This window comes from Sciurus vulgaris (assembly GCF_902686455.1).
Source record: "Sciurus vulgaris genome assembly, chromosome: 11".
Taxonomy (NCBI): Eukaryota; Metazoa; Chordata; class Mammalia; order Rodentia; family Sciuridae; genus Sciurus; species Sciurus vulgaris.
This window is the reverse complement of record NC_136472.1, coordinates 74076634-74147816: the sequence shown is the minus strand read 5'-3', so window position 1 is coordinate 74147816 and position 71183 is coordinate 74076634. Positions and strand designations below refer to the sequence as shown.

Genomic DNA, 71183 nt, shown 5'->3' with positions numbered 1-71183 from the left:
AGAGATACTGGGCACACAACAGATTGAGCAAAGGGCCTGGAGGTTACTTTTGCAGGTTCTTAACCAAGTAGCCAGGTTGGCTGTTGAGGAGCCAGAGATTTGAACTCGGTGTGTGATGTGCCTTGGCACCTTCTCTCCCTAGGCTGAGCACAGACCAAAGTGGCATGCCAAATAGACCAGCCTCCCCTGATTCTGACTGCCCTGGGACATGTTCCACATCTGTGCCTGGGCTCCTGCTGTCCTTGCCACAGATACAGGTGCAGTTCACCCTTCTCTGCTCGTTCATTTCCTGCCTATCCCCAGCTTGACTGAAATCCCTGAGATCTTGCTGGGTCAATGACTCATTTATCAACTTGACTATGGTTAATGAGCCTCAGTTTACTTGCTCGCAAATGATGCTGTTCATATCTACCTGTGGGTCTTACGAGCCCTTACTGAGAAACTTCTATAAAAGCATGATTCTGGTACATAAATTCTCTCCTTCTCTTGACACCTTCTTTCTCCAATTAAAAAAAAAAAAGTGTCTTGCTTTCTGCTTTGTGTTAGTTGGCATGTATTCCCAATCAGAATGGGAAGTCCTTGAGGACTGAGTTATTTCCATCCCTGGTGCCTAACACAGGACCTGGCCCATTACACCGCAGAGGGAAGTAGGCCTACCCATGACCTTCACAAGACAAATGGAGTCACATTCTCTGGACCTAGCCGTGTGCTTGGCAATGTGAGGAGCATTCTCTGTACCTGTCAATCACTCAACATCTCTTATGTGTGCATCTCTTATGTGTCTAATTCTGCCTACTGTGTTTAGGTGACATCAGTGCACAAAAGATATAAATTCTGTCCTTGTGGAGCATGTCTTCTAGTAGAATGAGCAGATGACAAATAGCAAGCAGTGTGAATATTGGAAGGTGACAAGTGCTATGGATAAAAATAGAGCAGTTCAGGGGGCAGTATGGGTGAGGGGGTGGGTTACAAGTTGAATCGAGTAGCCTGTGCAGGCCTCTTTAGAAGAGGACATTTGAGCTAGGGGTCAAAGGGCATATGGGAATTCCAGACAGAGGTCTGTGGGGAGAATGTTCTTGGCCAAGGAGCAGCCAGAGCAAAGGCCCTGCCATGGAGCTTTGTTGGGTGGAGCAGGGAACAGGAGAGTCAGAGGATGAGGTCAGGGTGCTTGTCCCTGGGTGGGTTCCCCAGGGCCTCACAGGCCATCAGAAGAACTTTGGCTTTTGCCCTGAAGGACTTTGGAGCCGTTGGAGATTTTGAGTAAAGAAGCCACATGACTTGCCCTCTGTTTTTGAAGGCTCACTCCTCACGGCTGCTTTCTGGGTTCCTGCCCCAGCTCCACCTCTTTGTAGCTGTATGGCTGGGCAAGTTATTTCACTACTCAGCTTCACTTCCCTCTTGAAAAAGTAGATTAATAATATGTGTCTAACAGATCCTTGGCAGAAATTCCTGTCTGCTCCTGGGCCTAAGAATAGCAGTCCTTCTGAGCAGTTGGTCTGTTTCCCTCTCATGAAAACCGGCTATGTTTTGCTACTTCCCAGCTCTGGGAGCCCGGAGCCGAGCTGCACTGCCCACAGGGAACCCAGCGGACCTTGGGCAGGTTCAACTTTGTTACCTCGCTTGCTTCTTTCACGCCTACTTTAAGAATTTGTTTTAAATGTGATCTCCTTTAAACAATTCCTTTTAAAGAGCAATTTCCCCCATTACAAAAAATAATACCTATTAATATTATATATTTTAGGAAATGCATATGAAAAGGATCATAAATAAAAATAAAAATATATGTGACTCGAAGAAAACCACTGTTCATCTTTTTTGTAGTGTTTCTTTTCAATCACATGTGTGTGCCCACGTGAAGCTAGAAGATGACTGAGCTATAAACATTTGTTTCATGCCATGGTGGAACACACGCAGAAAAGGAGGCAGCCATTTGGCTTGAGGTATGAGGGGAAGCAACCCGTTTGGAAGAATCCAAGAGTTAAGAATTGATAAGATTTTAGCCCAGATGAAGAATATCCTCACTAAGAGAAGAGACAGGATTGGAGGGAAGGCGGGGAACTGTGGGTGCTAAGAAGGAGCCCACATCACTCACCTTCCCCAACTTGGTCCAGGAAGAGGGTGTGCGGGGACCAGCCACAAGGAGGCAGAGGAGCACTGTGGATCTCCAAGATCAGGGCAGACGTGTTTGGCGCTCTCTGCAGAGCTTGTTCCTGTTGAGCTCCTGGCTGAAAGAGTAGAGGTATCTGAGAGAAGCCCAGGCAGATGGGCTGGAGGGAGCCTTCTGCAATGCCCCATATCCCTGGAGAGGTTTGGAGACAGCACAGGGAGGTCCTGGGTCCTTGGGAGTGTGGGAAGTGATGGAGAGACTTGTAAAGTTCCCATGCTGGACCCAGGCAGGACCATAGGGTACCTGATGTGCAGTTGTATCAATTTCGGTAGGTTCTGTAACAAATCACCACAACCTGGGTGGCTTAAAACAACAGAAATGTATTCTCTTGCATTTCTGGAGGCTAAAAGTGGAAAATCTGTCAGGGCTGAAATCAAAGTGTTGTCAGGGTCACAGCACCTCTGGAGTTTCTAGAACAGAATCTTTTGCTTTTCTTTTCCAATTTCTGATGGTTTTTGGTCTTCCTTAGCACCTTTCTCTGATCCATCTGCATATCACCTTCTCTGTGTTTGTCTGTGTGGTCTTCCTCTGTCTGTCTCTCATAAGGGGACATGGAATATACTTAGTACTCACCAAGATAATCCATAAAAAACTGCTCCTTGCACAATCCTTGTCTTAATCACATCTTTTGCCATATAAAGCAATTCCCATCTCTTGCCATGATAGGTAATATTCTCAGGTTCTGGGGATTAGGAAATGAATATGTTTTGGGGAGGGGGCCATTTCCTGCCCCCACCCCACCCGTCTACTACAAGAATCATGCAGTAGCCAAGTACACTGCCTGGAACTGAAGGGCCCCATGATTGGGAACAAAGCTTGACCAGACAGTGACCAGTGAGGACTGGCAGCCAGGGCCCAGACAAAATGATGGAATGTCTGTCTCAGGGGACACCACCATGCATAGGTTACACTTGAAGACCTATCTGTGGGAACAGAGAAAAGGAGGTGAGGGTAGGGAACTAGAAATGACTGAGATTAAGTTTCTACCTCAAAGAATGGAGGTTCATTACAGAAATTAAAATTAGTTAGAAAAATAAAACTACCATTTTTTGCATATCTAAATTGGAATCTACTACATATACCTATGTACGTGCCCCGAATTAATTCTCTTCTATAAATACTATTTTATAGATTAATTTTTCATAATACAATACTCAACACTTCTTTCCATGTCATTAAATGTTTTTCTACATCATTGTTACTTAATAAGTGCCTTTGGCATTCCATTAATCAAATATGCAATCCTGTATGCACGCCATCTTGTATTATCACAAAATCTTATCAGTCACCTTAAGTCCTTTTTTCCCCTTTTTTGATATAATAAGGAAATCAAGATACTTATGATATATTACAAGGTTGTTATGAGGATTAACTATAATTTTTAGTATGTAAAATTTGAAATCGAAAATTTAAAGTCAGTTCAAATTGAATTTTATTATTTTGATTTCAACTTGAAATTCATTAAAATCTGAAGTCATACTTTACCACGTTTACTTTTCTATCATCTCTCATCACAGTAAAGACATTGCCAAGTTCAGAAGCCCAGTGCTACCCTTGCCTCCTTCGGCACCCACCTCACATATCTGCTCAGTTGTCAGGTCCTGCCCATTCTGCTTTTGCAGTGTCTCTGGGACCAACTGGTTCTCTCTACCCTCTCAGTCCCTCTCCTGGTTCAGGCCTTTGTCACCTCCCTAGGCTACTGCTTCAGCCTCCTCCATAGTTGTCTTCCTTTGGTTCCCTCAAAGCAGATCCAGAGACAAGAGCTTGGCTCAGGTAGTTTATTTGGGGGTGGTGATTGTAAGAGAAAATCCACAGTGGAGAAAGTGGGTACAAAAAGCCAGTGCATGTGGGAAGTGAGCCCAGAGTCACTGTGCAGTTGCGAGGTCCTTGTAGGTGAGCAGCCTCTGGGAAAGACCTTTCTCTTCAGGGGCAGAGGGGCTTGAGGCAAAGGCTGTCAGAAGTAGCGAGCTGGTTGGAGTTGTGACTCAGTGGTAGAGCGCTTGCCTAGCATGTGTGAGGCACTGGGTTCGATTCTCAGCACCGCATATAAATAAATAAAATAAAGGTTCATTGACAACTAAAAAAAAATATTAAAAAGAAGAAGAAGAAGTAGCAAGCCATTCCCTGCAGCTGGAGTAGACTTCAGATCTGTAGAGCAAGATGTCAGAGCATCCGTGACCCCAGTCTTCTACCTTGGTCTCCCTTCCCTGGCCTGTCTCTACACTGAAGTCAGAGGGCTGTTTCCTACACAGTGTCTCCACGGTGCTGGTGTGGACGTGAGGGAGCAGGCAGAGGGTCAGTGGGACCGACTGCTCCCACAGTGGAGCTCATGTAAGGGCTGCATCTCAGTTAATAGGCTGCCTCATGTCTGAGTGCACCCTCAAACTTAGTGGGACTGAACTGGACTGGGGTGGGGCAGGCCAGAAGCACGTGAGCAAACCTCAGGATATCAGATTTTACTTGGTTCAGGCTAAATTGGAAAGTTGGAGAGACAGAGGTGGCCCAGGAGGTCCAGGGAAGCTACCTGGGAGTCCACATTGGCCTGAGGGGTCTACCCACAGATCACTGAGGGTTTACCCTGTGCCTTTTGACTAAGGTATGGAAGCTACAGAAGTGTGCTAAAGCCAGCATTGATGCCAATTAATATCCTCATACATGTCTGCAGATCTTAACAGGGAAAAATTCCGTTATTGGAATATCGCCAATACTGGAAAATAAGTGAATAAACGGGACTCTCATGTGTATCACAAGATCCACTGAGAGCAGCTGACTGGGTGATGGTGACTCCCCGCAGCCCCGTGACGGCTCACTCACAGGACTCTCAAAGAAGCCAGGGGACTCCATCATCTGGGGGGCTGGTAACAGGCTTGCCTGGTTCAGCCAGAGCAGGCCCTTCTGGTCCTCCCGGAGGAACAGGCTTCATTCTGTGCTCAGCAGCCCTTTCCTGGTTCTTGCTTTTTGCGAGGCCCTGAGCTGGAACCTGGGATGCAAAGATGGCTTCGCAGGACTCCTGCAGTCTGAGGGTCTTGGCAAATGAGCAGAAGGCTGCTGGGTAGGCACAATGGTGGAGAGGAGGACCCTCCTTATGGGACACCCACAGCACATATCAGGTCCCCAACAGGTATAAGATGGTAAAAAGGATATCCACAGGAAACCTGGGCTGAGGAAGTTGAGGCCTAGAGAGGCAAAGGGATTTTGCCCGAGTCGCATAGCTCATCAAGGGCAGAGCAAGGGCTCAGACTCTCCAAGGTCCAACATTTGCCCACCTACTAGGCATGAGTCTGGAGGATAGGACCAGGCAGCTGGTGGGGACAGGGCTGCCCACTCTAAGTGTACCCATGTGAGTTTGCACGAGGCCACTCCCCCTCCCTCTGTCCTCAGCATGAGTAGATGTTAGATATGCCTTCCATTTCTGTATTCTGGGCCTCTCCCCTCCTCTCAGGTCTGCTCTCAGGTAGTGCCAGGGCAAGGCCAGGGAGGGACATACTGAGATAGCCGGAAGAGCCAAACTTAAGCAAATATCAGCATATATGATGTGGTAAAGCCAGGGTCTGAGCCAGACAGCAGCTTTGTAGCATCTGCATGGCACAAGAGGAATGGGGACAGCCCAAGACCAGAAGCAGGGCATGAGGCTGAAGGGTATGGCAATTTATGACCTAACTGTGGAAGTCACACAGTGTCATACTGGCTGCACCCTACTACTCAAGGCAGCCACAAGCACCTGCCCAGGTTCATGAGCAGAAGATAGAAACTGTCTCCTGATGTGGAGTGGCAAGGCTCCAGTGGGATCTGTGGGATAAGAGTTATTGTCACAGCTATCTTTGGAAAATACAATTCAATACATTCACTTTCTGTGTACATTTTTACTTTCTATGGCTTTATTTTATTTTATTATTTTGATACTGAGGTGCTCTACCACCCAGTTACATTCCCAGCTCTTTTTATTTTATTTTGAGACAAGGTCTTGCTAAGTCGCTGAGGCTGGCCTTGAATTTGCCATCCTCTTGCCTTAGCCTCCTGAGTAATCGGGATTACAAGTGTATGCCATGACACCCAGCTTCTCTTATGGCATCTTTTGATACACAGAAATTCTAAATGCTATGGTAGTCAAATGTATTGCACTTTCCTCTGAAGTTTGCATTCTTCAATGTTTTATTGAAATTCTTCCCTAGCTTAATTTCATGAAAGAATGTTCTCATATTTTCTCCTAAAATTAACAAGAACTGTTGGCTGTCCTGTGTGAAGGCCTTAGTCCATGTGGAACTGATCTGTGTGCTTGGTGTCAGGTGCAGATCACATTTCAATTTTTTTCCATGAGGAGCAACCAGAAGGGTCAGTGTTGTTCAGTGAGTTCTTCTTTGTTCTTCAGCGACACAGCTGCCATTTACGAGGTTCTTATATGTGCAGGGGCTGATTTCTGGGTCCTCTGTTCTGTTCCTTTGCTCTGATTATTGCCTTTCTCAAAAATCATGCTTTCTTAATTTCCATGGTTTATAATACAACTCACTAGCTCATGGGGCAGGCTTCCTCATCTTATTTTTCTTTCAGGGGGGAATATATTGGTCTTTTGCTCATGGATTTAAAAGAAAAAAGTCTCTCTAGAACTGCCTTCCAAAATTCCCTGAGACAGCTTCTGGAGTTTGATTGGAAAAATAAGGACTCTATAGAACATTATGTGGCACCGATGATTATCATCTTTTAATTTGTGTATCTAAAATATCTTCCCATTTTAAAGATCTTCTTTCATGTTTTTCAATAAAGCTTAAAATTTTCCTTTTTCATAAGGCTTGCCTGTCTGTTATTAAATTTGTTTCAAGGTATGTTTAAATTTGTTGCTATTGTAAATCATCTTTTAAAAATTGTGTTTTGGACTTTCTGTTGCCAGTATGTAACCTTGCAACTGTTTTTTTTTTTTTTTTTTTTTGGACATAGGGTCTTGCTAACTTGCCCAGTCTGGCCTCAAATTTGGATCTTCTGAGTAGCTGAGATTGCAGTCATGTGTCACAGCACCCGCTGTAACTGCTTTTAAATATTTATTTTATATTCATGTATCTTGCTAAACTTTATTTTAATTATTTCTCTGAAGAGGATGCATTCTATGTAGATAATAATATCATCTGCAAACAATGAAGTTTGGTTTTTTCCTTTCATATCTTTATGCTTTTCGCTTCTCTTATTGTGTTGATGGGGGGCTCCAGAACAGAATTCAACAGAATTCCAGACAGCAGGAATCCTTGTCTTCTTCCAGATTTTAAAGAGGATTTAAAAAAAAATCTCGCTATTGTTAAGTGTGGCGGCACACACCTGTAGTTCCAGCAACTTAGGAGGCTGAGGCAGGGAGTTTGCTAGTTGGGAGGCCAGCCTCAGCAGATTAGTGAGAACCTGTCTCAAAATAAAATAAAAAAGGACTGGAGATGTAGCTCAGTGGTATAGCATTTGCCTCATGCATGCGTGAGACCCTGGATTCAATCCCCAGCACCACAAAAACCAAAAGCAACCCCAAAACATGTCGGTATCAAATGTGATGCTTGCTTGTAGATTTTTTGTTGTTTTTGTTTGCTTGTTTGTTCTTATTGTTGTTTTAGGTATTCTTTCTTTATGAAGTCAAGGAAATTTTAGTCTCTTCCAAATTTGTTAAGAATTTTTTTTTTTTTTTAAGTCACTAATGGACATTGAAATTCCTTGAATCCTCCCCACCCCATCTATGAGATGAAGGATGGCTTTACTTCTATAATCTGCTATTGTTGACTACTAGTTAGGATTACATTAGGCTGTGAATGACCGAAGACCCAAAATAGTGGCTTCCAACCAAGAGGATGTGGGTCTTTCTCACACACGTCTGGTGAAGGCAGGTGGGGCAGTCTGGCCCTGGTGCTCCAGCAAGTGCGCCATGCCCCAGGCCCCTCCCCTCCTGCTCTGCCACCCTCCAGTGAGTTGGTCTCTTTATCCAAGATGGCACTCTGGCCCGTGCTGCCACATGCTGCCATAGCGGGCAACCAGGAAGGGAGGCAGGGACAAAAGACTGTCCAACTGGCTCTCAGTAAAGCCTCCTGACGGCTGATGCCCTCGACGTAGCCCACGTTTACTTGGGCTTTTTACATACACATCCGTGATTTCCATCCACCTACAATTTTCCTTTACCACATTGCCTCTGATTTCGGTATGGCAGATGTGTACAAATTGGGGGTCATTCATTCCTTGAAAGTCCTACATTGCTCATATGAAAACTATCTTGGGAGTTTTATTGTGGGCAGATTAAAAACCATGTTTTAACTATTTCGAATGCACAGAAAGCATATAATTTGTCCTGAACAAATACTCCAGTGTTTCCTACAAACAAAGGCATTCTCTTACATAACCACAAGAGGACCATCAACATCAAGAGATGAACATGGACACGTGGCTGCCATCGACTCCTTGGGCCCCATGCAGGCTGCTGCAATTGTCCCACTCGTTCCTGTAGAGTCCACAGATCCAGTTCCATGTCTCACACTGTCAGGTCTCAGTCTCTTTCAGACTGAGAGGGAGCCAGGACTTTCTTGATCTTGAAGATTACAGGCCAGTTCTCTGCAGAACACCCTGCAATTTTAGTTAGTCTGATGTCTCCTCATCACTAGATTCAGGTCTTGGATCTTCAGTAGGAACGTCCCAGGGGCTGCTGTATTATGGTTTCATCTTGTCCCAGCACCGGTAATGTGTGCTGTGATCCCTTGGAGTGTTTGCCAGGCTTCTCCACAGGAAAATCACTGCAGAAAATCCCTTTTCCATTTATAACAAATAATTATGTTGTGGGAGGAATTCTGAGACTATATAAATATCCTGCACACCATCAAATTCTCCTTTCCTTCCTCCTTCCTTTCCTCCCTAACAGTTTGGACTCGTGCTTTCTTATTTTATTCAAGGAGTTATAATCTGTTACTATCATTACTTATTTTGGTGCATAGAGGGATGCAGATTTGCCATGGACTCTCCTGCAGAGTACCTGCTGGGTCTTTCTGACCTGTTCCCATCATTCTTTGGGCACTTACTTACTTTTGGGCACTGCAAGCTATTTCAGAGTCATCTTGTATTTTCCCTTGAGTGGCCTGGAATCAGCCAGTTCTACAAGCAGCACTGGCTCCTTTTAGAAGCCAAGATTTAAGGGCTTGTTGCTTTGGGGTATTGTGCCCAAGCTCTCTTAGCAGAGAGGTCTACAGAATGTATTTCTCTGAGTTCACATCGCCACCTCCAATTCCAATCCAGCATCACGTGGATAATTCTGTTTTTCTCTCTGTCCATGTTTGTGACTCTCCTTGCTAACAGTAGAAACATGGCTCCCGTTACTTTAATATACTTATTCAATTATGTCCAACCACTCTCTCATCACGACTGCTGCCCTGTGGGTGGGGTACACCCTCCTCATCTTGCATGGACCCTGGCAGCCTATGCTGGACCCCCCCCTTCCTCATAGCCCAGGGGAAGTAAATAGAGGCTGATGTTGCTTGAACTGGTGCACTCGATGCTCAGAAATTTAAGTGTCAACTTATGAAAATACCTTTTAATTTTGAATTGCCATTGGAAAGGAAAACATGTGCTTTCATAACTGGGAAAAGTTCTTAAGAAATAAGAAATGAATATTTCAAGTAAATGAAAACACAATTGAAAATCCTTATTGAGCCAGGTGCAGTGGCACAGACCTGTAATCCCAGTGACTCAGGAGGCTGAGGCAGGAAGATCGCAAGTTTGAGACCAGTCTGGGTGACTTAGCAAGACTCTGTCTTAAAATAAAATGAAAAGGGCTGGGTTGTACCTCAGTGGTAGAGCGCATCTAGGTTTAATCCCCAGAAACAAAAAACAAAAAACAAAACAAACAAGAAGTCCTCTTTGGAACCTTGGAACCTCAAGAACACAGCCTAAGACTCCTGATTTGAGGCCCTCGTTCTAAAACTTGGGCTATGCTTCTGTACCTTTGTAAGTCAAGTTTACAAAGGGTGGTTGAGTGTGCCTGCTAACTGTGTTATTGTCACATACATTCACTGTCACAATACGGTTGTCCTGCTGCATGGTCTCAGGTTGAGAAATTCGGTGGCTTTTCCTGTCTGTGGTTCATGGCTGTGGACATCCATGGCTGACATTTCCTAGGCTGGCCAGGCTGACCACCTCCAGGGGGCACCCACCTGATCTCTGGTTTCTGACTTGAGATCTGAGGAACCACATCACTGGGCTGGACAGGAAGGTATGGAAGTGGAAAGCCCTGTCAGTCCCGCCTCACACCTCAGCTGCGAGCCCTTTCTATCCTCGGTGTCTCGGCTGATAGCCAGGATGCAGATCAGGTAGGAGAACCTGGAGACTGCTCGCCACTGGCAGAGCCACCACTTGGGGAGGGGACTGGGTGTTCCCAGCTCTGAGTGTTCAGATCTCCTGCCACCACCAGGGGACCTTGCCTCTCCCTCTGTCCTCCTGCTTCTCTCTTTGGACCTTTCTGTCCAGTTCTCAGGTGTCTTTTTCCTTCCACTATCTCTATCATCTGCACTCTCAGCCTGATTCTGCCACTGATTTGTTGGGCCTTGGTTTTCTCACCTGGAAAATGGGGGGAGGGTTGGATTTTCAGGCCTTCCTGGCTCTGCCCTCTCCAACTTCCTGTCTCTGATATGTGTCCTCTCACCTGCTCCTTGTCAATCCCTCATTCTTTCCTCTCTGCCTCTGGTTTCTCCTGGAGTCTCTTTCCTTCTCTTTCCTCTTCCTGTGACTTTATTTCCCGCCTCCAGCATCCATTTCCTGTCTTAATTTTTCCTTCTCTGAATCTAGTTCTTTTTCCTTCTCTGTCCTTCTATTTCCCTTGCTTGTGATTCTACGGTCTCTGTCTCTCCCTTTTCCTCCCTGGCTTCCTCCCTTTTCCCTGTCTATGACAACTTTGCTCTGAATTGTTTCCCTCTGTCACTGCTCTCCCTCTCACTGACTCCGCTGTCTCAATCTTTCCTGATACCAGTGTTTCTGGGTTCTCCCCCACTTCCCTCTCTCTATTTAGAGTCCCCCTTCCTGGTCATGCCCTGGCAGAGGACTGGGAGCTGGGAGCTGGGAGCTGGTGCCACGAGGTCCCTACCAGAGCCAGGCTCCTCCCTGTGATGGGAACACCAGCTGTAAGCCTTGCCCTTGGAAGCATGTGGTGCCCAGCTGGCTGCCTCTGCCTCAAAGAAGGCTCAGAAAGTCACATGTGGCTCTCAGATGGTGGAAATCCTACCACAGCCCAAACCCAGAGAGTGAGCATCAGCTCCACCAGCAAGCCCACCCTGTGTGTGTGGGCACATAGGCGTGTCTAGCACACACAGCTCTGGTGGTCAGCTCCCCTCAGGGAATGCTGCAGGCCTTCGGGTTCACCTAAAGATGGCATCCTCTCCTTGGAGTCTACTCCAGCCTTAATGGCCAGCTTCCAGCCCCGGGCTGGCTCTTGGAATGTCTGCATATGGAGGTGGATCAAGACTCGGCAAGGAGAGAATTTTGGCCCACGCATGAGTTAGGAGTTGCCTTAATTCCCATCAAGCCTGCAGATTCTGCGCCTTGCACTCCAGCCTCCCAGACTTCCTAAAATTCAGATCTAGCAGACATTTGCTGGGCATCCATGGGTGCTAGGTGCTCCTGTCACTCTGCACAAACCCCACCGCCTCTCCGGGAGGCAGGCACAGTTTTCCATTTCACAGCTGAGCTTTAGGCTCCTGAAGTCACAGGCCAGACTGAGGTCACAGCCCAGCCCAGCACAAGTCCGACCTGCTTGTATTGTTCTCTACACACTGTGACAACCGAAGGTGGAAGAACTGGCCGTGGGGACACAGGGCCACAGGGAGAAGCTGGGTTAGCCTGCAGAAGCAGACCATTGGCAGCTGGACCTGGAAAAGGCACAACAGAAATAAAGTACGTCACACTGCTGGCCCAGCAGGGACAGGGCTGGAGTCGGAGTTCAGGACCTGGCTTTTTCAGGGTGGGACAGTGTGGCAGGCCTAACTCTTTAGGGTAGGAGTTGGGGGCACAGGCACATCACAGGTAGCACAGCCCTGAAGAAAGTGAGAAAGTCCTAAAACCTTGTCCCAATGTCAGAGTAAGCTGTGACAGACCTCCCTTCTTGGAGGTGGCCGGATGGTACTTTCTCAGCACAGAGAAGGATCTGCCTCCTCCCTGGCTCACAGCCCAGGGCCTCTGAGCACCACTCAGGAAGAGCTCCTCTGTCTCCAAACCCTCGTGTCTGCTCTGGGCCTCACTCCTGCTCCCGGTCCATGGTGAATTCTTAAACACGGTGCCAGGTCTGCCCTGTGGGGCTACTGGGGCCATGGAAAATATTGGATAGCACTTCAGGCTGCAAACCCTCCCCCTGAGCCCTCCAGGACATTGGCAGGGGCCCCGTTGACACATGTGGCTCCTTTCTCATCACTGCTACCTGGGGTTTCTGGATTCTCCCATCTACTCCTTGCTGTTCGCCACTGACTCTGTGCAGTCGGCAGACCTCTGTTGCTTCTGTCTGGTTCCAGTTCCATGGTTCACCTGGGGAAGGGGAGGAAGATGCAGAGGGGGTTTCATCCACCTGCACATGTGTGAGAATGGAGGGGCTGGGCTTTACCAGCCCAGGGATCCCTTCCAAAGCTGGTATCTCTCATCCGATATGCCCCATCCTTTGCAGCTAATCTCTGCCTTCCCTACCAAATTACAGCAGCACCCTTGTCTCACTTGTGTGAATAATGGAGCAGGCAGAGTAGAAGATCAGAGAATGTGGAACCCACAGGTGTGCAGAGGTGTGCATCTGAACAAGCTGAGCCAGAGGAACTTTATCAAGGATGAATGGAAAGATCCTGTGCAAGCCCAGGACAAGAGCTTGGATAGGAGCTGCTGATGGGAGAGGCAGACCCTCCTGGTGGCAGAGGGTGTTGGCTTACTCATTGGAGCCATGGAGATACAAAGTGGTCTCAATCTGTAGCCTCAGCAGGAGAGGGTTTAAGCCAGGGCAGGTGTGGTCCCATTCAGCTCTGCATGGCCTGCATTACCTGGGCACGTTCCTGACACGGGTTGATGAGAGAAAAAACTGCATACCACCAGTACTTTCCCATGTGGGCCTCGCCCAGTCTGCAGACCTGCCCTCAGCATCCCGGGGACCAGCTCACCCCCTGAAGCCTGTACTGTCCTGTGTTCTGGACTGTACACACCTTTGGCCCAGCACAGCCAGTTGCTTTAGGGCATCTTGAAGTTGTTTTTTGTTTGTTTTTGTTTTTTGAAGTTGTGTATAATTGGGCTTGGCTTTCAGCAAGGTGCCCCTGTCAATGAGGGCCCATCAAGGTCCTTCTGAGGCAGTTGGATCCAGGCCTTGTCCCTGTGATAAATCCTGGCAGGGGACAGGAGTGACAGCAATGCATAAAATCACTACCGAAGGGAATACATGGCCTTTTTAAAAAATTATTTTTTTATTTTGGTACCGGGGACTGAACTCAGGGACACTTGACCACTGAGCACATCCCCAGCTCTATTTCATATTTTATTTAGAGACAGGCTCTCACTGAGTTGCTTAGTGCCTTGCCGTTGCTGAGGCGGGTTTTGAACTCTCCTCCTGCATCAGCCTCCCCAGCTGCAAATATGTGGGCTTTAAATATCCTGTTCAGGGAGCACATTCACACCCAGCCACTGGGGAGGTGCAAGTTAAGTTCCACATGAAGATGTTCATTTCTCACCTTACTGACTTGCGCCTGGAGCTCCCCTGGGGCAGTGTGCATTTGGTGTCTGCCCAGGTGACAGGATGGGCTCAGGTGTCTGCAACAATCTTCCCCAGCCTCAGAGCAGCTCCCATACTGTCTTCAGTTCCCAGGAACCACTTTTACTCAAATAGAATTTTTTCAATTCTCACAGAAACTTCATTCGGATCCTCGGAGCCTGATGCCTTTTCTTCTTACCTCGTGCTTTCTGGGTGGCCTGGGGTAAGTCTCTGAGCCCCAAAGGCCTCACCTGTAAGTGTCAAGGATCTCCAGTGCACAAAAGAAGGCACACTTGTTTCCCTGAGCTCTGGGCAGGAATTACTCTCTGAGGCCGCTAGAACGGACAGCAGGTGCGGCTGTCTTTGAGCGTGCTTTCGACATCTTGCTCTTACACCTAATAGACTCTGACTCGGTCTTCTGTGCCTTGAGCCTTTCACCTGCCAGAATTGCCAACAAGCTACAGGGAGAAGATGCCCAGCTCTGACAACAGGCATGCCCTCTTGTAGGAGGTGGTCCGATGCCAAGACCCGTTATAGAGGCCAGTAATTTGGAGGTTTGGTGCCCTCTGCTGGACAAAGACTAAAATGCTAACTGGAGACAACACTTTCAAAAGAGCATTTATTTCACCTATCACTATCCTTCCAGTAACCTTTCCACCTCCCCATCAAGCCACCATCCACACACCCACTCATACACCCAACTAACCAACAAATCAACCAGCCACTTATTCATCCATCCATTCACAAGCCTATCCATCCCATCCATCCAAGCACATACACTCACGCGTGTGTGCGCGCGCACACACACACACACACACACACACACACACACACACACACACACTCTTGTCCCAGTTTCACTTGTGACCTTTAGGCATCACCCTCTTTCACTGGGCCTCCCGTCGCACCATTCCCCAGCTCCTCCTCTGCACCAGGCCCTGCATAGGCTTCAGTGACATAGAGAAGGAACAAAAGAAGACCTTCATCTCTGTCTCTTTCTTATTTGCAGAGCACCCTTATACCCACCTTATCCTCTGTCTCCGTAGTATCCCCAAAGAGCCTTAGGATCCCAACTTGACTGATGAGGAAACTGAAACCAGAGAAACCAAGTGGTATGGCAGAAACAGTCTGGGGACAGAGTGATTGGTTTCAAATCAGGGCTCTGCCACTTACTAATTCTGCCACATTGAGCAAGTTTCTTAAGTTCTCCAAAACTTGATTCCTTATCTATAACATTACCTACTTGGACATAGATTTATTATGTCTATCATAGGTGCCAGACTTAGCTTTGGGGCACAAAGCCCCAAATAAGAATAAGAAAGGAGACCCTTACCTTGGGCCATTACAGTAAAATGTATCTGACATGAGAACATCCTGCACTGTCGTCATAGAAATGCCACTTATGTCATGTCATTGTTACTACCTCTCTAAGGAACACAAATGGATTAAGAGATGCTTTTGTGGGGAAAGTTCAGATTATGTTTTTAAAAAGCAGCATATATTGGGGTTGGGGGCACAGACTTTGGAACCAGGCTATTGGTTCTAAATCCCAGATCTGCCCACTGAGAAGCATGTGATCTTCATCAGGTAAGATCACACTTTGGTTTTCTCATCAGCAAAATGGGAATAACAATTCAGCATGTGTTTATTGTATATCTAGTATGTGCCAAGCACATATGGGCACCTAGTTGTGAACAAGAAGGGGAAGGCCCCTCCAATCTCAGGAGGGCACAGGGGCCGTTGTGTGCCAAGCACCTAGTATGGCCCTGAGGCTCCCATGACTGGGCAAAGGCTCTGCGTGGAGATTTACCAGTACTTTCTGTTGCTGCTCCTTGGCTCCCTGGGATGATGAGGGGAGGGGCAGAGAGTGCAGAACAGCGATCAGGGTGTGGAGGTCACAGTCACCTAACAGAACAGAAGTGTCAACAGCTAAACAGCCCCACAACAGGGACCGGTGAGTGGCTCAGCAGTGGAGGTGTGTGAGCATGGGTGGACGTACAACAGGCAGTGCTGCCCAGTTGGAGAGTTGGCACAGAGGCCACCTAAGCTCCTTCCTCAGTCAAGACTCCATTTTTCTGGGGGACGGATGGATTTGCTGTTAATACCCAAGGGGAAGCCCCTAAGATGGAGAGGAAGCAGCCAGGGTGGTACTGCTTCCTGGTGATGCTCACCAGAGCATCTGCCTGCCACCTGCTAGTCTCAACCCTGAGGCCCTTCTGCTGTGACTCAGTTTCTGCCAGAACCTAGAGAGACTGATGGACAACCTGAGCACCTTTCCCGGGGACTGCCTCCTAGTCCTAGACACAACCCGACTCTGTGACTCGCCTCAGGCAAGCTGCCCAGGTGGATGTCTGTGACACCAAGACAAACCTTCCCAGCCCCACCCAAATTGCAGATTCACAAACAAAGTAGATGATCCTTGTCTTAAGCCTCAAAGTTTGAGATGGATAACTAGACAGCTAGAGCATACTCTGTACTCTGCTTAGCTCCCCAGGAATTCAAGGAGATAATGTGTTTCTAGAATATAGGAACTGTGTCACCTTGTGAAGTTACTCACTCACCCTCAATTTCTGTTTCTCATCTGTAAAATGGGGACAATAATCATAACATCTGGAAAATGCAGGCAGAGTCACAGCACTCGGTGTAAATGCTCCTGATACCTGCCCCTTGCCTTCAGGGTGAAATCTAAACTGCCAACCCTGGTATTTAAGGCCCCTTTTCTTTTGGTTCCTGGAAATTCCTCCAGTCTCATCCCTTGCCATGTTCCCAGACTCAGGAATCTTGGTGTCCTTCCTGCTCCCATGCCTCCAGATGCCTGTTTCTGCTGGTCCCTGTCACACATGCACCGTCCACTCCTGTCTGGTGAGCTGCTGTGGACACTCCAGTGTCGTCAGATGACTCCTTCCCTTGAAGTCTTCCTTGCTCACCTAGGCAGGCATCCCCCGCTCTGGGCTCCAAGCACACCTGGTAGTTTCTTCTGTCAGAGTTGTCATTGCCTAAGGCTTTCTCCGTGGAGACAGACACCAGACAGCAGCCCCTCAGGCATGGGAGCTGCCTCTGACTTGCAGAATTGGGCACTCAGGGAGAGCTGAGTAAAGGATCTGTTGGGTCAGATGAGGACTGGCGAGATCAGGGCCTGCAGGCCCTGGGTGAACGGCAGAGGGGAATGTTGGGCAGGAGCCCTGGCCGGGGTTACCTGGCCTGGTGGACCATTGTGGAAAGAATCTCTGGAGGTCTCTCAGTATCCAATGGGGAAGGTGCCAAGCCATGAAGATGGACAGACTCCGAAAATAGGATGACTTTCAGATTAGCCCTGGTAGATTTGGGCCCAGAGTTTGTCAGCTGTGAGCGTTCACATTGACTTCTAGGCAAGGAGCTGGTATCTACATGTACCTTGTATGCTCTGGTCTCTGTATATTTGCTTATGTCACTTATTTCTCCTTAGATGTCCTCCTTCCAACTGTTTCTGGAAAGACCTCCCCTTCTTCAAGGACTGGATGGACTAAATGCCACCCTTCCCCTGACTCCCACAGGGACAGTTCATGCTGAGGTCTTCTACTGGCCCATCCACAATCACTTGTCACCTCACCTGCCTTTCCAGGCCCCAGGAGGCTGCTTTGTGTGGACAATGTCTACGGGGTCTCAAACTCTGAATACTGACTGGGTTTGACTAATGAGAAGCCTTAGCAGATGATCAGAGGGATGGAGGACGTGGCCTTGGGTTTCTACTCCCTGAGTTCTCCTAGCAGGGATGTTACACACTGGTGCATCCTTTCATTGACAGTTCCTGCTCCTTTCTCAGCAGCCAGGTCTCTTCTTCCTGACTTCTAGAAATCCCCTCCCTTCTACCCACAGGGCCTGGAGGTTAACAGTGATACCAGCATTAGCCTTGGGCCACTGTGATGCTGGTACAATCCCAAGCCTTTGTGCACAAGACCTCCCTGGATAATCCCAATTTGACTGTGCATGGATTGTGATTAGCACCAGGAGTGGCCCTAGGAAGTAGACCCTCCAAATGGGATTGTGGAGTTGAGTTGGTCCTATAGCTGGGAAATGCAGGGATAGTCTCTTTACTGGGGGAAGTGGAAAATTATTGCTGGTAATAGCACAATGTGAAGTGTAGGCTGAGAGGCCACAGTTTGGGATGTCATGCAGCTGTGGCACTTGGTCCCTGTGGCAATGATGCTGATTATAGAGATGGTGGAGACATCTTCTGTTTCTTATAGACCCAGAGAGTATATTTACAGTTAGGAGTCACTTAGCGACCAGGACACATGGTGAGAAATGTGTTGTGTGAACCTCCTAGAATGTACTCGCCCAGACCTACCTGGTATAGCCTGCTACATGCATAGGCTAGGTGGTATACATTGGTATGTATGTAGTTTCTCACTGATCATTATGCAGTGCAAAATTATACATAAGAAATAAGAAATTTAGAATTATGACCACATAGTTGAGATCACATGAACAACAGAAGGCTTCCACTATAGCGTGATCTAGTCCCTCATGTCTTGTAGGGATAGGGAGGGTATCAGGCCCAAACCCACAATCTTCTGTTAAAATTCCAGAGTTCTTGGTCTCCTATGCTGTAGGGGCACTGATGGGGAGCGTGGGACCCTGAGACAAGGAGTGGAGACGTGTGGGAAGACATGAATGGGACCAAGGTGGAGCCTCTCTCCACCTTTCTGAGCACCCCTTCTTTTCGGCATTAAAGTCTTTCCGTGACTCCTGGAACAGTCGTTCAGTAAGAGCCAATGAGAACCCAAGAACACATGCTCAGAGCCCTTAGGCCACACAGCCAGGGTTCCAGCCCAGTCTAGCCTGGAGAAGTCCAAGGTCTATACCACATGTCCTGTCAATAGTCCGTACAGTGAAAGACTTATAAGACCTCATCAATCTGTATTACCAGAAGTCCATGGAAGTGGGTTAGACAAAGGGGTTTAGATACGGTAGGGAGATTGTAAGTCTCATTTGGTCATCTTCACTGATATGGTGCTCCAGTGGATTTGGGGATGTTTTGACTTGGTCACTTAGGAGTAGTTTTAATCATCTTCTAGGTCAACTAAAGGAAGTTTACACCCAATGAGGACCTCACTGGAAAGCCAGGATGGAAAGCCAGAATCTCCTTGGAATGGTGAGTGGACGATTCCGGAGGCTCAGGAAGGCAGACATGTTGAAGCAGATCTAGTCTCTGAAACCTGCTCCCCCTGGGGCAGCTGGAGGGTGCTGCCCACAGCGCAGCAGTCAGAAGTGTATGTGTGAGGTGGGGACTCCGTTGTGCTAAGGACTCTGGTGGTGGTCCTCTGCAGGCCAGAGGTAGTCGTGGGGGATGTTGTGGAAGTTCCCAGGTGGGTGACAGGAGTCCAGACTGATGGCAGCATTTGACCATCAAAAACAAACAGATGTGTGCAATTACCAGAGGTGTGGAGTGTTTCAGGGATTGTTAATTAGTCACTGTATTCCTAGGGGAAAAATAGATGGAAGTCTTCTAAGGTTCTGCTTGAACATAGAAAGAAAAATTCTAGGCTTGACACACAGAGAAAGACCCAACTCGAGTCATTGTAGTGGGGTGCACTGCCTCTTACCTAGTTCCCAATCCAGCAGTCACAGGTTCAGAGTCCTTGACTGGGGTGGGGTGGGGCTTTCTAAGTCCATTTGAGCAAAGTGCACACCATGAATCTTCCTCTAAGGGGGAACTGTGGCCTTCACTAGATGACCTTCAAGTGTCCATCCAGGAGGTTACTAGACACTGACTCTGTTTCTGGTACCTGAAGAACCAGAGTGCCCCAAGGGTCACTGGTAGAGTTAGGGTTAGATGCCAGATGCACAGGTGGGATGTGCAGTCTTGGCCTGAACACTTCTAAGAGAGGGTTCAGTGGGGTCACGCACCCAGCCTGTGGTTATTTCTCCAGTTCCAGAATGAAGGATGGGAGGAGAAATCCACAGAAACGAACAGCATCCCCATATTACTTCCCTGGCCTGCAGATTGAGGGTTCTATGAGAGAGAATGTCAACTAGAAGCCCCAAAACTATACCCCACAGCTTTCCTGTACCCAGAGTGTAGCAAAAGCTGTCTGCCCTAGAGAATTTAGAAATGAATGCCTGCACCAAAGTCTTGAGAGGTACAGGGATAGTCATTCCTAATAAATCTCCATTTAACTTGCCTTTTGACTGGTGCAAAAGCCAGATAGGTCCTGGAGAATAAACACAGTCAGGGGGTGATGTCAAGGGAAGCTTCCATTCCAGCTATCTTTACTGGATCAAGTCAACACAGCTCCTGACACCTGGTAGGTGGCCACTGGCCTAGCAAATGTTTTCTTTTCCATTCCTATCCGTGAGGAAAATCAAAAGTGGCATGCAGGAGAACAGTATGCCCTCACTTGTTTTTCCTCAGGGCTCTATCACATCTCTAGTTCCTTGTCATAATAGGGCTCATAGGGACCTTGGATTAGCTTGATATTCCACAGGACATCACACTGGTCAATTATATTGATGCTATTTTGCTAATTGGACCTGGTGTTTAGGAGATAGCCAGAATCCTAGATGTTGTAGTGATGCATGCTAAAGAGAGGGAAATACAGTCTGCAGAAATTAGGAGGCTGTTACTTTGAGGTTCAGTTAACCTTGAGTTGTGTTGGAATATCCTTTATAACATGAGAGGCAAGTTGTGGTGCTTTGTACCACCCATCACATAGAAAGGGTATGGTGCTTGGTGAACCTGTTTGGATGTTGGGGATAACGTACATGATATTTAGATGTGTTGCCCTGACCCATCTATCAGATAACCCATTCAGCGTCTACTCTGGAATAGAGTCTAGAGCCTAAAAGTGCCACACAGCAGACTCAGGCAAACTGCCCTACCACTGAGCCTGTGACTCAAGAGACCCAGTGGTAATCTGTAGCAGGGAGAGATGCCACATGGAGCCTCGTACAAGTTTGGCAAGAGAATCACCTTGCAGGCCCCTAGGGTTTTGGAGTAAAGCCATATTATTTTCTGTGGACCACTTTTATCCATTGGAAAAGCAGCTTATGACTTGCTCTGAGTCCTGTAGGGAATGAATGTTTGACATGAGCACCAAATGACCAGACTACCAAATGAGCTGAGTATAATCTGATCCAATTGATCACAAGATCAGACATGCACAGAAGTCTTCCTTAATAAAATGGAGACTTAAATACTGAGTAAGACTCTGCTCTCTTCTCACTTCTCTGCACTTGGCCCTGAGCTGGACCTGGTCCCCTGAGGGTAGGCAGGGCCATGGGGGACTTGTTCATTCTGTGGGTAACCATGGGAATAGGCTGTGCTACTTTTGATGCCTCTGCCTGGTCAGTGAACAATTTCCTGATAACAGGCCCCAAGGCCTATCTGACCTATACTACCAGTGTGGCCTTGGGTGCCCAGAGTGGCATCGAGGAGTGTAAGTTCCAGTTTGCTTGGGAACGCTGGAACTGCCCTGAAAATGCTCTCCAGCTCTCCACCCACAACAGACTGAGAAGTGAGAGAGGATCTTGCTAATTGGCTCCCAAGCCACTCGCCACTCACTAAGTTGCCGAGGCTCCTTTGAACTAGGAATTCTCCTGCCTTAAGGCCTCCTGAGTCACTGGGATGTGCATGTGCCATGACACCTGGCTCTAGGCTGGACTTTGGGACAGCAGGGTTCTGATCCCAACACCACAACTGGAGCGTGGTCTTCGTCTTATCGTTCTATGTCTTGGCTCCATCTTCCCCATCTGTAGCATGGGGATGCTCATTCCTGACTGGATGATGTGAAGAGGCTGGAAAGACATGCATTGTTTCCTAGGAGAAGAGCATCTTCCTAAGAAGGCAGGGGCGAGGAGAACAAAAGAGCATTGTGTTTTCAAGGCCTCTGCTTCAGGTCATCAGTCCAAGCTCCTAGTTATTTCCCTCTTTCTCTCCAAAGCCACCAGAGAGACTTCCTTCATTCATGCCATCAGCTCTGCCGGAGTCATGTACACCATCACCAAGAACTGTAGCATGGGTGACTTTGAAAACTGTGGCTGTGATGAGTCAAAAAATGGAAAAACAGGTAAAAGCTGGACTTTCCAACAGGGGTGAGGAGAGGTGAGAAACTGCACAGCCGGCTAAAGTTCAGGGAAAGGCTGAGGGACACAGCTCCTTAAACCCTTAGACTCCAGCACCCCCCAACCCAAGTCATGGGGGCTCCTGGACCTAGACTCTCCTGAAAGTTGAGTCTTGATCCATGAGTCCAGAGATTGGCAAGTATCTCTAAAATCAACAAAGACTGGAATGAGAAGACTAAAGACAGTTTAAAGGTAACCCAGGTATTGGAATGATTTGTCCACAACCCAGAGCTACACAGCTATTTGCGGACCACATAAGAAACTTGTTCAGATTTGTCACTGATGAGGGAGAAAATGACTCTAAGACCACTAAAGGATAATGGTGTGGAAATCCAGAATATTTGAGCTGCTATTAACCTTTGAGATCATCTAGACTGGCCCCATGCACCTACATGTACTGTGGGTATAGAAGACTTATTTCCTAGAGCTGGGAAATGCCTTAAATTGACTTTGGGAGCAGGACTTCCCTCACTTTCCCCAAGCACCATCATTTTCTCTCTCACCTTTCATTAAAGCTCTACACCCTCCTAGGGTTCTTGGGGATGGTTTGGCTGTGTCAGTCAAAAAGACTGACTCTTCTTCTGGGCCTTAGCAGGGAGCTGTATGCAGAATTTATTCTTTCCTTATGTGTAGGAGGCCATGGCTGGATCTGGGGAGGCTGCAGCGACAATGTGGAATTTGGGGAAAGGATCTCCAAACTCTTTGTGGACAGTTTGGAGAAGGGGAAGGATGCCAGAGCCCTGATGAATCTTCACAACAATAGGGCCGGCAGGCTGCTGGGTATAGGAGTCAGCCAGTGTTGGCAACAGCTTCACATCTGCACAGCCCTTCACAGTTTACCAAGAACTGTCTCATACCCATGTTTCATCCTCCTAACCTAATGGGGACAGCTGTCCCCATTCTCTGATTAACAAGCCAGTTTTAAGTCCTCACTGAGTGACTTATCTGCACCAATGCAGTTAATAAGCATAAGAGCCAAGGCAACGAACTCAGATCTGCAAGGCTAGTTCTCTTATCACTGAAAATTGTACTGGGTCCTCTCCATAGGCAGTTTTCTGAGAACACAGAATACAGAATCAAGGCCTTGTTTCTATAACTTAAATTTTTAATCATTTGAACTGTATATTCTAGGACATTAACAGGGATTTATTGTGTCCTAAAGTCTGGGCTGTAAAGGATTAGGACTATCTAGGCTTTGGGGGTTGGGGAGGGAGAGTGTCTCTTCTCCAGATTTCTGGCAGAGGAGCAATCTCTGGAATATTCTGAACTTGAATCTGGAAACAAGTTGGACATATAGCCAAAATCACAGAAATTTGCCTGTGGACCTGTACCAAGATGTCGTGGTTGCCCAGGGCAGAGGGAAGAAGTTTTCAAGACAAGTAGAATCATGGATAATTACTTGCCTTGAGGGTGTAAAGATTCAGATTCTAGGAGCTTCCTTCCTTCTGAGAGAGGATCAGGACGGTAAATCTGAACCACCACAAATACTCTAGTTCCCCACTTCAAGACAATTACAGTGTCAAAGATCATATTTTCTCTATAATTTACAAAGTATTCTTTGACCATGATTTTATTTATTTTTAATTTTTTATTCATTTATTTATTTTGGTACTGGGTTTTGAACTCAGGGCACTTTACCACTGAGTAACTTATTCAGCCCTTTTTAATTTTTTGAGATAGAGTCTTACTAAATGACTAAGGGCCTTGCTAAGTTGCTGAGGCTGACTTTGAACTTTTGATCCTCCTGCCTCACAGCCTCCCCAGCAGTTGGCATTACAAACTTGCACACCACACCTAGCTCCAGACCCTATTTTATTCCATTCTTGTTCCAGTTGGGCAGATAGAGAAATATGGTCAAGTGATAGAGTTGGGCCTGGGGCCTAGGTTTCCTGACTCTAGTCACCTTCTCAACGTTTGCCTGGCTCTTCATCAGAATCATCCAAGATGATTTAAAGTCATCAGTATCAGGCCCTTAAATCTCTAAATAGCCTCATTGGAAATATCTGAAGTAGAGTCCAGGGACAAATATTTTTATGAGTCTCCCCAATAATTCTGATTCTCCTCTAAAGCCAAGAAGCACAGCTCTAAAATAGTCCATTTAATTGCTAACCATTGGTCTTCCATCCCCAGAGCCATTCTCTCTTTTGTTTTTGTTTTTGTTTTTTTTTTCCTCTGTGAAGGCAGTAAGAGCTACCATGAAGAGGATCTGCAAATGCCATGGCATCTCCGGGAGCTGCAGCATCCAGACGTGCTGGTTGCAGCTGGCTGACTTCCGGGAGATGGGAAACTACCTAAAGGCCAAGTATGACCAGGCACTGAAAATTGAGATGGATAAGCGGCAGCTAAGGGCGGGGAACAGCGCTGAGGGTTGCTGGGCTCCCACTGAGGCCTTCCTTCCTAGCATAGAAGCTGAGCTGATCTTTTTAGAGGAATCTCCAGACTACTGTACTCGAAATTCCAGCCTGGGCATCTATGGCACAGAGGGTCGTGAGTGCCTGCAGAAAAGTCACAACACATCCAAGTGGGAGCAACGTAGCTGTGGGCACCTGTGCACTGAGTGTGGGCTACAGGTGGAAGAAAGAACTGAGGCCATGAGCAGCTGTAACTGCAAATTCCAATGGTGCTGCACAGTCAAGTGTGACCAGTGTAGGCATGTGGTGAACAAGTACTACTGCATGCGCTCCCCAGGCAGTGCCCAGACCTGGGGCAAGGGGAGAGCCTGATAACACCCCGCATGAACAGATTTGTTCAGCTACATGACAGTGGAGGGTGACAACTCTTCTCTCTTGGACAGAGTAAGACTGGAAAACAATTGGACAATCACAGGGATAGTCTGTCATCCTCATGATATCTGCTATAGATGGGGAAATGGAGGCCCAAGATTATACAGCATATTGGCAGAGTTGATATTGAAACCTGGGCCTCCTAACCTGGGCAGACCCAATCTTTCCTACAAGTTACTTCCTGGTATTTGTGTCTGTACTTATTATCAGCTTGCTAAAATGAGAGTTTAGTGCGGGGGTCCATATCCAGAGGAACCCTCAAAGTATTTGTTCCTTTAAGTTTTAGACTGTATTCAACCCAACTGTGCTACTGAGAATCAGAGGGAATAGAAGCGAAAAATTAAAGAATTCTATTCAGATCCCTGAAGGAGCAACCTTCTAACATTCTGGCTAGGTCCAGAAAAGCCAACTGCAAATTCCTACAGATACATGAGGCAGAAACCCTATCTCCTACTGGGAGGTTTTTAGAGTGTTGATTTTTTTTTTTTTTTTTTTCACCTGAGTATGCACTTTTTTAAATGTTCTCTCCACCCAAGCCTAGGGAAATCAGGAGGGCTTTTTCAGCTCATAAACCATTCTGGTATCAAGGAGAGGGAATGGTCACAGTATGTAGACAGGTGACTCTGACTTATCAGATAAAGATCTACCAGAGAGCTATAAAAAAAATCCGCTTTGTCATTTTCCCAGATTGGGAACTCAACTGCATTTTGCAATAAATGTTTCTAGCATATATCTAGCTGGGACCTTTTACAACTCCCCTTGATAATCCTAGGACCAGGAAGGGAATTGGAACTCTGCTTCTGTTTCCCAATTATCCATCAGGCTAATGGGAAAGCTAGAAACATCCAATTCCTTTGATTTCAATTTTGACAGATAATAAAGTTGAGATCTAGGCATTGGCCAATAGGAAAACAATAGAGATTCACAGATTAACAAAGTGTTATTTTAATGCCATTTAAGCAATTTGGGCACTAAAGTAGTCCTTTGAACTTGAACCATATTCCCAAAGTGTGTTTGCTCCTTTAACTTGGGCTTCCTCGGGTATCAGTACACCAAGCCTGGGCCCCAGGGCAAGAAACAAGGAGAGTAGTGGATTTCACTTTCTTCATTTGCATTTCTACATCTTCTCCAGTGAGAATTTTTGGAGGAGGGGTAGTTTCCCATGAAGAGCCCTGGGGGCTCAGTCACCGCTTTCCTAAATCTGAATATCTCAGCCTTGAGAATCTCTTATGTCTTCTAGGGCCTGGTAGCCTGCGGGGAAGTCGAATAAACAAGTAAAATGACGATCAAAAAAAATAAATAAATAAAAAAAAAATAAAATGGAAGTGGCAAATATAAGACCAAGCAAACGGTTTGATGGACCTAGCCCTATTTTCCCATTCTCTCTACTCACCCCCGTGGGAAGGTCCTGATCAACAGCTGCCATGGAGGGACAGCCTGGTATTCTGACACCAGCTGGAAATGATAGCCACTGCATTCCAATTCCAATCAAGGCTGGTCCAGCAGTCCAAGTGGTGAAGGGAGGCTTCCTAGCCGGTGAAGTGTCAAGGGGTACATGTGCAGATAGAGAGATAGCCCAGAGTGCTTCTTTACTGTCACTCCTGGGCAGCTGATAATGGGCTGTCTGGATGTCCAGCATCCTGGTGTCTTGGATACCATCACTGAGGTATATGGATGAGCCTCTCAAAATAGTCAAAGTGTGTGAAGAGCTACTCATCTCACATAAATGCCCACAGAGGGCATCTATGACAGAGGAAGCCCTGGTCACTTAGGTAGACAAGATGACCTCAGCTATCAGTCAACCGCATCCCCGCTTCCCCAGATACCCTCGTGCGGAATGGGCTGAAGCAGCCATGGCAGCCAGGCTGGAAGTTATGTGTGGACTCAACAACATGAACTGACCTTTGCCCACACTCATTTGCCTATGGCCATAGTCTAGTGTCCAACCTGTCAACAGCAGAGGTTGCTGCTGAACCCATCAACTGGCACCCTTTCCCTGCTTGGGCAGTGGTGGTGTTGGCTGGGGGGATCAGTTAGCTTCCTGGTGACAGGTCAATTAGATCAGATCTCATCTCTCCCCTCATAGAGGAGGCACCACTTCATTTGTTTTTCTTGCCCCCCAGTGCTTTTGCCAGAACCATCATTACAGTCACACAAGAATGCCTTACCTTTCACTGGGCTGTCCACACTGCCTCTGACCGGAGGTAGGATTTTATTGCAAAGGAGTTGGGGCAGTTGGTTCACTGGTTTTGCCTCATCTCCCATCACCCTCTGTGAGGGGAGAGGTCTGACTGGATAGAATCTGTGGAATGGTCTGCTGGAGGTTCAGTGAGAACGAACAGGGAGACAATATCCTGTCCTGACAGGATGCAGTACACGCCCCACACCAGCGAGCCATCGAGTCATCCTGTGGTCCGGTGCATAGGCCACGAACCAAGGGGTAATGACAGAAGGGGCTTCGTTCACCATTACCAGACAGACTCACTAGCAGAATGTTTGCCTCACTATAGTATGCTGATTTTAAGTCCTTTGGGTATATTCTGAGGAGTGTGGTAACTGGGTCAAATGGTGGTTCCATTCCTAGTTTTCTGAGGAATCTCCATACTGCTTTTCAGAGTGGTTGCACCAACTTGCAGTCCCACCAGCAATGTATGAGTGTACCTTTCTCCCCACATCCTTGCCAACATTTATTGTTGCTTATATTCTTAATAATTGCCATTCTGACTAGAGTGAAATGGAATCTCAGTGTGGTTTTAATTTGCTTTTCTCCAATTACTAGAGATAGTGAACATTTTTTCATTTATTTTGTTGTTCAATTGTATTTCTTCTGTGAAGTGCCTGTTCAGTTATTTTGCCTATTTATTGATTGGGTTATTTGTTTTTGTGTTTTTGGTGTTAAGTTTTTTGAGTTCTTTATATATCCTAGAGATTAATGCAATATGAGGTGAAGGTGATGGCAAAGATTTTCTCCCATTCTGTAGGCTCTCTCTTCATGCTCTTGACTATTTCCTTTGCTGTGAAGAAGCTTTTTTAGTTTGATATCATTCCATTTATTGATTCTTGATTTTACTACTTGCACTTTGGGAGTCTTGTTGAGAAAGTCAGTTCTCCTAAGCCAATGGGATAGAGTGTTGGCTTATATTTTCTTCTAGTAAGTGCAGAGTTTCTGGTCTGATACCTAGGTCCTTGATCCACTTCAAGTTGAGTTTTGTGCAGGGTGAGAGATAGGTTAAATTACATTCTATTACGTATGGATTTCCAGTTTTCCCAGCACCAATTATTGAAGAGGTTATATTTTCTCCAATATGTTTATAGTTCCTTTGTCTAGGATGAGATAACTATTTATGTGGCTTTGTCTCTGTGTCTTCTCTTTTGTTCCACTAGTCTTCATGTACGTTTTAGTTGGGCTGAGAATTCTGAGTTCTGTAGACCCAAGTTCCCCTTACCAGAACAAGTTTGACCACCCTAAAATAGTATCTGACTGCCCCACATCCCCAATGATTTTTAATGGTCTCATGTGTCTTAGAGTAAATTTCCTTCTGTTGGAGCCGATCTCTTAGGAATGCTCTGGGCCAGGATCCTGGTAAGTCTTTATCCACCATCCATTCTTCAGTGTGAGAATGGATTCTGCATTGACCTTCCCAAGAGATGGTTTTAGATTAGAGGGAAAGTCCTGCCCAAAGTATGTGGAGAAGCAGGAGGGAGGAGACAGGAATTAGGAGTAGGGGAGGAAAGAAGGAAGCTCTTGCTTCCCTTTTGACAGAACTGTGAAGTGGTAATGAAGTATGTGGGGAGTCTGACCCAGTTTCCTGCAAAATGTGACTCACATCTTTGAACTTCTTGAGGCCGTCCCTTGGTTTTTCTATAAGATGTGTGCAGTGGTCAGACTTTAAGGTGTCTCACAATTGCTACCTCTCAGTATTCACACCCTCCACAGGTGTGAGTGGAACTTGTCACTGACTTCTAACCAAAGAACATGGCAAAGGTTGACATTATATTAGGTAAGACTGTCTTGCCAGCAGACTCTATTGCTAAATTTGAAGAAGCCAGCTGCAGTGGAGCCTAGAGTCAATAACCTGGGGAGTTTGGGAGTGGATCTTCACCTTGCAGAGCCTCAGGATGAGACCTTAGCCCTGGCTCTTTGAATTGCAGCCTGTAGGACCTCAAGCAGAAGTCCCAGTGAAGCTGTACCCAGACTTCTGGCCTGCAGAAACCGAGAGATAATTAGGTGTGCCTGAGGTCACTAATGTGGTAATTTATTATGCAATATGGGAAAGAAATACAATGCATGATTTTAAAGAGACTGGTAATTTAGAAAAAAATAGACTATTGGATGCTCATGAGGATATGGCAAAATTTATACATTTATGTTGTCATTGGCATTAACATCATTTCCAATTGTAAAAATTTTCAAATATACACAAAAATAAGAAGAAAGTAAAATGAACCCAAGTACACCATGGCCTAGATTTTTTAAAAATTAGTTTTCCATACTTCATTTATTGTTCTCCATTTGTATGATGATTTCAAAATAAACCTTCAATATCATGTCATTTCACCCTATATACTTCAGGGTGCAAGCTTAAAAAATGACCAGTTTCTTACGTAACCACACTGCCATTCTCATGCCTAACAAACTTAAGAACAACCTTGAATCAGCTAATGTCCAGTCTATATTCAAACATTCCCAAATATATAAAGAATATCTTGATATTAATACTTTTGGGGAGACTTTTAATGATATATAACAAGAGCCTTAAAAATGTTCATTCTCTTTGACTCAGTATGTCTATTTCTGTGGGTTTATCCTAAGGAAAAAATCCAAGGTGGCAAAAGCATGATATTCAATAAGGAATTATTTATAACAATGAGAAGCTGCAGCAGATTCAGATAATAGTGTGTGTGTCAGGATTTACCCTGAAAAACAGAGCCTACAGTCAGTGGTTGGGAGTTAGACCAGGGAGTGGTCACAAGCGTGTTGGGATATGAAGTGTTTCAGAGATTGGCAAGAGCAGGAAACCCCTATCCACCGAGAGCAGAGGAACAAGGGAGAGAGGAAGGTGGCAGTACCAGAACCCAGAAATTGGGGCCACATAAGGAGAGATGTCAAAGGGACCAGAGCCAAAGAAGAGACACAGCCATTGACTGGGATACCGTCCAGAGAAGAAAGGGGTGGGGGAACAACCTGGCTTCTCCTTTCTCCTATTCTCCCATCACCTGCAAGTATTTCCTATTGGTTGGATCCAGCCAGAGGCCTATGGGAAGGGGTGGTGGGAATTGAAGCTTTCAGGGTCTTCCCCTGTGGTACAGAGTCCCTTCTGCCCCTTGGGGTGCCCAGTCAGTGCAGGAAGTTCAGGGAACAGGTCTGAGAGCAAACAGGCACATGTGTGGCACACCAGCAGGGGCCCTGGAATCCTTCCAGAGCAAGATTAGGGCTAAATCAAAATATACAGACAAAATGCATTCACTTATGACCTGTCCACTCAATGTGTGTGTGTGTGTGTGTGTGTGTGTGTGTGTGTGTGTGTGTGTGTCTGCACGTCTAGTGCTGGGGCTGGAACCCAGGGCTTCAGGCCCACTGGGCAAATGCTCTACCCCTGAGCTACATCCTCAACCCTACGTTTCATGACTGCTGAAATTATAACAACAAGGACCGCACAGCAACATGAAAACCACTTATACTGAATTATAATAAGCATAGCATTATTACCTGCTTTAGTCAGTATTTTCGCTACTGTGACTAAAAAGACCTGACCAGAACAATTGTAGAGGAGGAAAAATTTATTTGGGGGCTCATGGTTTCAGAGGTCTTCGTTTATAGATAGTCTCAGGTCTTAAGGTGAGGCTGAACATCTTGGTGGAATAGTGTAGCAGAGGGAAGCAGCTCACATGGTGATCAGAAAGCAGAGAGAGAGGGACCAGATACAAATTATATACCCCACAGCCATGCTCCCAATGCCCCACCTCCTCCAGCCACAACCTGCCCACCTTCAGTTACCACTCAGTTAATCCTGTCAGGGGATTCATCCACTGATTGGGTTAAGACTATAACCCAATCATTTCTCCTCTGCACCTTCTTGCATTGTCTCACACATGAGCTTTTGAGGGACACCTCACATCTAAACCAGAACATTACCCTTCTCTACCATTTTAAGTACTTCCCACTTTCTAACACAGAGAACACATCTACTGCCTTGTCATGCTTACTGTGTGTTGGTCCTCACATCCTCCCCATCCTACTGTAGTCAACTCTGTGAGCAGACAGTCTTTGTTCTTTTCCTTCGTGGCGGTGGCTCTGGTATCTGAAGCACAGAGGGGCCTGGGAGGCAGATGGCAGGGATTAGGTGCAGGGCTGGAAAGGAAAGCTGCAACTCTGCTCTCCCTTGGCAGAACCACGAAGTGGGTGCTCAGTAAATATTAGATGAATGAATAAAGTGGTACAAAAACAAAACAAAACATTTGGCAAGGTTGCCGTGAAGGTTAAGTGAGATGGGGCGTGAATGATGCTAGCCCACAGTGAGCTTGGCACAAGTTAATTTCCCCTGGGTAGGAGAGACCAGGTGGAGGAGGGAGGTCTATAAGTCCTCTGGACTGAGGTTTCTCTCTCCACATAGGCATTTGTGCCTAAAGGAAGATAGAAAAAACTTCTCTCTAGTTCTCCAAGACTCCATATGACCTATCGTCAGCCTCCCCACTTAATGTCTCTGTGTCCTGGTCAGATTACCTAACCTCTCTGGGCCATACTTTTTAAAAAAATCTATGTAGTGAGAATAGTCACAATAACTGCCTCAGTGGTTGAATGAACAGTGTCCAGCACAGGGATCGACACTTAGTGAATGCCCAACTGGTCTCTGTAGTTCTTGTCCTTCTTTCCTGCCTCCTGGGAGCACCTGCCTGGTCTGGAGCTGTCCACAGTGCTGAAGGGTGATCTTTTCTTCCTCCCACGTCTTCTTCATTCTCTCCTTCCTTTCTGTATGTGGCTCCCCAGAGCCCTGGGGTCTGAACAGATCTAATATTCCAAGTGACTTCCTCAGATTCCCGAGGGGGAATACCATCTATGAGGCCACTCCTGGGCAGGAGTCTCCTGAAACTTACAGGCAGTGGGAGTGTTGAACATCATCTGTGCTGGGAACAGGAGTCCAGGCCAGAGGCTGCTTGGAAATCTTGACCTGGGACAATCCTCATCATGGCAGGTGAGTGTGCAGGAATTCCTATTCTCTTTCCGAAGGTTCCCTTCACCTTCCTATTTTGACCATGTGTCTGTTAATGCAGCTAAAGGCTCCTTTGCCCCTGGGCTATGGTGCTCTAGAGGGGACCAGTTCCGTGAGCTTGACCCTGTGAGCCAAGCAGCTTGTGACCAACCCTCAGGTCTGTCTCCCTGACTCTAAAAATATAAGTGGTCTCCCCTAGTAGGGTGGCACATTATCCTGTTGTGGCTGCAGGGGAGGTCCTGGATGCTTTCACACTCAGGGAAAGACTGGGAAAGGAAACAAGCCACATGTCAATCTTCAGAGATCTTGATTTTATTGACACTTAGAACATCAGAGCTGAAGGATATTTGGAGACTTAAACACCTAAACCAAGCTCTCCCCAAACACTTGGGGAAACTAGGATATAGGAAAGAGTGTGGAGTCTGTGTCACAAATCAGGGACAAAGCTGGAGTAAGAGCTGGCCTTGTAAGGACTTGAGCCCTCTGTGAGCCCTTGTAGGTCATCAGCTGCAGAATTCTTGGGCCATAAGTGTGGCCAGGTGGACCTCGGGCCAGGGAAACTCTTTTGTGGGACCAAGAGAAGCCCACCCTCATTTCTGTGCCTCCATTTCCTCATCCAGATACATAGAAATTGGTTTGGATCTTTAAATCTCTGAGGACTCTTCAGCTTTGTATTCTAGATATCAATGAAAGGAGGGACATTTGTCTTTGGGAGCCAAACTCTGGTCCTGATTCAGTCCTAACTTTGGTGAGACCTTGGACAAGTTGTGATCCCACCCAGGGTTGCAGTTTCCACCTCTAAAAATGAGGGTTAAAAAGTGTCTTCTCAGGGCCAAGGAAAATAGTGGAGCACAGGTCCTTGGCAAAGTACAGAATGAGAGGAGAGGTGACTGTCATTATTAGTGGAGCATATGCTCATATTCCTATCTGGAAATGATCAGCTCTCTGTGAGTCCAGAGCTCATCCAACAGCTCTGAGGCATTCATCTCAAGGGTGGATGGACCTTGTCCCTGCTGCTAGGAGTCTACTTTGAGCATCATGGTAGAAAAGTCATGAAGGCTCAGAGGCACAGAGGCTCATGGAAGAGCAGCCCACCCCGGGTCACAGAACCTCGAGCTGGAAGAACCAGAGCAGGATGGGCCAGCAGGGTGCAGGGTTTACCAGCTCTGCAAACTGGCTGCTTTTATAGATGGGGAGGCTAAAGCCTAGCAGGGAACAGAGACTCAGGCCTTCCACCTCCCTGTCCAGCAATCTGTGCACCACAGTACACCACTCCCTAAAGATGGTGACAATGGGGTGGCGGTGATGACAGTAACAATTCCCATTTAGTAAATGTCTCATTATGCAAGCCTCGATTCTACCAAGTAGCTACTCTCATCTCCTTTTTGTAGGTGAGAGAACTGGGCCTCAAGGACCTCAGATCCCTCAGGGTTAGGGCTAGTGAGCAAGAAAACCAGAGTTGATCCTTCTTAGTCATTCCAAGGTCCATCTGTTCCTCTGCACTGAACATAATTTCTAAGGAGCTGTTCTACACAGGCCATTGCTGCTGGCATTCAGAGGGCTCCTCTCACTCTCCTGATCTATACTTCCAAGTGTTGGGTTGGTTCAACCTCCTTAAGGAAGCCCTCCATGCCCCTCTCCTTGCCCATGGTGTCTCTTCACTAGTTATTCTGCCTATAGTCCAAACTTGTGGTCAGCTTTTCTCTTGCCTGGGACTTGCCTGCTTCCTAGCCTGGCAATTCCCTAAGGGTGAGATTGAATCCTTCCTAGGGCACACACACTGGCTGCATGCATGGTGGGGAGAGAGATGGCAGATGGGAGAAAGATGGGTGGAGAGTGTGCAAAAGCAGGGAAGCAGGCAGAGGCCAAGCAGGGGTTGCAAATGCTTGGGTTGCATATCAAGACCCAGAAACAGTAGCATGAAGTGGGAAATGTCACCATCCAATGTCCTGGTTGAGGACATCATATGTGCGATGGGTGATGAGTTGAACAGACTTGGGTCAAATCCTGTCTTTCTACTAACATGTCAGATTTCCTTAGTTTCCTTCTCTACACAGTGGGGAGGCAAAGGCCTCTGCATCCAGGTCTGTGGGGGAGATCAGAGATGGGAGGAGCACGTGTAGTGTTAACTCACTAGCCACAGTCTCCATGCGCACACTGAAGGGTGAGCTCCCCCATCTGGAACATGCGTAAGCTGCTAGGGCCTGCAGAGTTCAGTAGGGTCGAGGGCTGTGGATGGTGCTGGGCATGGAGGGAAAGAGGCAAAGGAGGCTTGAGGGGCACCAGGAGAACCTGTTCTGCTTTAAAAATCGGTAAAGGAAGAAACAATTATATGTTGAAAGAGGTAGGATTTATCAGATACCTAAGTACCAGAGATTGTGCTAACTGCGCCACAGGATGTCAATTAATCATTGCAATAATGCTTTATCAAGTAGGTTTTATTGCCCATATTTCAAAGAGGAGGAAAAAAGGCTCAGAGAGCTTCAAGGTCAGCACAGGTTTCCTACACAGGAAACAGGGAGTCGGGTCTGGCCAGCTATTTCCATGGCCCATACACAGAGCACGTGGGCTCCAGCTCAAGGCTTCGTGTGCACATCATGTGACTGGGAGCTGGTCTTGGGAGGATGTGAGGCCCCCAAAGTTGGTGGGGAGTCCTTGGAGTTCATGAGTCTAAGTTCCTCAATTTACCAATGAGGAAACAGGTTCTGGGAGGAGGTGTTTGCCTCTCAATCATGTCAGGAAATGCTGGTAGAAAATACTAGAAAACAAGCCTTGTCCATTTCCCCCCTTCCCCAGGGCTGCAGGGGAGCTTGTACCCTGAAAGTTGGGACTGGATGCTGCCACACAGGAAGACCGACCTGCCCTGCCAGGGTCCGCGGGTGTCTACTCTCAGTCATCCAGGGACAGCCTCTTCCTTGCCACTTCTCTCTGTGGTGTTTTGGGGTGCCCTCCTGTGGGCTGGCTCCCTTGTGCATCTGGCCTGGGGGTCGGGCACCTTCACTGTGGGGGTGCTGGGTCCCTGGGACTGTGACCCCTTCTTTGCCCAGGCCCTCCCTGATGTGGCTGCCCAGCTGGCTGTGGACAGAGTCAACCGGGACCCCTCATTATTGCCAGGCTCACGTCTGACATCGGTGGTTCTGCCCACAGGCTGTCACACCCCTCATGCCCTGGCCACATTCCTGACCCACAAGGATACTGTGGCTGCTTTTGTGGGCCCTGTCAATCCTGGTTACTGCCCAGCAGCAGCCCTGCTGGCACAAGGCTGGGGCAAGACCCTTTTTTCCTGGGCATGTGGGGCTCCAGAGGGAGGCAGTGAATCAGTGCCCACCTTGCCTTCTGCTGCCCATGTGCTGCTGTCTGTCATGAGACACTTTGGTTGGGCTCGCTCAGCCATTGTGTCCTCCCACCAGGACATCTGGGTGGCCACAGCCCAGCAGCTGGCCATGACTCTCAGGGCACATGGGCTGCCTGTGGGGCTGGTGACCTCTCTGAAACCTGGGGAACAGGGTGCCACGGAGGTCTTAAAACAGCTCTGCAGTATGGACGGCCTGAAAGGTAAGCATGCATGGTGTTCTCCTCCTGTGGGTAACCTGCACTTCAAATGGCCACTCGTGGGAGCTTCCTTCTCATCAGACAAGGGGCTGACTTTTGACAGTGACCCTGCATTTAACTCATGGCACAACATGTCCTGCTGGAGTCTCAGGCAGCTCAGGCAAAGGAACTTGCCCTCATTACACGGCTAGCATGTGGCACATCTGGATCCTGTGGTCTGATCCAGTGTCAGTCATCGGGTGGGAGCTCAAGGCAAGCTTGGTTCTTGGCCAGTGACATGAAGAACATGACAGACTGGCAGCACATGAATCCTGGAAGGGAGTCAGCACCAGTCTTATTTTGGTGGTTAGACTCATAACCTCCATTGGTTTATTGCCTGATGATCACTTCCAGAATTTACTAAGTCCCAGAAGTGTGGGGTCACAGCAGTGAACAGGACAGACATGGCGACTGATCCCCAGGGTTGGTTGTGCAATGGGGAGACAGATGTGTGAGTAGCTTGTTCTGACAGAGGTGGCAGAATAATCTTGAGAGGCCTGCAGAGCCAGAGGAGAATGGGGCTGGGTCAGAGGCTTTGAGAGGCTCCTCGGAGGAGGTGCCCTTCCTTACCGAGGTCACCAGCGAGGGACAGACATGGTGTGGGGGTGGTAGAGAGCAGATGGGATCTCAGGTGAATCTAGACTGGGTGTTTTCAAACCATGTGAGTTAGGAAATCAATTTAGTGAATCACAACTAGCATTATTAAAAAGACAGGTAGAACAGACAAATATAGAGGAAAAGTAGAATTGAGCAGAATAAAACAGAACAGAATGGACCAGAGTGAGACTGCACCCGCCTGAGTGCACTTCAGGCAGCAAGGGTTGGTGGGGCCTGGGAAACTTCCTCTCGGTAGACTCAACTTCTGGGCACTCTGCCTCGTGAGAACATCAAGGTAAAATGCGTCCAGACCTGGCTGGGCTCTGGGGGCATGGAAAAGAACTGCCTGGGCCCCAGTTTTGAGGAGCCCACATTGGACAGGGAGACAGGTGTGCACAGGGGCACAGAGGAACCCAAGGTCAGGGATTCTTGATACCCATCTTATTGGTGATTGGGGCTGAGTTCGTGTTCCACAGAATCGAAGAATGAAACAGAGAACAGGCAAGGTAAGCAAGTGTAGCAACATTTATCTAAGAACATGATAAGAGAACAGACTCCTCCAACAGAGGAGGGACTTGAGGGACTGAAAAACCCGTGGAAGGGATGTGACTTACCTTTTGTGTTGTCCTCAGAACATCTCTCAGACATTAATCATTGTCTTTCCTTTTTCCACATAAATGGGCCTAGGATCATGAACATGGAAGTCTTTTCTTGGAATTTTTCTTGAAAAATTCCAGTCAGCAACCTTTTGTTCTATGTTTGAAAACCTATTGCCACCCTCTTGACCCTTATTATTTTTACCCAAGTTGACTGCCTGGTTTGAAAACCAGTCGTTGACTAATTTTCTCATTGACCAGATCCTCATTTTTAAAAAAAAATTTTTTTTGGTACCAAGGATTGAACTCAAGGACATTTAGCCACTGAGCCACATCCCCAGACCTTTTTTATATTTTATTTAGAGACAGAGTCTCACTAAGTTGCTTAGAGTCTTGTTAAGTTGCTGAGGCTGGCTTTGAACTTGGAATCTTTCTGCCCGAGCCTCCTGAGCCACTGAGACTCATCATTTTTACCTACACAGACTGCCTGATCTTTTACCCCTGTCTCAATCTAACCGTCTTGGGTATAGGGAGGTGACGTTAGGGCAGGGTTGGCAATAAATTGACTGCAGAATGGAGATGAGGGGCAGCTGTATTCTGGGTGAGGGACCAGCTAGTGCAAAGGAGTGGAGGTGACATACTCACAGGACATTCTCTGGAGGTACTTGTGGGAATTCCACTACTGGCCCTACCAGGTATATGACCTCAGGCAAGTCACCAAACCTCTTTGTTCTATGGTTCCTTCATCCATGGCACAAGGATAACCAAAGCCCCTAATTCATAGGATTGTAGCTATGAATGCACCACTGCAAATAAAGAGTTTAAAGAACAGTGTGGGTGCTTAGTGAGCACCATCTACAATGGATGCTGGCTCTTCCAGTTAAGTGGCTTCATCTCCAGTTGTGTGAGTTAGCTCCCCCTAGGGGCCAAACATAGAACAGCACCTCCAACTCCCGCTCTTGAGAAAGCAGCGTTTGGGTGAGAAGACTGAGCAGAAATCTGGCATAGCAGATAGGACACAAAAACTGGTTCTGTTTCCACCCCATTCTGGTGGATCTCTCTGAGGACTTTCCACATTATCTGGTACCCAGAGGGGGTGATCTGTGGCCAGTAGTTCACAAAGCATGGCCACTCAAGGGTTCAGCTGAGACAGGGTCTCCAAACTCTGACCTCCATGTAATGAGGGGCCTCAGGTCCCAGCAAGGAGACTCCCTATCCTTTCTTGGTGGCTCCATTTTCCTGGGTTTTCTGGGGGGAAAAGGATTTCGGTAAGAACCTGGACCACATCCAGGCAAATGGTGGCTGTTTTGTGCTGTGGGTCAGGGACCCAAGTTGGGAAGAGAGAGAAGCAGCAGAGGTCTGGCATCCCGGACAGTTTTCAGGGGCTGGGGCTCCCTTCTGTCCTGGTGCCTGGAGAGGCAATTGGGTCCCTTATTACCAAGGCTGTTTTACTATGATGACGATGAATGTATCCATATCTGCTTAGACCTTAAGGATGCGGCCCATGGCCACAGTTGAGTAGAAGGTGGCTAGGCACACGTCTGTAATCCCAGCAGCTCAGGAGGCTGAGACAGGAGGAGCAAAGCCAGTCTCAGCAATGTAGTGGGACCGTATGCAACTTAGTGAGACCCTGTCTTAAAATAAAAATATAAAGGACTGGGGATGTGGTTCAGTGGTTAAGTGTCTTTGGGTCCAATCCCCAGTACCAAAAAAAAAAAAAGTGCAAGTTGACAAGGAATGGATCAGCAAAATGCCATTAACCACACAGCGGAATATTATTCAACCATGAAAGGAATGAAGTCCCGACATGTCTCAACAAAGATGAGCCCAGAACACTTTACCTGAAGACGCCAGACAACAAAGAACGCAGGTTGTACAAGTCCATTGAGATGAAATGTACAGAATAGGAAAATCCATAGGGACAGACAGATTAGGAGGGAGGAATGGGGAATGATGACTAATGGAGGTGGCCAACATGCTTTTGGATTAAATAATGGTGATGGTCAAACAACCTTCTTGAATGTGCTAAAGCCACCGAATCGCGCACTTGTACAAGGGCAAGTTTTATGATATGGGAATCATCTTAATTTAAACAAAAATTTTAATGATGTGGTTTTTAAAAATATGTTTAGTTGTTGATGGACACAGACCTTTATTTTTTATTTTTATGAGGTGTTAAGGATTGAACCCAGTGCCTCTCACAAGCCAGGCAAGCGCTCTACCACTGAGCCACAACCCAAGGCCCCCCAAAAAAATTTTTAAAGGGTTATAAACAGGGAGTCAGCTGTGTCCAGCTCCTGGCTCTAGCACCTTGGTGGTTATGTATTTTGGGACAACTCCTTAACTACCCTGTGCCTCGGTTTCCTCATCTAAGAAGTAGAGATATTTCTTAAAGTTTTATAATTTTTTTTTTTTTTTTTTTTTTTTTTTTTTTTTTTTTGGTACCAGGGATTAAACCCAGGGCATTCAACTACTGAGCCACACCCCAACCCTTTTTATTTTTATTTTATTTTTAGACAGGGTTCTCATAGGTTGCTTATAGCCTCGCTAAGTTGTTAAGGCTGTTTTCAACCTGCGATCCTCCTGCCTCAGCCTCCCGAGTTCCTGGGATTATAGGCGTGCATCACTGCGCCCAGCCAGTGCTGTTGTAACATTGAATGACTAAATGCAAGTGTACTTTAGGACAACACATACATTGAAAGCTGTCAATAAATATTAGTAATTATCAAGGCCAGTGAGTGGGGGAGAGTGGGAAGTTGGTCAAAGTTATCAGATGGGCATGCTGGGAGAGGAGACCAGGAGGGCGTATTCATATATAGCTATCCTTGATTGAGGGAATTTTTAAAAACTAGGTCAAACACAGATTTGGTGACCTTGGCCTTGGAATTCAGGGGAATTCCGCCTTTGCAGCCTGATAGTGGGCAGGTAGTGGAGCCGAGTTCAGAGCAGCTCTCCAGAGCCACAGAATTCTGGGCTTCGGGGAAGGCCACAGTTGGACCAGGCTGCAAAGGTGACCCTGCTGTCTCCCTCCAGTTGTGGTGCTGTGCATGCACTCGGCGCTGCTGGGGGGCTCGGAGCAGACCACCCTGCTGAGTCGCGCTTGGGCCGAGGGCCTGGCGGCCAGGAGGCTGGTCTTCCTGCCCTACGACACACTGCTCTTCGCCCTGCCCTACCGCAACCACTCCTACCAGGCCCTGAGTGACACTGGGCCCCTGCAGGAGGTCTACGATGCGGTGCTCACTGTCACCCTGGAGTCTGGCCCCAAAGACAAGGACTTCGCTGCCACCAGCATGGATGCAGAGGTGGCTGCCCACCTGCAGCCAGAGCAGGTAGGTGTGTTAGAGTGTCAGGCACCCTGGAGGCTGGGGCTCCCCACCTGCCAAAGGCCTTCCTGGCCTCAGCTGCCTCCCACCTGGCCGGCCAGCCCCACATGCTCTGGGCACATGACTGGCTCCTTTTGACAAAGTGTCTCTTGGCCCAGACCCTGGGTATAGTCTGTCTGTCTGTGTGTCTGTCTGTCTCCCTCTGCTCGTGGGTCTCTCATATCACTCACCTTTTGGCCTGTTGGTTGGTTCTCTTGTGCCTCTTTTGCTTCCATCAGTCCATCTGCAGCATTGCCAGTTGCTGTCCCTCTCCTTTTGGGCCCTGCTGCCACTTCCTGTGGCAGACATTCTTCTTCTCTCTGCTGGGCTCCATCTCTCTAGAAAGCTGTGAGGATGGGGAGAGTGCTGAGAGTGCCAGGCGGGAACGGGGGTGAGATTGTGTGACATCCTGGTGCCTCCTAGGAGTCAGCGGCGGGGATGTGCTGCTGCCTTGGTTCTGGCTTCTAGGACTTGGCTGGACTCAAGTGTCTCTTGGGATCTCTGTTTCTTGGTGATAAGAAGAGAGTAGTGTCTGGAGCTCGTGATGGGATGCAGATGCTGATGGAGGGTCATTCCATCAGTTATTCATTTGAAAAATGTGGATTTAGTTCCTAACATGTGCCACCATACTAGGACCCTGATGATGAAGGAGACAGACCTGGCCTTCAGGGGGCTTCCTTCTGTCAGGGGGAGACAGGAAAAAACCAAGGGACAAGATAACCAAATTCAAGTGCAATAATGCCACCAAAAAATAGAAGAGGATCCAGTGACGGGGGAGGCTGGGGTGGAATGTTATGTAGCCAGAGTGGACGGGGCAGCCTCTCGGGAGGGGCATTGGAGTTGAGCTCTGAGTGCTCAGGAAGCAGCCAGAGGAGGATGGATGAGGGACAATGAGCTAGAGCCAGCTCATTGCTCATTGCTTTGGGAAGGTTTGAGGTACCTGCGAGACATCAAAGTCGGTGACAAAGTGGGTAGCAATGGAGACTGGGATGCTGCTGAGTGGGAACTGGTGGCTGCAGAGAGGACAGCGTGGGGGAAGGAGAGAGCAGTGGCCTAAACAAGTGCTACTAGCAGGAGGACCAGGGCCCAGAGATGTCTGGGAACCTGTGCCGTGAGGTTTTGCAGCTCGGGGGCTTCTCTTCCACAGGTGCTCCCTCTTTTTGGAACCATCTATGATGCCGTTGTCCTGTTGGCCCACGCCCTGAACCACTCTGGGAGCCATGGGGCAGGGCTCTCAGGAGCTCACCTGGGGGACCACACAGGGGCTCTCGATGTGGTGGGCTTTAGCCAGAGGATACGAACGGACAAGAGGGGCAGAAGGCTGGCCCAGTACGTCATCCTGGACACAGATGGTCAAGGAAGCCAGCTGGTCCCCACCCATATTCTGGACACAGGAACATGGCAAGTTCAGCCTCTGGGCAAAGCCATACACTTTCCAGGAGGGACCCCTCCAGTCCATGACTCCAGCTGCTGGTTTGACCCCAATATGCTGTGTATGAGAGGTAACTCATCATCCACCCACCCATTCACCCATCCATCCATCTATTCATCCATTTGTCCATCCATCTATTCACCACCCACCCATCCCTCCATCCACCATCCATGCATGCATCCATCCATTAACCATGCATCCATTAACCATCCATCCACCACCATCCATCCTTCATTAAAGTTCTCCACATGGACAATCTTACGTGAGTAGTAGGCACAGGTGCAAAGAAAGGATATGAAACGTCATGGAGGACACTCTGCTGGGAAGCCCAAGGAGACTGAGTGAGGCCTCCCTCAGCTGAGAAGGGCCAAAGCATTTACAGAGACGTTCCCGTCTCCTAGATCTCCTGAAAGGTACTGCAGCCTTGGGACTAGGCTGTTTTCCTCCTTGGACATCACCAGAGAGCTGAAACTCAGAGAAATGTGGTCACTTGCACAAGGTCACACATGGAGATAGTGACTGAGCTCCTGCTGAGCACAAGTCTTCTGACTCCACATGCAGGATTCCTTTTCTTCACATGGTTCTGATTCCCATCACTCATCCATTCAGTATCATACTGAAGAGATCGCACTGGCCCATGTGCCTAGGTATATAGAGATGTGCGCACACGTATGAACGGGTGCACCCGGGTTCCCTAATGCACACCTGGTTACCAGTGGTCACCACCACTGGTTTAGCTAAGCCTGTGTGCACACCAACCCTGCCCCAAACCTGCAGTGGCCCCACATTTCTGCTGACCAGGGCTCTCCCTGCCCTCCCAACCTTAGTCCACGGACACTTCCCTCTGAGGCCACCCCTGCCTATGCACCTTTCTCTCCCTGGAGAGCTACTCACTGCACCCCACCCCAGCCTTGCCTGGCTCCATCTTCTTTGTCTTTCAAGACCAGCTCTGCAGTCAAATTGAGGTCTCTCCTTTGTGCTCCCACGGCCCCTGAGCACATGGCATTGTAGTGTGTTTATAGGGTGTGTATGCAGTGCTAGGGACGGCCAGAGCCATCTGTGCCCCAGCTAGATGTGAGCCCCAAGGCGTTTCCTCGGGTGAGGGGGGAGCAAGGGAAGTCTTTACCCCATTGTTTATTGGCCCCTCTTTTCTTCCACCAATTTGATTGAGGCCCTCCTGCCCCAGCCATTGTGCTCAGCCCCAGGGACTTAGGAGAGAATCAAACACCATTCCTGCCGTCATGGACTGATGCTCTTGAAGACAGACCTAGGCCCTTCTTTCCAGGGTGTTCAGTCTGGTGGCAGACAGGGACAGCCAGAAACCATACCACATAATGTGGTCAGAGCCATGACAGGGCAGCAAGGGGCTGATGGACCCTGGAGGAGATCCTTGCCAACACTCTTCCACCCATCTGGCTCACAGAGGGGCACCCTCAAACGGGCTTCATTCATTCATTCATTCAATAAGCCAATTAGCATGGACTTACTGACATCCGCTCTGTGCTCAGCTCAGTGCTGGGAATCAAGGAGACACTGGCAGAGCTTACAGGATGATGGAGGACAGAGGGGTAAAGGCAGGTGGGCCGGATCTAAGCAAGGCATCCAGGTAGAAGGATCCTGAGCAGGAGCACCAGCCTTGGGATTTGAATTCTCTCAGGGATCCAAAAATGGCCACTCCAATTCTAACTCAGGATGGCCATGGTTATCATGAGGATACTGATCAGGTACCGTGGACTGCAGGACCAGGGAGCAGGGGCTTTGAGACACATACTTAGGGTTGAAGCTTGACAGTCTGCTGACCAGCTGTGTGACCTGAGGAGAAAGGAAGAAAAGAATGGTTCCCTCTACTGTGGCAGCAGGGCTGTGTCCTCTTTCCAGAATGGGGCTGGGAATTTTACCCCTTAGCAGTCCATGCAGAAGCTGGAGCTGCCCATGCCAAGTCGCCCACCCACTCCTGGTGGGTCTAGCTTCCTCCATCTGGCAAATAGCACAGGCCTAGAGATCTGGGTTCAGAGTGAGGCTCTTTCAGTGGCCAGTGTTTTCCCTCAATGAAGTTAGCTGCCAAGGCAGGTGGTATGGGTCAGAAAGAAGTGGCAGCATCACAATTGGGGAGATGAATTTCACCATTTTGTCCAGCAGCTGCCTTGTCCGGGCCTGTTAAGCGCCGGGAACACTGAAAGGAGGAAGACACAGGCCCAGCTGTCCAGCGGCTCCATCTAGTGGGAGGGGGCCTGGCACATGGGCAGAGAAAAGATCACTTTTCTCTGAATGTGACCAAGAGTCTAATGGGGTCCTGAGGCAGGGAGCCCAAGGCAAAGACACAGACAGCAGTGCTGGGAATTGACGTTCACCATCTGCCTGTGGAGCTTCTTCTGCCAGCAAGCAGGGCTTTCCCAGTTAGGGGCCATTCTGAGCCTCCCTTGCCCCTGAGGGGAAGGCTGGGAAGGCATTCATGTCCCCACTTCCCAGGGGAGAAACCAAGAAAGAGTGCAGGGGTGCAGCAAAGGGAGCTGTCACCACTGCTGTGACTCCTGTCCATCCCCGCTCCCCCTGCAGGTGTGCAGCCTCCGGGCAGCCTCCTCACTCTGGCGCTGGCCTGTGTCCTGGCGCTGGCTGGTGGGGCCCTCACTTACCTCTTCAGGTAAGAGACTGTCTCTGCCTGAGCCTGGCTCTGGCCCACAGGGCCTGTCTCTAGCAACCTGAGGGAGAGGGCTTCCCAGCCTCCATCTCCCTGGGCCTCAGGGTCCCCAGCACTCCTTTCCATCCACAGTTTGTCCAAACTCTGTCCCCTGAAGCTCCCCATCTGAACGATATGGGGGCTGGCCAGGACCATCCCTGTGGGCCCTGAAGCTTTGGGAAAATTTTCCCTGGAAGATTCTGGGCCTGAACCCGAGGCCAAGGGTGGTGTGGAGTCAGTGACCTCCTAGTCCGCTGGGACTATTGGGAAATGGAATGGAAACGGAGAGACACAGGGACGGCTCTGACTCAGGGGCAGTTCCACTGGGCAAATAGAGGTGGGGTGACCTTTGCAGTTCTCCCACGTTCTCTCCCTTCCAGATTGGGCATCCAGCAACTGCGGTTGGTGCGGGGTCCCCACCGGATCCTGCTGACAGCTGAGGAGCTCACCTTCCTCCATCGGCCTCCAAGCAGATGGGTGTGTGGGGCAGGTACTGGGCTGAGGGTGGGGACAGGCAGTGGACTAAGGACAGGCAAGATCTTAACCATGCCTGCCCCCTTCTAGAGGCTGCAAGTGGACAGTGCAAGCGAATTGCGGAGTGTGACGGATGGTGGGAGTCTGAGGTCAATGGCCCAGGGTTCAGCAAGAAGTCTGCATGCCCTCCAGGAAGCCACGAATGTAGCCCTGTATCAGGTGAGGGCCTCTGCTACCCCCATACCCACTATAATCAGTTTGGGAAAAGCTAAGGAAGCCCACAGCTTGTGCCTCTGTACGCCCACTACTGTTACGGAACTGGAAACTGACCTAAGTAGGAGCAGTGGCTCTCCTGGGTTCCCCGGCAAGCAGAGCTAGAACTAGGAAGCAGGACTCCCAGCTCCCAGCTAAGCCTGATGGTTCATGATCTGGCCTCTGGAAACAACTAGTTCCTGGCCATTTGGCCAGGTGAACTAGGTGGCCCTGGAACTACCACCTACTTCATTCTCCTGTCTGCCCTCCTGTCAAGCAAAGTGAGATTCCTGGTCCCCAATCTCTAAGATAAAGAACAGCCTCCAGGCAGAGGCAACAGCTGATAGGGAGGCTGGAAGGTTAGAGGTTAGACCAGTGAGACTCTAAGATCACCTCAGTCTCTCAATGGCAGTTATTCTCAAGTTCAACGATTCACTGAAGCTATCTATGGTCCTCAAACTCTTTCCTCTCATGGTTGAGGAACCAGACTAAGTGTTTATGTGGGAAGCAACACGAGACTCTTGCTGCTTCTTTTCCACCTGGTCTCCTAGAGGATTCCACATCTTCATTTCTGCTGAGAGGAGCTTTCAAGGATATGCCAAGCATGTGTTGTCTGTTTCTCTGAGATAGCCAGCTGGCTGGCTGTGGGCAAGGCCAAAGAGGTGCTGGGCAGAGCCTGGGCAAGGACAGAGCCCAGCCTGAGTCCTCCTCCTCCCCTTGCTCCTCCCCTACGTCCCTGGTTCGCAGAGCCTCACCTCTGGCCCACAGGGTTGGGCGACAAGGATGCCCAAGGTCTGCAGGGTGAAGCCAATCCAGAGGTGAGAACTAACTTGCTTCATATCCCCACCTCATTGGCATTGGTGGCCGTTATGGTCCTCACTGGCCGGAGCTACAACGTGGTGGAGTTAGGACTGGAACTCGTGTCCATCAGCCAAAGATCTGGGCCCTGGCTCTCCCTGGGTCCGAGTCAGCCTAACACTGTTCACACTGACTAAGTTCCTCCTGGCTCGGAACACGCAGAAGCAGCACACTGATGGGAAAGAGGCGGAGAGAGGCGGGTTTCCCCAAGTTTACACAGGCAAACTCTTGCTTTTCCTTCTCCAGGGAGACTGGGTTTGGTTGAAGAAGTTCGAAGTGGGCACAGCCCCTGACCTGCGCCCAAGCTGCCTCAGCTTCCTGAGAAAGGTAGGGCTGCAGAGGGCATGGGGGGGTTGTCCTCATGATAGCTGCCCATGGCCAGGACCTCGACACAGCTTACCCCACACTGCTACCACTGTATACCAGCATCCCTACACCTCATCACCACCCCAGTAGGACCCTCATTATAACCCCGGGGCACAGTCCCCCAGCAGTGTTATCACACAGCATCTCAACACCACCAAGGGTCCTCATCCTGCTCCTCTCTACCCACCCATCCACATGCTTATCCACTATTTATTGAGCATCACTTATGAGCCAGGCAGTGTACTGGACTTTGGAGAAGAGAGGTTCTTTCCTGCAGAGCTTCTGGTCATTTGTCCCCACCAACCACATAAGCACCTTCACCTGAGACTGGCACCATCCCGATGGCACTGTGGGAGGGCAGATGGAGTACAGAAGCATCCTGGGTTAGAATTCTGCCTTCATGTAACGCCTAGCTTCCCTGTAAGATGGAGCCACTGCCCAGTCCCAGGGAAGTTGTAAAGAGAGTAGGAATATCCAGAATGCCTAGAACTGTCCCTGGTAAGGGGCATGCCTTCGATGTGTCGTGAATTTTATTAGTTCAGTTATGTTGTTATTTTTATTATTATCTCAAACATTACTACTATTCGAAATAAAATTTGGAGAGATTAAGTGACTGGAGGTAAAGTTAGGCATTTCCTAGTGGGCATCTGCCAACCAATGTGAGTAGCTCTTTCTTCAAAGAAAAAATCCTGTATGTTGCCAGGCAAGTTTGGAAATTGCTTGCTTTGTCCATAGTACTTCTCAGAACCTTCTCAGAACCTACCACTGCATAACAATGTATCCCAAAATATAGTGGCTTAAAACAATGACCATTTTATAGCTTACAATTCTGTGGGCAACTCTATTCTGCTTTGCACTGGTTGGGGATCACTCTGTGGTGTTTACCTGGAAAATGGGCTGTCAGAGATTAGTAAACTATGACCCAGAGACCGAACCAGGCCCACAACCTGCTTTATAAATAAAATTTTATTGGAACACAGCCATGTTCTTTTCTTTAGCTATTGTTTATGACTACTTTTGTGCAGAGGTGAATAGATGTGACAGACCCACAACACCTAAAATATTTACTCTCTTGACCTTTACACAAAACATTGCTGATTCTTGGTCTGGAGACCGTAAAATGGCTTCACTTGATGCTCCCTGACTGGGCTCAGCTGGACACATCTTCCCTCTTTTGATAGTCTCAGGGCTTCTCCACATGATCTCTCCAGTGGGAGGACTCAGGTAGAAGGACTCCAACATAGAGTGTTCCAAGAGACAGGAAATGAAAACAGCCAGACTCCTGAGTCCTGCACACAGACATGCAGACAGCCATTTCCACCGTATTCTGTTGTTCACAGTAGTCACAGGAGAGGGGACTGAGTTCACCTCAGGAAGACAGGAATGTCAAAGGATTTGAGGCCACTCCTGACTCCACATATGTCAATGTGCTTGTGAGTCTCTAAGGGGAAGAGTAAGACGGTGGCTCTAAACTATTTTTGTGAGGAGGGCCATGACAGACAAGGGTCCACCTGATTTGCTTTGGCAAATGCTAATGTCCCTGGTTGGGTTCGAAATGTCAGGGAGGCTGTTTTCTGTTAATGTTGGATCCCTCCTGCTCCTCTTCCTCCCTCCACCATCCCTTAGTCTCCCTGGAGATAATTGATGCGGTTTCCGGGGCATGGTGTTACTTAGGTTGAGAAACAGGCCTGGATTCCTGTGCTGTGGCATTGGTATGGCTCACTCATTCTTCTACCCATCTATCCATCCTCCCCGTCAGCATGGCTTGTGCTTTTCTGTGCTTATCCCTTCAGCTATTAAGTCCTGGGGGCCTAAATGTAGATTGGACCTGGTCCATCCTTCAAAGCATCCCTGGAGGCTGCGAAGGTCTCCATTGTCCCCACAGATGCGTGAGATGCGGCATGAGAATGTGGCCGCCTGCCTGGGCCTTTTCGTGGGCCCTGGGGTCAGTGCTCTGGTGCTGGAGTACTGCACCCGGGGCAGCCTGGAGGACCTGCTGCGGAACGAGGCCCTGCGGCTAGACTGGACCTTCAAGGCCTCCCTGCTGCTGGATCTGATCCGAGTAAGAAGCCTCCCCTGGAGCCATGGGGCAAGGAGGAAGTCAGGGAGGCACGAGAGGCTCAAGTTTTTCATGCTTGGGCTCTTTCCACTTCGAGAAATTTAAGCAGCATGACAAAAGGAGAGGACTGCAGGAAAGCTTTCTGGGCCTGTGGGCTTTCTGGAGCCCACGGGAATTCCTTGGTCCCTCTCATTCATCACAGTGACCTGACGGATCCCGTTCGGTCCTCCCCAGGGCATGCGGTATCTGCATCATCGACATTTCCCTCATGGGCGCCTCAAATCCCGGAACTGTGTGCTGGATGGTCGCTTTGTGCTCAAGGTCACTGACCACGGTTATGCGGAGCTCCTGGATACTCAGCGGTCTGCACGACCCCAGCCAGCCCCGGAAGGTGAGCTCCCGGTGGGCAGCGGGCTGGCAGGTTCTGAAACCTCTGTTTAAACCAGGTGCTTATGAAACAGGGGTGGGGGGAGATCTCTAGTCCTCCAGCACCTTGAGTGGATGGCTCCCCCTTTCCCCTGTGAACTCTGCAGTGACTTCCCCTGTGACTCTGCACAGTCCCCTGTGGGTGACAGAGTCACCCCCAGGGCATGGTGGGGGACAGTGGAGACACAGGCGTGAAGCCCCGGCTCTGCTCGGCCCAGCCTGGGTGCAGTGGGTGATGGTGTGGCCCTGCCCTCCGATTGTAGAGCTGCTGTGGACGGCTCCTGAGTTGCTGCGGGCACCTGGGGGGCCCTGGCGGGGCACCTTCAAGGGGGACGTCTTCAGCATGGGCATCATCCTGCAGGAGGTGCTGACGCGGGACCCACCCTACGGCTGCTTGGGGCTCCCAGCGGAAGGTAAGCACCCCTGCCACGCCTCGGCTGTCCCTGGCTGGAGTCTGCAGGCAGCCGGGGAGCTCTGCTACCTTCAGGAAACCCGGGCCTGAGAACAACCTCACAGGCGCACATACACAAAGTCTGCCTGTGGCAACTGGGATCTTCCTTGACTTAGGCGAGGCAGCCCTGGGCAGCTCTGCCAAACTGGCAGCCGACCAGCTCTAGGGCTGAAGACGCTAGTTTCAGGGTGAACTCCCACCCCTTCCTTTCCCACTGTCACTGCTGCGTGGGGACACTCATTCCCTCACCAAGGCTCCCCTCCAAGCCCAGCACAGACCCATGTCCACACAGACTTCAGTTTTACCATGTGACCCTACACATGTCCTTGTACAAATCACTTCACCTTTCTCAGTCTCGGCTTTCTCATCTTTAAAAATGGAGAGAAAATTAAAAATATGCCAGACACCAGGCCCCACAGCTGATGTGGCCAGGCTGCTCAGTGTTTGGGGGCTCAGTTTACCACCCAGATGGGGCTCCTTCAAGAGCTTCTCTGTGCCTACTTTTGGGTGTAGATGTTTTCTCTCTCCTGGCCCTGGTGGGAAAGACCAACTTCAGACATGTGCCCTCTCTTCTGTATTCTCTGCTGGACCTGTCTGGACCCCAGGATGATCTTGAAGTTGTGCCCCTGCTGTCTCTGTCCAGTCCCCGGGACCTATCCCTACCTCAACCTGCAGTGCCGGGCAGATCCCCACAGATCTTTGAACTCACAGGGGACCTAGTCCCTCTCCTTTCTCTACCAAGACACTGGCAGATCAATAATGAGCATCATAGGCCCCAAATTTCTGAGGTGGGGGAGGGGACAGGAGAGGGGGCTTTATTGGGCCATTTGTTTGACACTCTTCAGCTGCCCCTGCCCCTGCATCTACCTGCTGAGAGAGGGAAGGACCAGCCAGATGTGGTCTGCAAGACACGTCTCCAGTTCAAGGTTCTACAGGCCAGGCTCCACCAGACCTTGGATGCAGGGACCCAAACCTGGAACCCTCTGGCCACCCTGGGATAGGGCTGTTAGTCCAAAGTGTGCTGCTTCCCAACCTTAGGGAGTACAGGGTTCAGAGCTTGGGCTTTGGGGGACCCTGACCTAAGGCCAGTTGTACAGTCATCTGCCTTACAACTTTGAAAATCCCTTTCAGCACTAAGCCTCAGTTTCCTCACCTGTAAAATGGGACCCATGATGCCTGACTTGCAGCATAGCTGCGAGATTCAGTGAAGTGTTTGTTTTAGAAAAAGGGCCTGGCACACAGGGGCAGCTCAGGAAATGCTACCTGGGTGGTTTTAGGGATGTGGAAATGGGAGTCCCACACTCTCACCTGTCTCTAACATCATTTTAAGGCCCCATATGTGTATGACCCTTTGCAGTTTCTAAGGCACTTGGTACCTGCAGTTTACACTGACCAAACCCAGAGATGGGGTTTCAAAGAAGAGTTAGTGAGACCAAGAGGGGAGGGGCTTCTCAGCACGGTGTGGAACTGGGATTTGGGAAGTCCCTTGATCTAAGTTTGGTATTCTTAACCTAAAGTCTGCTGGAGTCATCCCACCAGGCCCCATAGAGCTGGGTGAGCAGGCTCCTCCGCACAGCTGATGGATCCCAGAGGTGCACTGGGTGTGCAAGATGTCTGCCCAACAAGGGCAACACAAGACTAGCCTGAGATGGCCTGGCCCGGGGCAGTCGTTTCTCGCCTGTTCGCATGTGAGAACAACATTTGACATCAAAAAGTTTGGGGCCTTGCATACTACTACTCGACTCTTTTTTGTTTGTTCTACTTAATGCTTTTTTTTTTTTTTAATTTGTTGTAATTAGTTATACATGACAGCAGAATGCCTTTCAACTTAGTGTATACAAATGGAGCCAACTTGTACACATGGTGCAGAGTCATACCATTCATGCGATCATACATGCACATAGGGTGATAATGTCCATCTCATTCCACCATCCTTCCTACCCCCACACACCTCCCATCCCCTTAATCCCCTCTGTCCAATCCAAAGTTCCTCCATTCTTCCCTAGCTGCTCTCCACACATTATGGATCAGCATCTGCATATCAGAGAAAACATTTGGCCTTTGGTTTTTTGGGATTGGCTTATTTCCCTTAGCATGATATTCTCCAGCTTTATCCGTTTACCAGCAAATGCCATAATTTCATTCTTCTTTAAGTCTGAGTAATACTCCATTGTGTATATGTACAACATTTTCTTTATCCATTTGTCTGTTGAAGAGCATGGAGGTTGGTTCCATAGCTTAGCTATTGTGAATTGAGCTGCTATAAACATTGATGTGGCTGTGTAACTATAGTATGCTGATTTTAAGTCCTTTGGGTATAAACTGAGGAGTGGGATAACTGGGTCAAATGGGGGGGGTCCATTTCAAGTTTTCTAGGGAATCTCCATACTGCTTTCCAGAGTGGCTGCACCAATTTGCAACCCCACCAGCAATGTATAAGTGTGCCTTTTTCCCCACATTCTCATCAACATTTATTGTTGCTTATATTCTTGATAATTGCCATTCTGATTGGAGTGAGATGAAATCCTAAAGTAGTTTCAATTTGCATTTCTCTAATTACTAGAGGTGTTGAACATTTTTTCATATGTTTGTTGATCTATTGTATTTCTTCTTCTGTGAAGTGTCTATTCAGTTCCTTAGCCCATTTATTAATTGGGTTATTTGGGTTCTTTTGGTGTCAAGTTTTTGAGTTCTTTTTTTATCCTGGCGATTAGTGCTCTATCTGAGGTGCATGTGGTAAAGATTTTCTCCCATTTTGTAGACTCTGTCTTCATGTTATTGATTGTTACCTTTGCTGAGAAGAAGTTTTTTAGTTTGAATCCATCCCATTTATTGATTTTTGATGTTATTTCTTGTGCTTTAGGAATCTTGTTAAGGAAGTCAGGTCCTTAACAAGTGAAGATTTGGATCTATTTTTTCTTCTATTAGGCACAGGGTCTCTGATCTAATACGTAGGTCCTCGATCCACTTTGAGTTGAGTTTTGTGCTGGGCTGCTTCATGTTCAAAACACTGGAAAAACTAGGGTTAGTAGGAAGATACCCCAACATTGTAAAAGATATCTGTGCTAAGCCCAAGGCCAACATCATTCTAAATGGAGAAAAATTGGAAGAATTTCCCCTAAAAGTTGGAACAAGTGAGGAATGCCCTCTTTTACCACTTCTATTCAACATAGTTCTGGAAACTCTAGCCAGAGCAATTATACAGGAGAAAGAAATTAAAGGCATACAAGTAGAAAAAGAAGAACTCCAGCTATCACTATTTGCCGGCAACATAATGCTATATTTAGAAGTTCAAAAAAATTCCACCAGGAAACTTCTAGAACTAATAAACGAATTCATCAAAGTAGCAGGATATAAAATCAATACCCATAAATCTAATGCATTTCTATTCACAAGTGATGAATCCTCTGAAAGAGAAATTAGGAAAACTACCCCATTCATAATAGCCTCAAAAAAAAATTTGGGAATCAATCTAACGAAAGAGGTGAAAGACTGCTACACAGAAAGCTACAGAACACTAAAGAAACTACAGAATTAAAGAAAACATTAGCAGGAGGAAAGATCTCCCATGTAGGCAGAATTAATATTGTCAAAATGGTCATACTACCAAAAGCACTATACAGATTCAATGCAATTCCAGTTAAAATCCCAATGGCATTCCTCATAGAAATAGAAAAAGCAATCATGAAATTCATTTGGAAGAATAAGAGACCCAGAATAGTCAAGGCAATCCTTAGCAAGAAGAGTGAAGCGGGAGGCATCACAATACCAGATCTTAAACTATACTACAGAGCTCTAGTGACAAAAAAACGGCATAGTACTGGCACCAAAATAGACAGGTAGACCAATGGTACAGAATAGAAGACACAGAGACAAACCCACAAAAATACAGTTATCTCATGCTAGACAAAGGAGCCAAAAACATTCCCTGGAGAAAAGATAGCCTGTTCAACAAATGGTGCTGGGAAAACTGGAAATCCATATGCAGCAAAATGAAATCAAACCCCTGTCTCTCGCCCTGCACGAAACTCAACTTGACTCTTTTTAATATCTGTGGACTATGAAAATGTCCACAAGGACAAAAATCTGCTCTGAAGTCTGCGACTCTTTGAAATGGATTTTTATTTTATTCACCATTTACATTCTTCTGAAAAACAGTTGTGTGTGTGTGTGCGTGTGTGTAATTAACTGATTCTATCTACACACACTCCTCCGCAAGCACAGACAGCTCCCCAGATTTGGGGTTTCGTGCCTGCAGGTTGGGAACCTCTGGGCAGGCCGGGTGGAAGTCAGGCCCAGTTCAAAGTGCTTGCTTTTTACTGACCCCAGATGGGTGCTGTACTTCACTCCGAGGAGTCTTGGTTTCCCTGTCTGTAAATGGGACAATGACTGCATTATCCCCAGCAGTGGGGCAACAGAGGGATTAGAAGGAGACTAAAATCCAGAAGGAGATTTCTCCTCACTGGCTCCAGGACCTCCCACCTCCATTAGAAGAGGCTGCCAGGCCTCCTCAGAGAAGGGTAACCTGCTCATCCCATAATAGTTCCATAGGATATGAAGTATTGCATGACCATTTTATAGGTGAAGAATCCGAGGCTCTGAGAGGTGCGTAACTGAGAGGTAACTGAGTCTTGATAAGTTCTGGCTGGTCTCTAACTTGTGAGCCTCCTGCCTCAGCCTCCCAAGCTGCCAGGATTACAGGTGTGCACCACTGGGCCAGGTTTGCTAAGCTCATTTCACAGATGGAGAAACTGAAGCTGAGAGAGGTCCCTGTCTTCACCACCATCTCAGATCTGGAATTCAAACCTGGCTCTCCCAGCCCCTGAGACCTATTCCCTGACCACTGCCTGGGGACAGACTCAGGAAAAGCAAAGCTGTGGCCAGCCATGCCCTGGGGCACAGAAGGAGGATGTGAGGACACCCCCACACCTGACTCCATCTACCCTGCCCTCCCTGCTTGGAGCCCTCAGGGCGCCTCAGGCCCACGACCGTGTGGTGTGTTTGCAGAAATCATCAGGAAGGTGGTGTCTCCCCCGCCACTGTGCCGGCCGCTGGTGTCCGCTGACCATGGGCCACCTGAGTGTATCCAGCTTATGAAGCAGTGCTGGGAGGAGGCTCCGGATGACAGGCCAAGCTTGGACCAGATTTATAGCCAGGTCAGTGCTCCCCAGAAGAGGAGGGCACCCATGGGCAGTGGTCTATCCATGGGCCACCATGCTGGCCTGGTGTGAGCCGCGCTCCATGCCTGGGGCCTGGAAGTGCCATGCAGTCAGAGGGCACAGAGATCCACTCTCTGAAGAGAGCTTTCTCAGAGGGGACATCCATCAGTGCCTTCTTGCTGCCCAGCCCCCACAAAAGGCCACTTCATCCCCTGGCAGTTCCCTAGGAAGCATGACAGTGTCTTAGCTTTGCAGGAGAGGGATGAGGCACAGAGAGGTGACAGGCCTTGCCCAAGGTATCCAAGGGAATGAAAGGAGGATCTGGAGTCCAGACCCAGGTCTGTCTGTCTGCAGAGCTGCCCGTGGAGCTCTCCCTGGACAGTGCCACCTAGTACCAAGTGGACAGGCCATTTGTGACTGCATGATAGTGCTGCTTCCCGAGTCAGGGAGGGGAAGATGAGAGGGGTCCCAGGGGCCCCCAGCCTGCCTTGAGACTGTAGCGGGAGGGTGAGGCAAGTCCCAACGCGTCCTCTGGGCACAGCGGAGTGTGTGGGTCTGACTGAGCCTGACAGGCCGTGGCTCCCCAGGGCCGGCCCACAAGCTGGGGCAGCATCTGTGCCTCCCCTCCCCCTCCAGCCCCAGCCACAGTGGCAAGTTGCCAGAGTGAGGTTCACTGAGTGAGAGGAGCATCCAGACAGGTGAAGAGGGAGGTGGAGGGAGAGGCGACCGCTGGGCAGGCAGAGCAGCAGCGCTTGGGGTCCTTTGGCAAGCTTCCCATAGCCCCCCTCCTCCCACAGGCCTCCCCATGAGCTCTGGCTTCAGGGGTGCTGCCTCTTGTCACAGATGGGGTATCTGGACCTCAGAGTAAATGAGCTCCCAGGTGGGCAGAACTTAGGGTGGGCAGCCCAGCCAGAACCAGCAAGCAGTTCCCAAAACACGAGCCTGGAATTTCCCCAGGGGATTGGGGATGGCCAGGGTCAGGAGGCAGGGCAGGAGGTGCTGGCCCCGAGTAGGCGACTAGAGGAAAGACTTGTGGTAAAGCTGGCTGAGATGGCTAAGGTGGGCACACTCTGTATTCAGCATGAAGAAGGTGGAATCCCCTCACACTGGAGGTGGGGGCCGAGGGTCGGAATGCCTGCATTCACCCCTGCGCCAGCACTTGCCTAGGATTTCACCTTGGGGAAGTTACTTGCTTTTCGAACCTCAGCTTCCTTATATATTGCCTGGAAAGGTAATTAACCCTGGCCTACCTCTCCAACTAGGTGTGACCAGCAAGTGAGAACTAATTTAAAAAAAAATAAAGTTGTTCACTGAAAAGGAGAGAGTGAGTGAGATGCAGGAGAGAGAACATTAACCTTGAATTGATAGACCCGGGTTTATGTCTGTTTCACATTGTTCTGGAAGGACTAGCCAATGCAATTTGACAAGAAAGTGGATATTGAAAAGGAAGAAAAAACAAACGATGGTTATTTGCAGAGCCTCTGACTATATACCTTGGCAATCCAAGGGGAACAACGGAAAATACATTACAAATAATAAAATAATTTGGTGATTAAAAAAAAGGCCAGTTTGAAACTCAGTTCCACCACTCGCATGCCTTTTGACAAGTTAGTTCACCTCTCAGATCTTTTGTCTTTCATTTATAAAATGGTGGCCCTCCATGCACAGGTGATCTTGTAGTCAACTTCACCACCTTGCTGGTATTTCAAGGTCTGTAGCAGTCCCACCCACCCGGATGGATGGCTAAAGCTTGTGCTTCTGCTCTTAAGAGGAAGTACAAAATAGGGGCACTTCAGGGTTGCTGCTGCTGCCTGCTTTGCAAACATTTGGCTGAGAGAAGTGGCATTAATGGAGGTTGTGTGTGCACACCTACACACACTTTCACACTCACACTCTTGTGTTCCAGCAGCTAGATTTAGACAAGAATGAGTGGCTTCACTTTGACCATTGTTGATCTGCCTCTTCTGACTACACTTTGGGAAGAAGCAAACCACATCAGGGAAGGTTCTAGTAAGTCTCCCTAGGAAACCTGCTTCCACACATCCTATAAATTTGTCCTTGAAGGTTCAGTTTATGATCACACATAGTGTCCTCATACAAGGACCTAAGAGGTACTTCCGTTTGCTTGATAGTAGCAGTAGTTAACGTTTCTTTCGAGCAACTAGTTTCATGCCCCATTGTCTTGAGGACTTCCTGGGTTGTCTCCCTCTTTGCTCTGTTACTAAGAAGCTTGTGCCAAAAATTTGGTGACCAAATTTTAGTATGCATTTGGCATATAGACCTCACTTCTGGATTTAGCCTTTTTAAAAAACCCTTAGTCTCTCCTTTGGTCCTAATGTCCTTATATACTTAGTATTTTATTTTGTGGTACTGCCTTTATGTTTTCTTGGTTTAGTATTTGTTTATTTATTAATTTTTGGAATATGAAGAGGAATAGAGAGGCAGAAATAGTCCTATATATTTCATATCTACATATAAAATACATGTATATTTTATATATGTATGTATAAATATATATTATATATACACCTAAAGTCTACAATGTAGTCTACCATCCAGCCACCCATCTACCCATCTTCCCCAGCTATCTCTCCATCTTTGAGAGGAGCAAAGAGAGCCCACAGTGTTCCACAGTGCTGTTGTGAGGAGGTCAGTAGGGTTCCATGCTCATTGATGGCAGTGCTGTGCTCTGCCCAGGTTCCTTGGCAGAGACCTTCTCCTGTCCGCCCACCCCACACAGCTGTCTGTGCCTTGCCCCTGTCAGAACCACTGTCCCCTGCTTACTGACACATCTGTCTCCTGCAACTATCCAACTCTTCCAGGCAGGGATTACGTCGAGTCCCTTCTGGTCGCCCCAGACTCCCACACTGAGGGTCAGGTGCCCTGACCTTCATGGAGAAATAAAGTCTTTTGTTCCATCTTCAGTTCAAAAGCATCAATCAGGGCAAGAAGGCCAGCACGGCTGACCCCATGCTGTGGATGCTGGAGAAGTATTCCCAGAAACTGGAGGACCTGGTCCAGGAGCGGACCGAGGAGCTGGAGCTGGAGAGGTGGAAGACGGAAAGGCTGCTCTCGCAGATGCTCCCTCCGTGAGTGGCCTGGGGACTTGGGTGTGCCTCCACGCATGTGCTCTGAAACGCAGTAGGTGCTCAGAAAAATAGGGGTTCTGGAACTCATTCAATTCATTCATTCCTGTTTTTTTATCCAACATATTTTTATAGACACTTGTCATGTGTTGGTCCCTATGATGGCCACACAGATGTTGGATTTCTGCTCTCCCACACCCCTAGGAGCAAGGAGGGGACACAAGTCTCTCACTTCACTTCAGGGGAAGTCAAGTTCAGAGAAGGACAGGGACTTGCTGCCAGGGCAGCCAGCACACCAGCAGACCTGTCCCAGGTCCCCTGATGTTCAACCCAAGATTTCCTACCAAATATTCCTCTCTCACCTCCAAACTGTTCAAACTGTTTGAAGGGTGACTCTGGTCCCTCCCATCCCTACAGGTCCGTGGCTGAAGCTCTGAAGATGGGAGCAACTGTGGAACCAGAGCACTTCGACCAGGTTACCATATACTTCAGTGACATTGTGGGTTTTACCACCATCTCAGCCCTGAGTGAGCCTGTTGAGGTGGTGGGCCTGCTTAATGACCTCTACACATTGTTCGATGCCGTTCTCGACAGTCACGATGTATATAAGGTGAGACTAGCAGGAAGCTGGCATTCTGTCCCTCTCTCTACTGCTGTGCCTGTGTTGTACATTTCCATTTCTGTTCATCCATTCATGTGTTTGTGTCAGTTAGCTATTGCTGTGCAACAAATAGCCCCAATGCCGAGTAATGCAAAATGATAAGCATTTGTTGTTGCTCAGAAGCTTGAGGGTCAACCAGAAGCTTCTTCTGGACTTACTCATGTGTCTGTGGTCTGCTGTGGGTGAGGTGGACAGTGCTGCTGATCTTAGCTGGGTTCACCACACTTCTGTGGCCTTGACAGGGAAGACTCAGTTCTGGTCCACACAGTCTCATTCTCCATCTGGTTAGTCTCGGATTTTTTCCATGGTGTGTCCAGATTCTGAGAGGACAGAGGCACAAACCTTCACCTGGGATCAGGCACAGTGCTATTTCTAACATGTTCTATTGGTCAAAGGAAAAGATTCAAGAAGTGGGGAAATAAGTCCTGCCTCTGTTGGGAGAAGCTGCAGAGTCACATTGGGTATAGATCTCGAGAGGGGTGGAGAGGGTGGGCCACTGCATTTATGTGACCACCCTGTTTTCTTGTCTATCATCCACCCACCCATCCCTTTAACGTCCCCATGGATGGGTCCCTCTGCGCCTGGCCCTGTGCTGGACAAGAGCAGACAGAGGAGTCAGCGCCAGTCCCTGCCTTCCAGAAACTCTCAGGCCTGTAGGTAAATGACAATGTCCACCCAGTGAAAGCGGCAATCAGGGGAGGCCAAGGAGACCGAGAGGGCCCTGTGCCAGCTAGGGAGGACTTCCTGGAAGAGGTGCTGTCTTCCCAGCATCATCCTGCCTGGCCATGGCGGCTCCAGCAGGCCTGGGGGATCACATGCAAAGGCTTGAGGTCCGGGAGGGCTTGGGAGTGTGCAGTGCTGCGTGGGTCACCATGGCCGGCCACAAAGGGACCCAGTGCTGGGGGTGAGGCTGGGGAGAGGGCAGCAGGGGCCCAGGAAGGGCTGTCGATACCTTCTGTCACCCCAGGCCCCATGTACCACTCGATCCTGGGTCTGAGTCTCAGCCTGGCCACCAGTTCCAGTGTGACTTTGTACAGCTTCCCCTTCCCCTCTCTGATGCCTTATCCTTGAATAAGTGTAATGACACCCCCCCCCACCCCATCCAGGCAGGTTCCCGGACCATGGGAGGAGCCCATCCCCCATGGAGTAGTGCTTATAAACAGACTGTGAGAACGGAGTGGCCCCCTGCCCTGTCCTCTTCAGCCCTGCCCTGCCGTGGGGACCAGCCCCACCTTACCCTGCCCCTTACGCTGATCCAGGAGCTGGGGAACTTGGCGGAGCCTCAGATGCAGTGGAGAAGGAGGGGAGGGAGGTCCCAGAGACAGCCACACTTGGCTCCACTGGCCTTAGTCTCCATCCACGAGCCCCAGCTCCCTTCCAGCCACAGCCCTCCAGAAGGCAGAGTGGGGGACGCAGGCACCGAGGGCTGAAGCCAGGCTGAAAAGGATGCTGGGCAGGAAAGCCGGAGGGCAGCACTCACTGCCTGAGGTACCAGGCAGTCACTGATGTCCTTATCTGCAGCATCCCATTGACAGTAATCACCCGCACATACTGAGCGCTTCCTGGGTACCGATGCTGGTACCAACTGCTCTGTAGGTACTAGCCCACTTAACCAGCATGATTTCTGAGGTAGGTACCGGCACCCCTAACTTACAGATGTAGAAAATGAGGTGATAGAGGTCAAGTGGCTTGTTCGATATTATATTCCAGGGGAATGGGAGGCTCAATCTGAACTCTGGCATTTGGTCCCCAGGCCGTTCTTTAGGTAGGCTCAGCATTCACCCTTGAAGTAAAGTCAGAGGTTCAGGTGCTTCTCCAGCTGCTCAACCTCTGCAGACCTCTAGGTCCCTCCCTTACGCTTCACTCTCAGGCTGCCAGGTCTTTGCAATGCTGCTTCCTCTTCTGGAACATCGCTCTCACTTCTCTACCTGGCTCCCTCCTGGTCAGCTTTCTGGCCTCAGGTTTGCATCCTGGCTATCCCAAACATGGTGAGGAGCTCCTGGCTTAGTTCTCCTCACTACCCCTGGATAGCACTTTGTGGTTCCACTCTGACACATAGCAGTTCTCGGGAAATAAGTGCTGACTGAATGAGGAGGCTACTGAGGCTCAGAGAGGGAAGTAACCTGCCTAGGGTCACACAGCTGGTAGGCAGCAGAGCCAGGAAGGGAACCTGCAGTGTCCAGTGCAGACAGCACCCAAGCATGATCTGTGGAGACCAGAGCCACTGTCATCCAAGGATGCAACTTCCCTTGGGTTCCCCGCTCAGGACCCTGTGCCCCACCCTGGCCCACAGTTCCGAGGTTCTGTCCCTCAGGCTGTCCCTCCGGCTGTCCCTCCTGCCTCCATGGCCACCCCACCCCCACTGGACCCAGAAAAAGATTCTCCTCCATCTTGCTGAGCCCTGCGGCTTTGGTCCACCCTGAGTCACCCTGGCCTGGCTCTTCCTCCTCTGCTGATCTTTGCTCACACGTGGCCCTCCCCGCTCTGACTCATGCTTTCTGATCTGCTCTGAACTTTGGCCAAGAGGCCTGCATCTTTCTGGCAGAGGGAGATGAAATAAGACAAGGCCCCACGCCCTCCAGATGTGGGGACGCAGAGGCGTGCTCCCCAAGCACGTCACTCCTCACTCGCGTCCGCCCCAGGATCTGGTTTCTGCTCCCTAATCCTGTCTGGGCTGGGAGGCAGCCAGGCAGCCATTTCCTGGTTCCGCAGGTCTGGGATTCCCTAACACGGCTCTCGCTGAGCAAGCACTTCTACCACCGCGCTCCAGAGCAGAGCCCTGGGGAACCCAGCCGCCACCCAGCCCGGCTGAGCCCTGGGCTGGCCACACTGGGCAAGCCAACACTCTGAGGCTGGAGTTCTCCATTTTTAAAGAGGACGATGGTGCCGATGGTGTAGGATTGTTCTTCAGATTAAGAAACTGGAGCAAAGTGCTGTCTTTCATTCGTTCCCAACGTAATGCCCAGCATCTGCTCACGCCAGGGCCCGAGGCCTCCCCGGGACCACAGCAGAGAGGCCCGGGCAATGGCTCAGCATCAACGGAGGGGTCAGGGCCTCGGGATTTTCACCAGGTCTTATTTAGCCTTTTTTTTTTCAGTACCTTTATTTCATTTATTTATTTTTATGTAGTGCTGAGGATCGAACCCAGTGCCTTGCACATCCTAGGCAAACGGCTCTACCACGGAGCTGCAAATGCAGACCCTTATTTAACCCTTTTGATGCCTCTCAGCAGAACGGATTATTATCCCTGCTGTACAAGTGAGGTCACAGGCTCAGAGAGGGCAAGTGACTCACTCAGGGTCACATAGCAAGTCAGTATTAAAGTTAAAATTCACATCGATGTTTATTAGTATGGAAGCCTTTGCACTCACCTGTCCCCTGGTTGTGTCCTCCCATCTGTGAAGGGAGACACAGCTGTGCAGAGGAGCCAGGGCCCTCTCTTCAGCTGAGAGAGCTCACTCTGAGAGGCACCTCTGAGTGCATCACCTTTGGGAGGGCCGGCACATGTGGCCTCCGGTGTCTGGACGGTAGGTCGCGGCAAGTGCATCCTGCTGGGGGGAGTGGGCGCTGGGTGTCCTGAAGAGCTGAGGCCTCCGATGGCAGAAGGGGAGGCAGAGGGAACAGCGTGCCACCCTCAGGTCCTCGAGACTGGTCTGGGGACCCACGAGGCAAGAGCCATCCCATAGAGCCCCGGCCAGGGTAGGCTGTGGAGCTCGGGAAGATGAGGGGGGTGACATTAAAGTCACTGCCACTTAGGAGATGTGGAGGGCCTGTCTTCTCAACACCAGGAGGAGGCTCAGAGCCCACGTGCACGGCTCTCCTGGCGCCGTCCGTCTTCCTGAGTGCAGGGGAAGCTCGGACTCTGGGAGGTGGAGGGTGTGCCCAGGCCAAGAGTGGAGCCAGGGCTGGCCCTGCATCCAGCTGGTTCCAGACCCCACGCTCTGTCTAGCGCACCTGTGGGGTTTGGAACTCAGCTGTGTACTCCAGCCGGTGCGCGGAGCTGCCACTGCGGCCTTGTGCAGATGGCACCTCCCGTCTGTCCCCATGTCTGTCCCTCACCCTGGCTCTGGGACAAAAAAGCCATGGTCACCTGGGATACAGAGAGAGGTCACCTGGAGCGTACAGATTCGGTCACTGCTCAAGGCTCAGCAGAGGTGGCACTGTGGGCAGGGGGCGCTCGGGTGGGACTGCAGCTCCTGAGAGGCGGCTTCGTGGGGGCAGGTGTGGGGCAGGCCAGGGAGGGCATGTCCTCAAGCTGAAGCATGAAGACTGTGGTTCCTAGGTGGAGACCATTGGGGACGCCTACATGGTGGCATCAGGGCTGCCCCAACGCAACGGGAACCGGCACGCAGCCGAGATCGCCAACATGGCCCTGGACCTCCTGAGCTCTGTGGGTGACTTCCGGATGAGGCACGTGCCAGACGTGCCTGTACACATCAGGGCTGGCCTGCACTCAGGTATGGGAGGGGACCTGGGTGACAGTAGGTGCAGGTGGGGTCAGGCTCCAGGCCTCCCTGGGGTGTTGACTTGGGACAGCCCCAGAGACGACTAGTTGAGATTCTAAAATTCTGTGCTAAGATAATTTTGTTTCTTTTTTCCTTTTATGATCTTCAAGTTCTAGTAGATTACAATCAAAGCGTCTGTGATGCTCTGACTCATGTGTATATATCTTTTGTTTGGGTGTTTCAGCCTCAGCATCTGTCAGGGGTGCCAAGTGCTATGCAGAGGCCTACGGGCTGGCAGAAGAGGTAGAGCAGGGTCCTCCTGTGAGCAGGGCCGCTCACTGCTAAATGTTCGCTGAGATGGCCCGGGGAGACCTCGGAGCATCCCATACGCCTTTCCCATGTCCCCATGGCTCCCCTGCATGATCCTGTCCACACTCATTGCACCCCAAGGTCCCCAGCCCTCGCTGACCTGTCTGCCCTCACGGCCCCCATGGACCCCTGGGCTCTGCCTCTGAGCCTTTACACCTGCTGTTCCCTGCCTGCTTGCTTCTCAACCTTGAGACAGAGCTCATGCGTCACCTCCTCCACGAAGCCCCCTGGGTGGGGCTGGAGGCCCTTTTCGGGGTGGCACCGTGCATCCCTCACCCCAGCATTGATGGCAGTTACACAGCTGCCCCAGGAGCTGGGACTGGCCCTCCCACACCGAGCCCAGAGCCTCACACGGGTGTCCTCTCTTCTCTGGGCAGGTGTTGTGGGATACTCCAGATGGCAGGGTCCTCGCCCCCAACCTGGAGCCCAGGATGTGCAGGGGGAATGGCAGTTGGGGTAGGGAGGGGTGAGGCTGTCGCCGGGACTGCTGTCTGGTTCGGGACCCACTAGAGCTCACTGGGCGCATTTGGGTTCCAGGGCCCTGCGTGGCAGGGGTGGTGGGTCTCACCATGCCTCGGTACTGCCTGTTCGGGGACACGGTCAACACTGCATCCCGGATGGAGTCCACAGGGCTGCGTGAGTATGGCATGCTCCTGACCTGCCTGCTCAGCGGGCTGAGCGTCCTGGCTCTCGGAAAGTGCTATTCACCATGTCACCACCTGGTGGCAGCCTGCGCTAGTTGTCAGTAAAGGGGTGAGGAGGACATGCCACTGGTCCTTTTAACTTGGGATCATCTCATGAGGAATTGACAGAGAAAACAGTGGCTCTAGATGCCGGAAACTGGGTGGGAGTCCTGGCCCTGCCGCTGGCTTGCTTAGTGTCCTTGAGCAAAATACTCTTCCTTTAAGCCTTGGTCTCCCCATTTTCAGTGAGCTCCCTTCCAGTCTTGTATTTTCTTTTTTGTTGTTTAATATTTTTATTTGTTCTTTTTAGTTATACATGGCAGCAGAATATATTTTGACATATCCTACATACATGGAGCCTAACTTCCCATTCTCGTGGTTGTACACGATGTGGAGTTTCACTGGTGTGTGTTCATATATGAACACAGGAAAGTTACGTCTGATTCATTCTATGGTCTATCCCATTCCCAGCCCCTCCCTTCCCTTCATCCCCTTTGTCTAATCCAGAGTACCTCTATTCTCCCCTGGCCCCCATTGTGAGTCAGCATCTGCATTTAGAGAGAACATTCAGCCTTTGTTTTTGGGGGATTGACTTATTCACTTAGCATGATAGTCTCCAGTTCCATCCATTCACAGGATGGCCATTAATTTCATTCTTCTTTATGGCCAAGTAATATTCCATTTGAAGACTGAATGCATGCCAGTTTTTTTTTTTTTTTTTTTGCTTGACTGCATGTCAGCTCCCATTATGCTGGGGCAGCCCTAACACTATCACCAGGGCATCCCTAACCATGTAGGCCCTTGCTGGCGGCAGGAGCTACTCCAAGAGCTTGGTTACAGCAGCTGAAAAGGTTGAAGTCCTCAGGGCCTCTGCTTCTGGTTGTATAGGTTGTGTAATCCCTGATGTTGTTCAGTGCACACAGAGTGTAACTGAACATGGTAGCCCCACAGGGTATTCCTGCTCTAAAAAAACACAACTGCGTACCTTCTCTGACTCAGCCTTCATAGACTTCTCTTCAAGTAAATATACCTTCCTAAGGGTTCTGACTTCATCTTTAGTTCCCTTAATAGCCACTCTATACGATTTGCTTTTCCTTGGGGTTTCTTTTAGTACCCAAAAATCTAGAGAGACAGAGCACCTCAGGAGGGCATTGCACACATCACACTTGTGTCTGTGGCTGGCTGGGCTGGAGCCGTTGAGGCTCTTGATGGTCACAGCAAATACGGGGCATGCTGCCACCGGCTGGTGACCTGACCACTCCCTTCTCCTCAGCGTACAGAATCCACACCAGCCGAAGCTCCGCGGAAGCCCTGCTCGGCCTTGACGAGGGCTACGAGATTGCTGTCCGGGGTCAGACTGAGTTGAAGGTAAGAGAGTCCCTAGTTCCCAAGGGAACTAGTTCCGAGTTTCTGAGGGCCCAGGAAAGCGCCATCTGACCTGGCTGCCTGCAGCTGGGCTGCACCATGACCTTCACAGGCGTCTGTGCTCCCGGATCCTAACAGAACGTCTCTTCTGGGAGACCATTTGGCCAGAGCAGGACCGTCACACATCCGTCACTCAAGGCCATGTGAAGGGAGTAACAAGTTCCCTGTTTTATAGTTGGAGAAATTCAACTAGAGAGGAAAAGTGACTTTGTCAAAGCAGCACAGCTCAGAACCCAGATCCCATGTCCTCAAAGCCCTTGCCTTCTCCAGAGCACGATCGGGCTCCTAGTCACCCCTCGGAACCCAGGCTCAGACATTGCCACTCACTAAACCTGCCGCGTGCAGAGACGCCTCTACTTCACCTCCTTCCCCCAAGTGACGGTGAAGCCCTGTGGGTACCCCAGCCCCGGGTCTGGCTCTATTGTTACAGTACAATACTGGGGTACCAGCTTATGAGCACCTCAAAGGCCAAGAAAGTTCTGTGACCAACCTCACCTTCTTGTTCTATGCTAACATTCAAAAAAAGGCTATAATAGTTTTTTTGTTTTTGTTTTTTTTTGGTAGTACTGGGAATTAAACCCAGGACCTCCCATGCTAGGCAAGTGCTCTACCATTGAGTTACATTCCCAGCCCTTGTCATTTTTTAATTCTAAGACAGTGTCAGGTTAAGGTGTCAAGGCTGGCCTTGAACTTGGGGTCCTCCTGCCTCAGGCTCGTGAGTAGCTAGAATGACACTGTTCTTGTGAGAGACTTTTCTTCCCACCCCATCTCCTCTTGTTTCTCCTAATTCCTCAACCAGGCCTGACGGGATAGGTTTAAAGGCCCAATGCTATACACAGCCCCGGAAATTGTGTGCTCCCCGGGGCTCACTTCATTACACTGTGGGAAGTCAGAGCAGGACGGTGCAGCTCAGAGAGGGGCAGTGACTTGTGCATGGTCACACAGCCTGGGAGGGCTGGCACGGGTGGACTCCTGTGCTCTGTATGGCTGGGGCCATGGCTGAGTAGCCTGGATAAGTCAGAGCAGACATGTCTTGCTTGAGGGAGTGGCGCTGGGATGCAGAGAGGGGCAGGGAGGTTAGCATGCTGACCTCAGGTCCTTGAGGCTGACCTGGGGCCCCATAGTGCAATACCTACCCCATGAAACCTTGGCCAGGGTGGGGTTCGGAACCTCTAGACCCGCCAGCCCTGACCTGAGCTCCCCTCAGACTCCCTCACTCCTCACCTCCAGGCAACTGCCACTCCTGTCCCAGGATGGTGTGGGCTGGAGAGAATCAGATCACAGGAGCCTGGGGTCCCAGCAACCCCACCTGCTGGCCACAGAGTTCACAATCCCTTCTTTATTTGTTTCACAGGTACATATAAACTTATTTAACCCTCACAAAACCTCTATGAGGTACAGAGGAGACTGAGGCACAGAGAGGTCAAGTAAGTTGGCCAACATCACACAGCTAGTGAGCAGCAGAGCGAGTGGATCAGGACAGGCAGCTGCTCTCCACCAAGCTGGAGGAATCACCCAGCTCTGCCCTCACTCTTCACTTGAGCAGGTTTGGGGGCATACGGGGCCTTTCAGCACCCTTCCTCTCTCTTCCAGGGGAAGGGCATAGAGGAGACCTACTGGCTGGTGGGGAAGACAGGATTCCCCAGAGCCCTTCCCACACCTCCGCTCATCACTCCAGGGTGAGTAGAGGGATTTCCTGAAAGTCCTGACTCTTCTCAGTTTGATATTTTGTTGTTTTGTCTGATTATAAAAGTAATGTGTGCCTGGTGCTGAAAACTTGGGAAATGCAGACTTCTTCCACCACTCATAGCCACGGTCCTTCCGGCCGGAGACGGTGTAGGTGCTAGCGTGGCGCCTGCGTCTGGCGGGCGGGGGTCACCCGCCCCGGAGCTCCTCGTCTGCCCTGGGCTCTCAGCTCCTGCTCTGTACCTCCAGACTCGCTGGTGGTGACGCATCAGGAGCGCAGGTGGCGCAGCGAGCTTGCCTTGCCACGTTACTGATGACCAGGCGGGTAGTTTGGTAAATATTTGTCACTGTTCACACAGTTTTCAGACCTGGAATTTGGGGATCCAAAGGGCACCCGCCTCTTAGGGGCCACAAGAAGCAGATTCTCCGAGAGCATGAAGCCTGCTGGTGGCTTGGCCCTTCTCTCCGTCCTCTGCAGGACTCAGGTCCCTCCCTGGGGCCGCCTGGCAGCAGGGCTGTTTTGCTCTGAGGTGCTGTTTCTTCCTCACTCCCACCCAGTCAGCGAGCTGTCTGCAGAGGGCAGGAGGTGTCACCAATGGCCGGGAAGGTCCTGTCCCCTGACCGTGACAGCAGAACTTAGACCGGAGCTAGGCTTGTCCTCCTCCTGCCCAGAATTTCCCCTTCATTCCAAATCCCTCCCAGCTCTGTGGGACGGACCCCTGCCCAAGAGAAGTGTGTGGGACACAGGTGGCTTCCTGGGGACAGGCTAGGGCTGGCGCAGGCAGGCCATGCTTCCAAGCAGACAGGACTGGTGAGGCAGGAGCCAATGGAGGCCGCCGGTCACAGTAGCCACTCCTCTCCATTCCTGTTGCCAGGGAGCCAAGGCCTCGGGACCCAGGGAGCCTGGGGCACAGCCACCCATGCCTGAGGGCAGGAGTTGCCCTGGTCCCTCTGAGTGCTCTGCCGCCTCCCTCCCCCACACACAGCAGGGTCCAGAGAGGCTCCCAGGGAGGAAGGGAGCACCGACAGGCAGCCACTGGCAAAGGGAAAGGCCTCCGGGTACAGAGCACACCGGGAACCGTCTTCACACGGACACCAGCCTCCTGGGTGCAGAACCAGCTCACGCTCCTGGCAAGGCCACGCTGCCCAGGGCCCTTGCTTTGTGCAGTCTTGGTGTGTATGGCCGCTGAGGCCGGCAGCATGTGTGAGGAAGACGGGTGTGGGGTCAGAGGGGGACCCCAGCCTGGCTCCCAGAGCACTTGAGGAGATTTGGCTAGTCTGGCTGCATCGCCACGAGCCACAGCAGCCAGCCCACCACCCCGAGGCCGGGCCGCGGCCTCCCTGCTGCTCCTGAGGCCTCGCCACCTGGCCCTAGGAGCAGCCCTCCGGCCCACTTCCCCATACACCCACCCGCCGCTCCTGCTCTGAGCTCTGGCGCGTCTGCTGACTGGCCCGCTTCCTCCTGCCCTCTCCCTGGCGCCCCCGCAGTCTGACTTCCACCCTACCCTGCCCACGAGGTTCTCAAGAAGGTCACCTGTGACCTCCATCCATGTCACTAGATCCGTGGGCAGTTGCAGTCGTCACCGGCAGCCCCACAGCACCTCCCCGCTGCTTCCCTCCTCCTAGAAGCATCTGGCGCAGCCTCCGCTCCCCTGCTCCCTGCCAGCTCCTTCCCTCTCCTCTCCCAGCCTCAGTGCTGGGCCCCATGGCGCCCCTCTGGCTTCCCTTCCCGTGCAGGCTCTGAGGGTGCCCAGCACTGAGTGCTCCCCCAACTGGCCTGGATCCCCAGGCTGATGCCCTTCAAGCTGCCCCCCTGCCCCAGTCCTTCCTTCTGGGGCTTTCAAGGCACTGCAGACCCCAAAGGTCCAACTGCCCTTGAAACCCAGTCCTCCTCCAGAGTCCCCTTCAAGCTCAGAAAGCAGCCTAGGGTCCCAGCCTCCTCCATGTCCCAACACCCACCCCCGTCTAATCTGTCAGCAAGTCTGGAGCCTCTGGGATGTCCAGGCAGGCAGGGCACCCGCCCAGGCCAGAGGCTCAGCTCCTGTGGACCCCCACACGTGTAAGCACACGCAGCCTGCAGCCCTGCCTCTGTCTTACCCCCCATCTATGACTGGCATCCCCACCCCCTGGCCCGCCGCAGGGCTCCCAACCAGCTTCCCCTCGTCCACTGGGTCCCCTCCATCCATCTCCACCTAGCAGCAAAGTCACCTTTTAAAAGCACAAGTTCCCTGAAGGGGACCTTCCAGGGCCATCTTCCTGCTCTGGGACTAACGTCAACACTCCCCTGCAGCCTCCAAGGCTCCGCCAGCCCCACCAGCACCTGCCCCAAGGTCACTTCTCTGCCACCTTCTTTGCTGGCTGCCTGCCCCTGCACATCCTCCTAAAGTGCACTGTGCTTATCCCCACTTTGGGGACGTGACTCTTGGTGTCCTCTGCCCCTTCCTATCCTGGAGGTCTCAGCTTGAACACTACTTCCATCAGAGGATGGCTCTGGTCACACGCTCTGAGTGGAGCCCTGCTGTCACCAGTCTGCTCCCCAGGGCGGTGGTCTCCACAGCACTGTAACTACCTGATATTTCTTGATGACGTGTTTACGGACACTCACCTGCCCTGCAAGTCTCACGAGACCCTGGATGGCCAAGGTGGCTGCACCTCAGCCCATTAGTGCCTGCCACCCAGGGAGTGTGCGCTCCTGACCAGCCACCCTCCCAGCCTGCTCCAGCCCCGCTCTGTCCTGGCAGGCACCCTCTAGCTACCCTGTCCAAGGACTAGGAACCACAAGTCTGGCATCCATTTGTCATCTCAAGCTCTCCCAGCTAATGATGTTCCCACTCCCAGACAGCAACTTTAGAAAGTGCAAGAAACATTTTCATTGTCTTGCCTCAGGGAAGCAGGGAGGAGAGTTTAGATGAGTTGCAGTGAGCATCTCCCCAACTTAGGAACCTCCCAGGGGAGAATCTGCACTCAGATCCTGCACAAAGCTCACAGGGGCCTTGTACACACACACACACACACACACACACACACACACACACACACTCACACACACGATACCCATCGTGGGCACTAGGTGTGCACATGCATGGACACAGCACCACATGCCCCTCCACTGTCTAGAGAAGAGATAATAGACACACAGAATCTCTGCTGGGGGGCTCTGGGGTGCCAACTGGATGGGAACTTGTCTTGGAGCTGGATTTACAAGGCTGTTACCACATTTTAGTTGAATTAAATGTTACAATCTGATTTTTTTAAAAGTCAAATTTCCCAGACACTTTTATCTTCACCTTGCATATTTCCCCTATCTGCGGAAGTTATTTAGCCTCTATCTGGGGGTGTTTGGAAAGCCTGGTAGAGATCAGGGCAAGGGAACAAAAGCTTCTCCTCAACCATGTCTAGATGTAGCCACCAACCCAAGCAGGGTGCCTCTGTCACATGACAGGAAGACACTCCACATAGCAGCTCCTTCTCTCCATGCATGCAGCCCTGAGTTCTATCTCCAGCACCGAAAAAAAAAAAAAAAAATGTGTTCCTTGTCATGCTGCTCTGAGATGCTGGCTATCACTTGCTTCTTTCACTGTGTCAAGACAGTAACCTGGTCAACCTGCTCCAGGTATCCAAGGACAGCAAATGAGAGAGAAAAGTAGGTTCTGGTGGGAGACCAGGAACTACTGAGAATTTCCTATCACCTGAGAGTCACAGAGCCCCCACCCCAGGGCCTCAGGGCCCCCCAAGGTCATGTCCAGAGAAGGGGGAAGAGCTGGGGGCTAGCTCCTCATCCTCTGGGGCTGCTGGGCTGGCAGCTGCACATGCAGACGAGGAAGGACTGTGTGGCCTTGGAGAAGTTCACATTGCCTGTCTTGAACACTGGGTCCCTACAGTTCAAAAGTGGAGGGGGTGTGCCCACAGCAGGGGCTTCTGTGGACTCAAGGAGACTGGGACCCAAAGGAGTGGCTCTCCTGCTTGTCAGCGGGGCTCCACTGCCCACGACTATTGTTCTTGGTGTGTCATTGATGATTCTTTGTTTTCTCCTTTTTCCTTAGAGACCCCTGGAGGGACCTCATCAACCAAGAAATCAAGGCAGCCTTTTGGCCAGAGCCCGCCAGGGCACAGCTGGACCCTCGAGCTCAGAGGAGAGGCCTTGGCCCAGCCCTGAGCAAGGAACAGGCCAGGCTGGGTCCCTCCAGCCAGGCCTCTTGTGCTTGGCTCCCGCCCCCTGTCCCACTTCCTGAGAGGCCTGTCTTGCTGGGCTCTCTGATGGCCAACCAGTGCTCATTAACAGGTGCCCCAGAGTGATATTAATGATGCGTTCCTCTATGAATCCTAGGGGCAAATTTTGCCTCTTGACATGAAGACAATAAAAATAGAATTACTCCCTTCTCTTCACCTAGTGTTTTGTGCTGGACAAATCATTTTGACACGAGCTTGTTATTACAGGAACTCATTATTCCTACATGGAGGAACACTGTCCCCGTTGACCCGTGGAAAGGCCAGAAGCCCAGAGGGAGGAGTCATTCACACCCCAGGTGGCACAGCTGGGAGGAATTGGGTTGAGGC

At 49.8% G+C, this 71183-nt stretch overlaps 2 protein-coding genes across 2 annotated transcripts; both read left to right on the top strand.

Annotated features, from left to right (window-relative positions):
- Nucleotides 1-21132: 21132 nt before the first annotated feature.
- LOC306641014 (protein Wnt-8a-like) lies at nt 21133-24906 on the top strand (the record flags this gene model as incomplete). The annotated part of the gene is made up of 4 exons (XM_079105781.1): nt 21133-21370; nt 21773-21922; nt 22611-22757; nt 24162-24906. The coding sequence occupies 4 exons, from the start codon at nt 21133-21135 to the stop codon at nt 24698-24700; spliced, it is 1074 nt and encodes a 357-aa protein (XP_078961907.1). The 3' UTR covers nt 24701-24906.
- A 6676-nt stretch (nt 24907-31582) lies between these two features.
- LOC306640097 (guanylate cyclase D-like) lies at nt 31583-70974 on the top strand. Its single transcript, XM_079103998.1, is given in 20 exon segments — nt 31583-31953; nt 34768-35526; nt 39789-40084; nt 41265-41619; nt 44106-44190; nt 44607-44703; nt 44791-44919; nt 46057-46137; nt 48062-48238; nt 48470-48626; nt 48925-49074; nt 54120-54268; nt 57197-57360; nt 57775-57967; nt 62301-62475; nt 63370-63468; nt 64789-64883; nt 66534-66619; nt 70670-70715; nt 70718-70974. Coding segments are annotated over 20 exon segments (3441 nt in total). The 5' UTR covers nt 31583-31946; the 3' UTR covers nt 70859-70974.
- The last annotated feature ends 209 nt before the right edge of the window (nt 70975-71183 follow it).